The sequence below is a fragment of the Gasterosteus aculeatus genome, chromosome 6, assembly GCF_964276395.1.
Source record: "Gasterosteus aculeatus chromosome 6, fGasAcu3.hap1.1, whole genome shotgun sequence".
Taxonomy (NCBI): Eukaryota; Metazoa; Chordata; class Actinopteri; order Perciformes; family Gasterosteidae; genus Gasterosteus; species Gasterosteus aculeatus.
The window spans coordinates 14,186,143-14,255,985 of NC_135693.1; the positions used below are offsets into that span (position 1 = coordinate 14,186,143).

The 69,843-nt window shown below is 42.1% G+C and overlaps 2 protein-coding genes across 4 annotated transcripts; both read right to left on the reverse strand.

The window, feature by feature from the left end:
• Positions 1-14,417: 14,417 nt before the first annotated feature.
• gnrh3 (gonadotropin-releasing hormone 3) lies at positions 14,418-15,631 on the reverse strand. The gene is made up of 4 exons (XM_040178909.2): positions 15,569-15,631; positions 15,229-15,371; positions 14,958-15,038; positions 14,418-14,630 (listed from the first exon to the last, which is right to left on the reverse strand). The coding sequence occupies exons 2-4, from the start codon at positions 15,364-15,366 to the stop codon at positions 14,577-14,579; spliced, it is 273 nt and encodes a 90-aa protein (XP_040034843.1). The 5' UTR covers positions 15,367-15,371; positions 15,569-15,631; the 3' UTR covers positions 14,418-14,576.
• A 229-nt stretch (positions 15,632-15,860) lies between these two features.
• On the reverse strand, positions 15,861-36,924 carry LOC120820766 (receptor-type tyrosine-protein phosphatase epsilon). Of its 3 annotated transcripts, none has more exons than XM_078104667.1 (21): positions 36,788-36,924; positions 36,557-36,663; positions 25,490-25,561; positions 25,218-25,314; positions 24,718-24,791; positions 24,155-24,291; positions 23,901-23,991; positions 23,711-23,787; positions 23,582-23,618; positions 23,386-23,483; positions 22,654-22,773; positions 21,709-21,872; positions 21,018-21,153; positions 20,675-20,824; positions 20,199-20,292; positions 19,802-19,878; positions 19,527-19,661; positions 19,174-19,299; positions 18,851-19,002; positions 17,797-17,932; positions 15,861-17,666 (listed from the first exon to the last, which is right to left on the reverse strand). In XM_078104667.1, the coding sequence occupies exons 3-21, from the start codon at positions 25,554-25,556 to the stop codon at positions 17,592-17,594; spliced, it is 2,043 nt and encodes a 680-aa protein (XP_077960793.1). In that variant the 5' UTR covers positions 25,557-25,561; positions 36,557-36,663; positions 36,788-36,924; the 3' UTR covers positions 15,861-17,591. The 3 variants fall into 3 exon arrangements, with proteins under 3 accessions (XP_077960793.1, XP_040034841.1, XP_040034842.1); XM_040178907.2 differs by lacking the exon at positions 36,788-36,924 and adding an exon at positions 30,598-30,806 and having other exon boundaries at positions 36,557-36,766; XM_040178908.2 differs by lacking the exon at positions 36,788-36,924 and having other exon boundaries at positions 36,557-36,742.
• Positions 36,925-69,843: the final 32,919 nt, after the last annotated feature.

Consider the following 69,843-nt stretch of genomic DNA (forward strand, 5'->3'; position numbering starts at 1 on the left):
AGACCCAGAGTCAGCAGCATACTGCGGCACAGTACCCTGCCAAAACTCAGTACAGGGTGTCCTTGCCAAAGATCTAACATCAAGCCTACTCTGTTAGAATATGGATAACTAACTAGCTAACCACATTAATGAAACGGCGGAATACATTTGGCAGCATCACTCTTCACTTGAAGAATTTCTTTAGGACATATTGTCAGTTGGGTTGGATACTTTGATAATTCAACTGAATCATCAACATGAATATAAATCAAAAAATAAGCCCTTGTATCTCCGCCAATAGGAGCACACTCAAGAATACAGTATCCACTTAGTAATTAGAGAACATAAAGTTGCAGCTTGACACTGCTTGGTTTCCCATTGTTGTCCTGTCTTTGTTGTTGTACACACACACACACACACACACACACACACACACACACACACACACACACAAGCATTCACAGACATGCACGGACACACTCAGCGGAGACGCACACGCGCGCGCGCATGCAACCATGAACCCGCACGCACGCAACATGCATGCAAGCACACACACACACACACACACACACACACACACAAAGAGGGACACACACGCATTCGCACACACTAAAACGCACTTACACACATATAAAGATTTCCCAGTTTCCCAGTTATGTTTTCATCAAAGCTTTTCTTTGGCACTACAGAGCAGCGTCAGTATGGTAATGTGTTGTGCTGCCTGGAAAGCTGTCAAAAAGCTCCCACCTTGGATGAGAGACCACGGTAATTCAACTGGGCTCCTGTCTTCTGTGTGTTCAGGTCTCCTCATTATTCCGCTTTGCAGGGTAATGGCGTCTTGCGCTGTTTTATCTGTCAGCTCACAGCAAACTATAGTTTTTTAGCCCTGTATATTAGATGCTAACATCAAAGGCAGCTGTCTTGACACAGGAGAGAAAGCAAAAAAAAAAAAAATGTTGCGTAAAAAAACTGGAAACACTCCCGGTAGGCGAAAATTGAATCTCTTTACGTCTGGGGTGATGTGTGTATTGAGAATAGATTTGCTGGTTGGCGTCTATGTTTTTGTTCTCGAGTAAACAGCAAGGCTTGTTTGGGTGTAACTGTCAGGTATATGCGTGTGCCCCGTGTGAAAACGGGTTTGTTCGCAAAGTGGGAGTTAGAAAAAAAAAAAAAAAAAAAACGCAACACAAATTCACTCTAGCTGTCTGATCAATGGGGATTTAAGTTAGCAGTGACAACTGCATAGCAGATGTCAAGAGACATAGACCCCTCACATAACATAGCAATGCCAGTCGCGTATTCTAACGGCAGATTTTGTGACTTGTCTCTTTTTACCCAGTTGAAAACCTCTGAGAAGCAATTTGTTCATGCACCAGTTAGAATATCTGAGCACACATTGTTGTTTGGAGTTTTATTCAAGTTATAAAAACTAAAGTCTAGCACCCCCCCCCCCCCCCACCGCCCCCACCTGCACTCAAATCTATTTGGGCATTTGCTCCCATGGATATTGGCAGATTTGTATACAGCATGTGTGCGTGTTTACTGCAAGTGTGTATATGGAGAGGTAAGATCACTGTTTATACGAGTTGATGAATGTGTGTAGGGATGTGTGTGTGTGTGTGTGTGTTGGGGGGGGGGGTTCTTCAGAAGACGCGGGTAGAGCAAATTAAAACTCACCGCAGGAAATGAGCGCCCTTGGCACTCCTCTTCCCAAGCAGCTGCACACACCCCAACCATCATCTGCCATTTTGACACATCCACGGGGCGTAGCAGGCAGCGACAAGGGGGGAGCGAGGGGTGCCAACGCGACACCCACGGCTGCGAGCATCGCCGGGCCGCAGCCTCCAGCCAAACAGGTGTGTGACATCATGCCGCTGGTTCCTCTTCAGGGGCCCAGGGAGCAGGCTGGGGGACTAGAGCAGAGAGGGGGGTGGAGGAGGAAACAAAGGGAGGTAAGGTCTCTACCTGACAAGCTCATTGATAACGTTTGGGACACGAGCCCCGAAGTCGATGGCAAATTGCCTCTAATGTCTCCCGGAGATCACGGGCCAAAGTCAGGTGCTGGGCGCTAAATGGGCTCATTAGTTATGAATTTTTTTTGGGGGAGTTTTACTCACACACAAACACAGACACGCACGCGCACATCATGTCAGAGACGGTTTGAGCCAGAGGGCTTTTTGCAAACTTAGGACGTCATCATAACTTAAGACAGGGTTAAAGTTGAGCGTGAGTGTTTTCCTCTTCGCTTGTGCAGCACATACAAAACAGGGCATCTTTGCTTTTGATTTCAACTATTTCAACAACTGAGACGTGCTAAGTTATCCGGGGAATACACAAGTCAAATCTAAATGATCTGAAATCAGTCTCACGCAGACAACTCACCCGGTGCAGCTTTTTTGTTTCAACAACTCTGAAACCAGAACGCAACTTAACAGAGGGACAACAAATGAAACCAGCACGTTCATATTCTGAATTCTTGGCACGTCTCCCACATGCACCCCTCTTCACACTTCAGTCGAATCCCCCAGCGACAGATCCTGTAACAGAGGAGAGGGAGGCTGTGAGTAGCCTGGGGGGTTCCTAAAGGCACCCGTCTGGGACCTGCTTCATAATCAGCGGACAGAGAGGAGAGTGGTGGTACGGCTTCCCAGAGCCACTCTCTCCCCCCGGCTGCCCGAACTCTGGTTAGCACCCCAGGGCTACCTGTTAAGGTGTTCCCTCCGGTCCGGTCTCTCTTCCTGGGCAAGAAAAGCTCACATGCAGTCTCCCGTCTTCAGACATTGCAGTGATCGAGATCAGGGTCCTGATTGGCAGAACAGAACAAGCAGTGTGTTTGCAGATTTTTTTGTGTGCAGATTTGTACACAAATTGATGTTGATGTACACGTTCTTATGCATGTGGTGGCGCATTATGCATGTGTGAGCAGGAGCACATCTGTTTAAACATGCACATGTTGGTATGCACGTACAAATGCTGTGCATGATTTCTTGTGTTACCAAGAGGAGGTACTGTCGTTGTTAGTTGTCAAGGAGACATTGTTAGGGAGCTGGGATTATTCACCAACATGGACATAACTGGATGCCAAGTAACAGCGTGGACAATATGAATCTCTCTGCAGACCTCTTTGGCCCTTATCAACAATAACGCTTGTTAATAATGTGCAATGTCTCTAATTAGTCTGTGGTGAAATTAACGGCTGCACCCTAATCAGAAATTATCTTGATAATAAAACATTTCAAAAGACAGCAGTTCAAGGACACTTTGTTGAAATGTGGCTACTTGTGTGTGTTGTTGGATTTTCCAGCTTTTTTAGAAAAATACATGATGACATGTTGTCCAGGATCTGTTTCATCTGAGTTATTATTGTAGTTAGATATATCTAACACCGGCTCTGTTTCCTTTTCCATAGTCAGGAGCAATATTCCCTTGACTGCGCCTCGGGGTATATCTCCTCCTTGCCGCTGTTCTACAGCACACCTCGACATCGCCGCTGCTGTTGTAGATGCCGTAGCGGTAAGCAACCAAGGAGGCAGGTCTGGGGCTGCAGCCGTGGACCTTCTAATTCAGGCCTCGGCCAAGGGATCCGTGAGACATAGTCGATTTTAACAAACACCCATGGCCATTTCCAAATCTGCCGTGTGTGCTCAGCCGTCCATGGTTCTCCAAGATATCTGGAGGAGGGGGAGGGCGGGTGGGCTTCGGGGAGGTGGGGTGTACAAGGCGGAGAGAGCCAGGACTGTGCCGTCTCTCCAGTTTGGTTTGGTCCGAGCACAGAGCCAGCTGGCCTCATTAGGACTTGATGGGAGGCGGGCTGGCATGAGACGTGCACATGCATGCACACATCAACAAATGTAGTGTGAAGCGTGGCCTGATGCCCGTGAAAGACCCACACGGAAGTTTCTTTTTTTTCTTCCTTTTTCTTATTGAGTGCACTGTGGCTTATGGGCAGAGGGAGTGTATGATGGGGGAAAACATGATCATTAGTTTATGTCTCAGTTTAAGGTGCTGTCTTTACCTGGCTCACCTGAGCTACCTCAGTGCGCTTGAGTGCTTGTGTGAGGGAAGAGCGGACCATGAACAGGGGCAATGAGGGTTGGGGTCGGATGGAGTGGACCGGGTACAAAAGGGACGGGAGAATATGATTCATGGTAGGGCGGGTTCAACGCGAGAGACGGCCGCTGACCTACAGTCTGAGGGTCATTGGACCGGAACCAAGGCCTTGTTCCGACAGAGCGAGTGTAGCGTGAGCTGTGACGGATGGCGCCGGTCTGTTTGAGAGCCCCTGAGCAGGTGTGTGTCTCGCTCACATCTGCAGGCAAGCACAGTGAACCGAGACCAAATGGCAGACGCAAGGGGCCCATCGGGTACCTGTGCACTGAGACACACTAATGATTATGGATGCAGGCCTATTAACGGTCACATCTGTAAGGGAGAACAACAACCAGCGCACTGGGAGTGAGTCAGCAGTTTTAACTCCCCACTGGAACATAGACATGCTGGTGTCAACGTTGGGATAAAAACTCCAGTCAAAACGCTGCGTTTCCCTCAGTCCATGTCCAGCCGCGGCACTCCGCTCCGCTCAAGCTCCGTTGGACGTGATGCGGCGCTGCGTCCTCCTTCAGCGAAGACTTGAGGAAGTTTACTCGTTGAACTTGAAAAGTGACACACGCTGGCTGTGGATTTTAGCACAGAAACTGAAGGACGTTTTGAGGAGAATGAAAAAATAAATTAAAAAAAACTGCTGTTGCAGCTCAACGCTAAATCATCTAATGAATTCATCAACTTAAAAACAGCGTTAAATATTCATTCTAAGAGTATATGTAATAAATTAAATATTACTCATTGACTTATTATTTAAAAATGCATAATATGATTTGCATAGTTTTATCCTGATAGGAAATAATAATGGGTGGTTGTCTTGTAGCGTCTTTCATGACGGATGAAGCTTGCGTCTTTTTGTTCCCTCATCATCCCTCTCTCCTACTTGCTTCTCATTAAAGTTTTAACAGAGGCTGTTTTAATTGTCAATCCTTTGACAGGTTGATAAAAGCAACTTGACAATTAAGTTCATTGGCTCTGCTATGCATATTAATTAGGTCTTATTTGGGTTTCTATTGTTATTGGAAGGAGCACTCATGGTGTAGCAAAATGTCATCCATTAACTTCCCTCCTCTCAGAACTTAATGTAATTAAGCTTGCTATTGTATGACTACGAGAGGACACTCGAGATAGAGGAGAACTTTTAGCATTCATTGTATAAATGAGTAATGCCGTTCCTGTGACACTGCAACAACGCTATTTCTCCAAAATCAGCCTTTCACAACTGTATTATCTGTAACAAGTGCTGCCTTCTCTTGTTCGGTTAACAGACAAAAGAAGCTGGCTTTCATGTCATTTTGTGTATACACAAGCGCATGTACCTGTGTGTATCTGTTTATGTGCGTGTGTGTGGGTTTGTTTATGTATGTGAGAAGCAGGGATGAAGCAACAGAGAGAGAGAGGGCATGTCAGAGGGGAGAATGAAGCAGGACATAAAAGGTGCAGAGAGGTTCGGCGTTGGGAGGGAGGGGAAATGAAAACGAAAGGAGTGGTGAGGTTGGAGGTTGGGTGGGGGTGTTTCTAGCAGATTACCCAGTGCACCTTACTCAACTCTGCAGGCCCACACACTCACATCAAAGTGGTACCCCCTATCTGCCCGAGGCTCAGTCGGCCCCTGTCCACCCCCCATGTCACTCCATACATCCTCCCGTTCATGTTGAATAATTGACAGTTCTGTTTTACATGCTCAGCATTTGCCAGGACATGGAAGTGTGACTCCAAACAGGGCGAGACTCTGAGAGGTGCCGTGCTTTGGGTGGACTCCATTATACTGCATTATACTATCAAGCATAATCCGTGGAGGAATTGTGTGTTGAAACGGCGAGGTGGTTGCGGCAATAAAGATGCGTTTTTTTGCTGCGGTTTTATCGAAACGTAATCGTCCACATCGCTTAAAGAGTTTCCTTTCCCACGTGTGAGTTGACGGCAGGTTTCATTTCCTTTGCCGGGTTTACGAAGGGAGCAACAACTCCCTTCGTTACCATGAGTCTGTTTGGGTTGCTTCTTTGAAGATACTACGTGCTGTCTGGTGGGCACTTACATTCTGAATCTGCTGAACTCGTTGGATGTCACTCAAGACCAACAGAATGGTCGCGCATAGCAAAGGACAACGACAGCCTTGGGTACGCGAAGGGGCTAAAAGTGTTTGTGCCAGGGCGATCTCTGAAGTCAAATAAGCCATTATCAGTCTGTCAAGCCAGGTCTCATTTGAGGTCTCTTAATAACAGTTAGGCAGTTTGGTGAAGTCTCTATCAATGCCCCGCTAATAGCTTTTCACAACGACTGTCAAGAAATTAGAAAGAACTGAAGTGATAAAGTAAGGTTGCAACAGGGTACCGAGTTCCTCCCGTTATTATACCCTGTGGTACATGCGCCGCATAAAGCAAATATGTAAATACCCCCGGTGTTGTGTCTTGGCCTCACGTGGGTCTCCGTGGCGATTGAGTCTTTACCGTAGTCGTGCAGTAGCCTATTCAGCATAGTCCTTAAAGCAAGAGAATAAAAGGCCTTGCTGTTCATTTGATAGTTTACCTTGACCCCTGAAGTGTGTCGCACGCACCCCGAGGGCTTGGGCTGGCAAAACCTTTCTCAGCTCCCCCTGGGAATGATAATCTCAACGTGGGCGTTTACTATGGACACCAGACACAACACCATTAGCCACAGCTCCGCTGCTGCTCATTAGGACCCCGCGATCGATACAGGCGGCCACAGAAATCGCCAGAGCTGCGGAACCAGCTATCACTCTTCAGAGTTATTATCGTAAACAGTGCTGGCCAAGATTTAGGGCGGTACCCCACTTTCGTTGGTTGGGAGGGTAATAACTGGACGACTGACTTCTAAGGACATTGTATTGTGTCACTTGAAACTTTGTGCTGTGTGGAGGCAATGCCTTGCTATACAATTAGAAGGCGGTCAGGAAGCATTACTGTGCACGCCGCTCTGTTCTCCTGGGTTTGGTATTACGACACGGTCGCAGCGGAAAAACACTGACACAGAGAAAGTTCACTCGTTACTGCAGAGTTATTTGAGTGCCGGTGTCTCCCTTATTGAGTGTCAAAAACAAATGAGCGGGTTAAAGTTACAGCTACATCATTTGCTGAGTTCGCAAAGCAACCCCCGCACTCAACGAGAAATGTGTCATGAAAAAATAAATAAAAATAAAAATAGACCTCTGTGGTGTTAAAAAGGGAGCAAACTAAATGCCGAATGACCCCAGTGTTTTTTAAAAGGTTTCCGCACACGGCGGGGCGAGATCATTTCATTATGTTCCAATTCTTTCCCTCCAAATCATGAGGTGTGGAGACATAAGTCACAGGAAACAGTAGATGAAAAGACGAAAAAGGGATAGTCCATTGGTTTGTGGCAGAGGAGAGAATAATATTGAGGCAAAATTGTGAAAATAAGAAAAAGGGGAGATGTATTGATTTTTGGTGGACCCGGGAAAAGAAAAGAGAGGGAATAAAGAAGTGCTCTTTGGCCGATGTGTCCAAATGATGTCTCAGGGGAGGTTCTTAATGGTGGGGGGAGGGGTGGAGGGGGGTTAAGGGGGTGAGGTGGGGGTGACGGGGGCAGGTGCCTACCCTGACTAAGGCATGGAACTGCCCTTAGGCTAGGGCTAATGGTATTGGCTGAGCTTACTTTAAGCAGCTCTTTCCTAATGGCCAACTATGAGTGTGCCACAGGATAGACAGGTATTGATTGGTTCAAATGCTCTTGAGTTGACAAGAACTGAAAGTCCCTCAAGCATATACAATCTCGCAGCAAATTATGTCACACGGAAAGGTGATTAAAAACAGAAGCTTGGGGCTGGCGCACTCATTAAAAGTGTATATAATATTTCTCTTGTTGTCCTTGTATCGCACGCTCCTCTTTGTGTTTACTCCTTTTTCTGCCAAAGTCTTTGTCTCTCTGGTGTTTTTTTTTTGTTTTTTTTTCAGTTTCCCTGATTGAGAAACATCTGTTTATACATTGTGAAATTCTTCACTCTTCAAACCTCATTTTCCAGAATAAGGGAACCGGCGTATTGGACCTCTATTGCGTCAGTCACAGCAGTGCATATGCTGTGGTCATGCACTTCATAATTGGTGCAGAGTTGTCAATTGAAAAGTCAAATGGTCTGACATTTAAAAAAAATGAATTCAGATTTAATGGCTGTGTTCACCTTAAAAAGAAGGTGCAGCACACGGCTATAGCTCGGAGAACAATGCCATATATTTGCTTTGTTGTCATGCCCCCCTTTCTCATACACACATACAAAAAATGCTGTGTACAAGATTTTCTCTTATTCACATGGGGCGCTTTCTAGACTGCTTGAGGCATCTGCTTTGATTGCATAATTCCCAAGAGACGAACAATACAAAACAAAAATACTGACTGAATTCAGACTTATAATATACCGAACAAATAACACACCAGCTCCACTCTTCAAAACCATAGTTCTCTAAAGAAAAGGAATTGGAGAGTAAATTCAAAGTTGAAAGCTTAGCTCTTTTGCAGTGAAAGCAGGGATGAGGGTGAAAGATGAAACAAACTTTTCTCCTGGCTGAAAATGTGCAACATTACAAAAACAAATAGGCAACAGCGTACGTATTGACGTGCACTTTAACATAAGTGCGACATATAAGAGATGCTATAATTTTTAAGCCATTTTTAAGCCATAAATGGTGTAGATCTTTCAGGAACGACTGGTGAGGAAATGTTTTATTATGCAGGGGAAATACAACAGGTCCCCCACGTCATCTGCTGCTTTACCAAGTGTAGCATGACAGTTTCAAGCAAAGTTAACAGTGTTGAACAAATGAAAGTTAAATGAAATGACGGGTCCTTTTTCCCCAGGAAAAGAGCAACAAAAAAAAAAAAGGCAGAGAAAGATTTTCTGCATCCAAATGATACCGCTGCACTCAAAGCTCGCAGTTTTCTTCTCTTTCGATTAAATGCTCTTTCTCTGGCTGTTTGTGCTTTACGGCGGAGTGTGCTACATCGCTACTTTCTTCTCTACAGGGGCCCCTGGGCTCCCCAAGCAATAGGAGTAAATTAGAGTGCACCTGTTCCAGCTCCAAGATAAGCCATCTCCAGAGGATTTCCTCTGAGTAAAATGAAGTGAGTGAAGAATAAACAGAATATCACAGCATTACTCCGCCAAGGTGAAGTTGCTGCTGCTCTGGGGACACGGTTCGTTTTGCACAACACCCAGCAAAATATCCTCTATAAACCTCTGTGTGTGAGACTGTAGGAATGGTCTCTGCTCACAGCGGAGAGAATACAGGCTGCACTTTTGTGTTCCGGCCGAGGCGGTGAGGCTGCTTCCAGACTGTAGCTACTCACAACCTTGACTTGAAATGCTTTTGTTTGTGGTCTGGTTTTTTTTTTTTGTTTTTTTTTGTGGTTTTGTTTCCAGCATGTTTTGACTCTGTGTCAACACATCTGCGATAGTCAAACATCAAAACACATACTTCCCCTTTTTTCCATTCCTGTACCACTGCCAAATAATTCTGAAAGTATCTAATTAAATCAAGGAAAAAAAATTGCCGGTACATTTCTCCTTTCTTCCCATCAGCATAGCCACAGGAGTAACTCCTTGTATGTTTCTTAGCAAAATAAAAGATGTAACCCCAGTGTGATGCCCGTAGACCGCTGACCGTCTAGATGTCTAGAATGCAAAATTCACTCAGTTGGTTTACACATAAAAGGCAGAGATAATTAGAGGAAAAAATGTAATTCATCGTACGTTTGATAATCAGTCTGATTTGGTCTCCTATCTGCACCAGAGCATTCAACTAACCCCCCTACTATTAGCACCCCACTCTCCCTCACACCAGTAGTCTGTTTTGCCCTCCCTTTGTTCCCATACAAAACATTATCATTATTGTAGCTAATTGCATGGTTCGCCTTGAAGTTGGGCTGGAGACTCGTGATCTGAGGTTGAAACGTGGACAGCGATCCAGTCTTCTCCACAGCTTGCTTTACACTACTAATTGCCGTTACCACAGGATAAGGCATGCTCCTCGCTGTGGCCAGCCGGACGAGGCTGGAACAGGCACGGGGCGGGTTGGTTGGAGGGGGGGGGGGGTGGGGCGGGGGCACTATCACACAAGGGTGGTAAGACGTGGGAGGGAGAGCCAAAGGGTGGCATAACTGAAGTGCGATGGGTAGGCCAGATTGGGGAGGGAAAGGATGGCGGTCGGGGGTAAGCGGGGGGGATGGAACCAGTGTTAGATGTGGGTCGGCGGGAGTGGAGTACCCTAAAGATTACAGTTGGTTAGTGCGACCCCTCCCCGACAGGATCTGAGCCTTTGCTCCCAGCAGAGGTGGACCGTGGCATTCGGGAAACCCGGCTATTAGTGAGGCTAATAAAGTTTTGAACCTTCCGGTAGTCCAGAGATACCGTCCTGCCACACGTCCAAAAGCTGGATCTTACTTATTATTATCGTCCCACGTGGCAGCAGGGAGACATTACATTGTTGCTGGAAAGACTCGTGGTGCAAAGGCATCAATGGACGACCGTTTTAATTTCACAAACCGTAGGGTGATTGTGTTTTCATGAGCACATCTTTTCTATTATCTTTGTTTATTAAAGAAGTGTAATGTGAGCGATGAGTTCATCTAACTCTGAAAATCTGAGATTTGTGCGCGCTCTGATAGTTTCTTAATTCATATGGGAGCGTTAGTTTTACACCACAGTATCAACTTCCAACTTCAAAATGAGTCAGAGCTCCCCGATGGGGTTTGGGAAAAGGAAATGGAATCACAGACATAACTAGTGACAAAGCCTCCATCACCTCATAGAAGATCTCACTCCATCTGTGAGAACTTTGGGTCTACCCTAGAAAAATAATAAATATCCTTCTCTCACGGCTGACGCTCATTTTGTTCAAAAGGTGGTTTCAAGACCAAACAAAGGAAATGGTGTCATTAATGATATATATATATATATATATATATATATAACTAGGGCCTCTTAGAACCGTTTCCTACAAATGCACGGATAAGGGGTTGATCTCTTTCCTAACAAAGGATCTCTAAAATATGAAGTGAAAAGCTACCCAAGATGAAGCTGGTGGAGAAACAAGCGAGGAAGAGCCTATTTCCTCAACACAAACAGATTTCCTGGCCTTTAGCAGTCTCTTACTGGGATACTTTGAGACATATCCATCAAAACACAGCTGTATTCATTCATATTTCATACCTCCTCCTTCTCCCAGTGCTTTAACGCTGTTCTTTGATCAAAGGAGAGAAGTCGGATCACAACAGGAAGGTTCCCTGTCAGTCTAGAAGGAGAAGGAAGGCCAATCCACTACTGTACTGTGCGTTCTGCCGTATATATGTTTGCTGTACTTCAACTTCAGTCACAAAATGAAAAGAAGAAAAAAGAAAGAAGAAAACTCACAAACGCAAAACTAAAGAACACGAGAGAAATGTACGGCTCTCCACCGATGAAGTGCTTTTATGTGAATTTCCACGCGTTGTAATGAGCTCGGTTTCAGGCCACGTAGAGCTCGGCTGCAAAATTGTACAAAATACTTTTTTTTACTGCAAACACAAACTCCATCAGTCAGCGTGCAGGAAAATTAACAATTTACCTATAGAGCTACATGTGATTGATTGAAGTCTTTGTTCATTTTAGAGGAATAACAGTTTCTGCAAAGTTAAGTGATGGAATTGCTGAGGGGCCGACAGCCAGGAGCCGATGCAAAACACGCAGCTCAAGAGTGTCACCATGTGGAGACGCGTGGACACGACAAAGCAGCGGGACGGCAGACGCTCGGCTCGGTGAGAGCAGCCGTAGCTCCGTTTCTTCCCGTGACCAGTTCTTCCGATTTTATTTTATTTTTTTACATAATTCTATTAAATTATTTTTCATGTCGACTGCTTTAGATTAGGCCTTTTTGCGTCCCCTCTCCACCTCGACGCCACCTTGTCAATTCCAAGACGTAGCCCTTCCAAAGAGCTTTTTTTTTTTCCTAGTAAGGCTCCGGTAGAAAAAGTGTTTGAAGACCTCCCTGACATTTAGACTGTCTCTGAAGATGACTTTGCCTTCTACTGTAGCCTCCGGGAACATAGCAAGACCCGCACTAAACTTCAGTTGATATGCAGGGGCCAGATTCCTCCAGGGGAAATTATCATTCGGTTAATAATAAGAACCACAACAAGCACCTGGAAAAGGACTTTATTATACACTCGGCTTCAATAAAAGTTTCTCACGACCCGTCGGAAACACACACACACACACACATGGTGCAGGGAGCATAGTTGTGATGAAATAAAAACTGTATTATGCTTATGATAGAAAGCTTATCTGCACATCTGCTCGGGTGCGCTTGAATGGCAGGTGTGTTAATGGCGTGCTGTAGCCTTGGACGGAGGTGCTCTGAGACCTCCTTTTCCTGAAGCCATTATCCAAATATGTTGTGTTTTTCAAACAAAATGAATGGCACAAAAATCAAAGTATCAAAAAATGTATTGCCCTTCATAATGGAATTCCCTCTGAGCAAGGACATGTAACAATGGGCCATTCTCAGCTTCCTGTGCTTTCCCTCTCTATATGCCAATGGACGTGACCTCCGCGGCGTTAACAATGGGGCATCCAGCAGCATAAGCACTTGGCTTCACGCCACAGTCACTACGCGCAGTGCGGTTGCTTTCATCTTTGTTGTTATATTTAAGGATGACATCCTAGCCTGTCGGCCTCCGCTATTGTCTCCACCGTGATTATTTTCTACCGTTGTTTAGCCCCAGTTGTGGCTCTTTGATGAAAAGGTCGCCACTCAATTGGAAAACAGTCATTAAAATGCAGTGGGTACTATTCACCGGCGTTCATGGGGGAGCCAACTCAACTGAGCTGGTTAATCAAAAGTTAATTATATAATTTTCATGCAGATGAGGGAAACATTCAAATGAATCCCAACTCTACAATCATTACAGAAAATAAATAAATAAATAATTCTAAAATGCTATAAAATGTTCAGGGACCAGGAGGCTGTAAACAATATGAAGTTTAATTTGAGGTAAACAAAGTGAATATCCACCAGGGGGTCCGGGAAGGAGAAAGTGAGGTTAAATCAAATTTGGAAACATAGATACCAGCAGGTTTTGTTGTCCCGATGTACGTGCAATTAGGCAGAACCTTGATGAGGACACTGGGACGCAGAAAGTTGGCTTTCACAGCAAATGCTTGGGGATTCTTTGAAGTGAATTCATGGGATTTTAGGCTTTATGTGTCAACATGAATTATTCTCACACAGGTATACCAAATTGAATTAAAACCATATTTTAGGAAATATTGTAAAAGCATAATTAACCTTTATTGGTATGCTGCAAAGTGATTGAATACTCCATAACGATAAGGATAAATCAATTCAAGTAAGTCTCATAGTTTCTCTCAGGACAACATTTTATTCTGTAACTTCGTCAAAGAAGGCGAAGTAGAATGTAGCCCTTTAAAAAACGTATCTTAGTCTTTCCTCAACCAAGGAAATGATTGTATTATGCAAATTGCGGCCATGAATATTAAACCAACGATGTGAAGTATCACAATTGAACACAAAGTGCAACGGAATGTGGTTTAATTCCTTTTTAATTCTATGTGCTTTTATAGTGTTCACCTTTTCCCAGTTGTGCCGAAAGGGTTTGGGTTCATTGGCGTGCATTACGACCCCGATCGAACAATGCGGGGCCTCCACGGTGTCAGCACAGTTCATGAATCCTCGCCCCTCATGCACCAGGCGATTAGTATGGCGCTCTGTCTGTGGGGCTTTGCCAGAAAATGAGTTCTCTTTAAAACATATGCCCCCTGCTGATTCTTTTCCTTTCCTGATATGAAATTCCAATTTTTATAATGAACACCAATTTCCTGTTCGGATGAGAGGGGGTGGAAAAGTTTTACCCTCGCTCTCTTTTGGCAGGCGGCAGTTATCCTAAATTTGCGGAAAGCTGTTGAGGACATCACGAGCAGGAAATATTTTGTGTCTGTTAGTTTGGGGGGGGGGGGGGTAATCAACATTCTGGTACGAACACAAAAGTCAGCTGCTTTAATTTTCCACATCACATATGCACACGACCGGTGTGGCAGAAAATAGAATTAGCAAAACTGTAACAAATTCAATTAAGTCATTGATTTCTAATAAATTGGGCTAATCACCAGCTGTTGTCATGCTAAGATTGTTGTGTCACAAGTTTGTCATGCTTGTCGGTCGTGGCTCCTTTACAAAGGCAATTTTTTTTCAATTTAACGGCTTTAAGAATGCATTTTATATTCAATTAGTTTCCTAATGACCACATCTACGGAGGGAGATTACCAACTGATTATCCGACTGAAAAAAAACAACATTTGATAACCATCAGATTTCAAAAACTTTATTACAATTTCAAATGGGTTTAAATGTTACAGACGTCCATGTAATTGATCGCTCCCGTGAAGTCAGCGTCCTGCATTCTGGAGATCCATCGCAGGCGTTGATGTAGATGAAGATGAAGATGCTGTCCCTTCTTTTGTGGCATCTTCAATTATTTTGGAACTTTCTCTTTCGCTCAGAATGACTGTAATCATCATTCATCTGAAGACATAGAAATTAAATCTCAGTGAACAGTTTGATCTGCTGCTTGAGTATTTGGTACAACGAATGTATCCTTCTTCATTCACACATACGGCACCAAACCGAACCGTTTTGAGCCAATTAGCATTTTCACCCAACATTCAAAAAGATTCAATTGAGCATTCACACATCTTATCAGGCAAAGAGGGAAAAATAAAACCGTCATTGAGCGGTTTGTATATTGTCATTGCTGCTAGGGAACACAATGGTACACAGTGGTGTAGTGTTCATTAATATTGTACAATTGAAGTAGACATTGGTGATAAATTATGTATAATAAGCACTTACTGCATTGTATGGTTTAAGTCTCTCTTGGGTCTGGGCACTCGCCTCTTCTGGAAGAGACTCAACTCCTCCCGTGCCCATCATCTAAGTACAATAAAGTATAGTTTTTAGTCGATGAAAACCAACAGAATATTGTTGAAACACTGTGGGGAAAAAAGTCAGGCTTAAAGAATTTTATATAAGTATTTCCTTTTTAGATTAGATTATTTCCTCCAAAAGAACGCACATGCTGAAACTGTGGACTCCACATATGAATAAAAATAAAATCGCTCACCCTGATGGTAGCCTCCAGCTCTCCCACACTTCTCTTCCCACCTGGTAGCCACCCATAGGACCAGTGCTGGGACAGAGTGACCTGGACCACCAACGCCAACATCAACACCTGCACCATCGCTCTGCTGCTCGCTTCCATTAGAGCTGCAGAGGAAGCCAAAAAAGTGAAAAACAATAAAATAATGATTTCCCAGCTTATTTGCTGACAGCTCCATGCCTCGCAGACCGGGGGGGGGGGGGGGGGGGGTGTTATAAAGCATCGCAAATAGCATTTAAGACAGTAATACATGAGAAGCGGTTCTAATTGAATGAACATTGAGCAAACTTTGTTGAGGACTCACCTCAGTATTTTTCCTTGTTTGCATGTGGTGCATTCGCCAGAGGGGGATTTTTATAGGTGTTAGAAGACTGCTGTAAGGATTATAATCCCCTCTCTGCAGGTGTGACACATTTACTGACTAATGGAACACAAAATACTACTAATGGAGCCGGCTAAGTGCTCGGATACGCTGTCATCACCATGAGGGTTCAAGCAACATGAAATATACATCATCTTATATATCAACAATATTATGTTTGTATTGAAGACATCTGTTCAGGAGCAGACAAAAAGAAAACATTAAGGGGGAAAACTCTCATTTTTCTCCATCTATAATTTATTTGAATCAGCTCTTAGCAAAACAAATAGTCAAAATCCATCCATCCAGATTCAAAAAGGCAGAAACATCATTGAAACAAGATGTTTGTGCATTTACGTTACATCAGCTGGAAGGCCTCACTGTCATTGCCCTTAATTCTTCTTCTCTCAGCATGGCAATACATTAAACCGACACATTGGAGATGATACATGACCACAACAAGAATATATGTACAGTGTACAATGTGTCAAGTATGAACCCATTTTACTATTTAATGGAAGTACAAACGCAGTAGAAAGTTTTACCCCCAAATCAACACTTCCGAGTTCACTGATCAACAAAGAAGTGAGCAGAAGCCTGGCGAAAATAGAGGCATTTGATTTTGTGTTGGGGTTTCCGTGTTTAAATATCACTATCAAAACGCCAAAAGGCCTGTGCATGCATCTATCACATTTTGGCTGAGCACTGGTTCTTAATATCAGTGCGTTTTATACAACGTTCAACTCTCTAATCAAGTGTTTTATTCAAACTCAAATTTATGCAGGGTTTCTATTCTTAATTTATCACATTTATTTGTAAAAACTAATATTAATCTACATTTGTTATCGTTATACCTTATACTATTCTGAAAAGAGCAATTAATTGATGAGCCATTGAGGACACCACCATTCAAAAACAATGGACTTTTAAAAATGTCTCTATGATATTAAATTAAACACAAACATCTGGCTTGTCTGTATTGTGTCACTTGGTGACAAGTTCTTTTAATGATTAGAAGTGTCTTTCTAATCAATATGGCACTGCTTTATGCAAACATGCACATGTAAGTCTGTTTGCTAATGTGAATAAAAATGGATGGAGATGATGCATCGCTGTAAAACACCTAAAACAATGACACGTTCAGCTGTAGTAAGACAGACTTTTCTGCCTTTTCCAATGTGGGCTAATTGCATTTTGCAGCGTCAGTAGTCAAACCACTAAGTAATATTGCCACAGGCAACACAAGAAAGTTGATGAAGTTGAATAAAATTGCAACACGCAGCAGCTGTTCAGTTATTCACTGGCTGAAGTGAGATATTCTTCCAGCACATAACAGATTAAAATGTATCTTGAGTTTGGATTTTTCGTTTGAGTTGAAAGTAGATCACAAATACTATTCAGACGTCACATGTCAGACGGGACATGTCGTTTCAGCAAGAGCAGCACTTCTTCTAGCCACAATACGTTCTCCTCATATAGCTTTAAACATATTTAGAGTCCAACACAAAATACACAAGTAGTCATTGTGGTCAGTAAGAAAATAAAGCAGAAATAAAGAACGCATGAAGTCTACGACACGTTAGTGATGTATTTCAGGTAGTGAGCAATACATATTATATATTTCTAGACACGTTATTTATTACTTATATCTGAATAATTCCTTTATTCTACCTCATAATGTTGCAACATATGAAAGTTGTTGACCTATAAAGAACCCAACACACTCATTAATAAACCACTATAGTTTCTATATATGACATATGGGATACTTGAAGATTATGCGATCCTAAAAGAGAAATACTCTCCTGCAGCACACATGTTTTCAATTATATTACACAATGTTACAACAAGTTTGTTTTGATCTGTAATCAAGTGCAAAATGTAAAAAGAGCTTGCTTTAGAAAACGACATTCAGAAAAAAAGGAACACATTTGACGGAGGAATACAGAACAGCATCCGACGGGTGTTATTTAAAATTGGCATAGTCTGAGAAAATGTCAACAAAATCCTGAACCACTCTGTAGCAGAAGTCGTATTGCTCCTGGAGGGGAAAGCAGAAGGGAGAGTGTTATTGTGCAATAATGTAATGCAGAAGAAATTCCAAATAAAAAAAATGTGATTCAGCTGGCTTTAAGCTTTGGCTTCATCTCCTCTCTTTTTTTCCACCTTACCACAGTCTGAACCATGTGTGGCCTCTGCATGCGTAAACTCTTGACAGTCTGAAAAACGTCCAGGAGGCCTTCAGCTTTCACCCTCTCTAGAATGTTACTGAGGGCAACAAAGGTACCGGTCCGACCCGCGCCAGCGCTGAAACATGAAGGAAAACACCGTCAGTGACCACGTAACACTGGAAAGCCTCCGAAAAAAGGGAGTAGCTGAAGCACATTGAAACCACTTCTCCGTTTCTTCACACTGCAATGACTCTTTGCAGCACATGCCTTTTTGTTCCCCCAATTGGAATGAAAAAGTTTGCAGGAGCAAAAGGTGACCTTTGTGTAATAGTCCTAATAATTATCCTCACTTAAAGAGAGGCTAATCCAAGTGCTAACACTAATCAGTTTGGAAGCTCGGTGTTTGACTGAGTCAATGTTTACAATGGCGGTGGGATGGAGGAAGAGAGACGGGGAGCGACTGCGAGAGTGATGTGCAATTCGGCGGAGAGGAGCGGAGAGACGTTGGGGATTGCAGCGGGTTAGCCCCGTTTCCCAGGGGCACAGGAAAAGCTTTAAAAAGCCCTTCTTAGACAAGTGGTGATGAAGGAATAGGAGAGAGTGATGACACCATTTCCTGTCGTTAGCTCATCTTATCAGATTAATCATGGTGGGAGTCAGAGGAGATTTCACTTTGAGAGGTTTTAATTGACTGTGAATCAGTGGATTGGATCAATCCCAGAGGGCCGTGCTGCTTTAGAATCACTTCACCTGAAGCTAGGTTCTGATCAAAGCTTTCACAGCTAAGTCTTTATAAGGGATCACATAAGTGGTTTAGGCATAGAACACCAGGTCTACCGGGGTAGAAAGTAGAATTTACAGTAACAGCCATTTGCTAGAAAGAAAAATAAATGCATCGGTGAAAAGCTAATTTCCGTTCGATATCACCGTGAAATATTCAAATTAGCCGGTGAAAATGTTAAGGAGTGGAATTAACAGCATGAGTGGACAGAGACGTGATTTTCCTCTGAGGATGCACATCACACGGCAGTATTGTCAAGCTGAAGTTCCTTACCTGCAGTGCACAATTATGGGACGGTTTCCAGACTGCTGCTGCTGCCTCTGCACGGCGGCAATAATGTCAATCATCCCTCTTCCCTCGGCTGGTATTCCAATCTCAGGCCATCCGTGGAAGTGGAAGTGTCGGACATGTTGTGACTGCTTTTCCTGGTTGAGACGGAGAGCTCGCTGTGTTATTTTAATGCAGGTAAAAATGGCAGCAATGAGGACATTTTTGTGAACTTCAAACTGACAGGACAACGAAAACGGGGAGGCGAATGTGTCAATTCAAAATGTATATTTTGCTGCTCTTGAATGTTATAATGTGACTTTACGCACTGGTCCATAGGTGAGCACCATGTCTTTGAGAGTGAAGGTTTCACACTGAGTATCTCCAGTCAGCGCCACAGAATAATCTCCAAATGTTACACTGCCCTCTGATGGCCAATACTGGAAGCACTTTTCCTGTTTGGAAAGGTCACAAGGAAAATACAATTAAGCTTCATGTAAACCGATTGATGCCCTTTGTCTTGTTTTTATATTTTCACTTTTATTTTCAGAGTGCACCGCAGAAATAGATTAGAAAAGCGTACGCAGACTGTCAGGAATAAGAAATAAGTAAAACAGGATTACGAAATAACCTAATAAAAAGAAAGATGGCTTAGATGTGAAACTCAAGCACAATACTGTACCTGCTCCCTCTCTTTGAGTTCGGTGAGCATAACGATTGAATGACACCTCCACTCCCACACCATCCTCCAGAAGTCCTCCACTGTGTGAGACAGTGGGCCCTGGGTTGCGATAAAATAGTCCTTCTGCCTGTAGCCCTGCAGGGCAGATCATACCGGTAAACAAACACATGCAAGTGCAGCAAACATAATATTTTACATTGTTTGTGAAGGAAACAATGAGCTTTATATATATTTCTATGGAAAATCTATACAGGAGGTCGTGAGGTACCGCTCACATCAATAAAGGAGGCATTGACGTAGTCGGTGAACTCGTGTCCTCGTCTCACTGAGAGCATTACTCGGTTGAAATCATCTGCGAAAAAGAAGAAAAAAAAAGGAAAATGAAAACTTTCCACGAGTGATTCCTGGTAAAATAAAAGTTTTGAAGAGGCTGATGGAACTGAAAAAACGTGACGTAAAAAAAAACGTTGTAGCCAGCTTTCCGTCCCCTCTCTTCCCCCCCTTACTTTCAGGTCATGATACAAGCTTTATTTAAATGCCGTTGATCACACACACACGGGGTGGAGATATCTGTGTACGCCGTCAATAAAATCACCAGTGGTGGGATTCTTTGATGTTCCTCGGAAGTGATGTATTATGAATAGTGTTCGGAGTATCCGGAGCAGGACTTACACGGGATGATCTGAAGCACGCGGTTCTTCTTCATGTTGGCAGGGAGGTTCCCAGTTCTCATGTTCTCCTTCATTATGCGGACGTTGGTCAGCTTCTGACGGGAGAAAACGCCAGCGGATCGACGTTTGTTTTTTACCGGTACAATGCTGGTAAATATGCAGACAACATCTAACTAAGAATGATGCAACAAGGGAAAAACACAGAGGCTGTTAAAAAAGAAAGAAAAGAAGAAAAACGAGGAAGAAGATGCAAAAGGTAATAATCAAATTAAGTTGAGTAGCAAAAATGTGAATGCTGGCAGACGGCGGTGCCTTATGAAGCTTTGGTTGATTCACAGCTTTGTGTTTAATCTAACCACTGCCAAAAGTGGCACCCTGGGCATTCCTTTCACGAAAATACAACTATGTAGGGGACAGGGTGATGGAGACGATTAATTACTGACTGAAATATTCAAGAGCGAGCTTCCGTCTTCCTACCCTGAACTCCTCTTCCAGGCCCAGCCTGTCGTGGGGAGCTCTGGTGTTGTGAAGCCTCTGCAGATGTCCCTCCAGAGAGCACACATCCAGCTCCGTGTCTCCATACAGATAGTACTCCAACAGAGCCTGGTAGATGAAGGAGTACTGCATCTGAGGAGGAAGACGAGGAGGAAAAAGAAGTAGCTTTATTTTGATTTTTTTTATATATATATAGCTATTTTCCTTCTATTTTGTATCTCAGACGCGGCTGTTTTCCACGTCCTCGCTTGTCTCCGCCGCGACTGGAGCGGCGCGTCGAGCTGTCAGTCCAAGGTACAACAGGTCGGGGAGGGTCAACGCTTACATCTGTCTGGATGAGCTGACAGCGCTGCTCCCGCATTCTGCTCACAGAGCCAAAGACATCCACCCTCTGTTCCATGTGCATCATGTCGATCATGCTGTCTATGACAATAAACGTCCCCGTCCTCCCCACGCCGGCACTGCGGAGACGCAGAGAAGAAGAAGAAGAAGAAGAAGGGCTCCTCCGTCAGCACGTTGCGTGTATATTGTACAAATAGGAAAGAAGGAAACATAGTACAGAATAATGCACGCACAAAGAGAAAAGAAGCTTGTGCGTTCTAGTCTGTAATACGTAGATGTCAATTGCGGACGGCCTCGAGCACGCGTAAAAACGCTTCACCCCTGGAACCCAAACGTTCTGCTAATAGATTTACACGGGTCATTTCAGCAGACGGCACCACTGGGAGCGGAGCTGGGATTCCGCAGCGGGGAGCTGAGGCCTCATCAGAGGGACCCATTACAAGAACAACAGTCCCTGAGCACCTGTTGCAGCAGTCGCAGCGATCGGCTGCTCATTTCTTTGTGTGAGGCTTCAAACCAGAACACATGCTTTATAAAATAATGAAAATATATGAACTCTATTTAACTATTAAACATCAAGTGAGTTTTTCTTTTAGCTTTTATTCCTCCAAAAATTCTTAATGCAACTTGAATCGAACCGTCTTTGCGGGTTGATTCCAGTGTGCACATTTTACCTGCAGTGCACAACGATGGGTCCAGCGTAGGACGGATTGACAGTTTTGACCTTCTTGAGGAATTTCAGCATGCCGATGGGTGAGAACGGCACCCCGAAGTCCGGCCAGCTGGTGAAGTGGAGCTGGGTGACCAGCCGCGGAGCCCGGAGGCCATCGCTGCCCTGCTGTGGAGCGCAGACACACAAGGTCAAAACCTATTCACCGTGCAGACCTGGGGAGCCGACAAAACACTTTTACCCGCTTAGCGAAGAAACCTCAAATTAACTGAAACATAAAACAAATAGAAAAGTTTTGCTACTTGCGACAGAATACGATTATTAAACATGTGCACTGGTTTCCTCTCTCGTATTTCATGGATGCTCTCTCAAGAGAACATTATTCTCTTGAAAAGGCCGTTGTCCTGTTTTGAAAAAGCTGAATGTAGAAGCACTCAGTCTGTTCAGCTTGTGCTGCAACTTTCAGTCAGAGTCAGAGAGGATATCTGCACTTCTCCGGCTTCAAATGGAAAGGGAACAAAGTGAATTTTGCAATGTGAAGGCTTCTCAGTACACCGAGATGGAGCCGTGCTCAGTAGTCAAGAACACAGGATGAGAAGTGCAGTGTGTGAAGCTCTAAAGATGAGACTTTTGTAGTGTTTTACTTACGTTTAAATGCGTATTGCTCTCATGCAGTCTGTCTGCACATATCCTTTAACGATCCTTAATTTGTTATAATTTGCATTCTAATAAAGCCTTCTCCATGGCAAACATTACTTTATTACACCATCTAAAAGCCACTTTGTTGTTTCAATTTTAATAAAAACCTTGCTATTATCAATACAGATTTTTCATAGCAATTAAGTATATTATGGACAACATTTTGGTTATAATTACTCTTCGGCTGAAAAAAGCAACACTTATTAAAATCATTAACACTCTGATATACAGATCCATATATTTTACTTACATATTGAACACAAAATTTTCTGATGGTGTAGTCCACTAGTACGGTGAAGTCCTCCATCGCCACCCGCACGTTTCCGTACATCCAGCAGCCTTTTTCTGGCCAATACTGGTAACATTTGTCCTTGTAAGAGAATCAAAACAACAACGGAGGTTAATCTTCAAACTAGAAGACATTGATGTGTATGAAGAACACATGTTGGGATCATCGTCATCGCAACTCACAAATGGTTGTGAATCCCCACGTTTGCTGCACATTGTCCCTGCGCGTATATAGGAGCGCGTATTTGGTGCGCGTGAGTTCATCAATCCGATCCAAAGGCATTGACGGGGACTTTCTGAGAGTCTTGTCAGTCAACGAGATCGTTACGGAGACGTCTCAACTCGTTAACCACGTTCTCGGAATAATTATCATGAAGCCTCTTAGGATCTTATCAACAATTATTCCGTCATCGATCGCCGATGCCTCTCTATCAAACCCGCCGTTGACTTCTCAATTGATCGTCCCTTTGAGGGTGAACTTGATGCGAGGCTCAGTAATCTGCGGGGTGTCACTCTGTATAGATTATCAGTTGGAAAAGGGGTCAAACAAATCATGCCCATGACTTTGGATCATGAGAATACACCGGGCTTCCGCTAATGGTGCACTGCAGCCATATAGATCGTGTAGGTTCATTGTGTAACACGCAGCCCTGTTTTTTAACATTAGTGCAGAGGGACAACTCTTAAGACAAACCTCTTTCCTTTCCTTCAGATTTGTCAGCATCACTATAGTCGCTGTTTTCTGTTCCCAAATCATCCGCCAGTAGTCAGCCACTGTTTCAAGCTTTGGGCCTGAGGCAGAATAAAGAAAATAGTATGAAAAAATGTCATAAACTCAACTACTTAAAACATGCGTTGAAAAACTAAACTAGGCTAAAATGTACATTTACCTTGAGCTGCGATGAATTTATTCTTCTCCTTAAAACCCTTTGAGAAAAAAGCATAGTATTAATAATAATGTATTCATTTATGGTGAAATCAATCATCTGCAATAATAGCTTGATTGCACAAAGACTCACATCGATGTAAGATGCATTTATGTAGTCTGAACACGGATGTCCATCAAGGTGATTTAACAACACTCTTGAATGATCATCTGTAAAAGAGAGAGGTCATTTTCAATTTTTTTTTTTCATTAAGCCCACAAAAAATGTCAAGTCTAAAGGTTACATTAATATTGTCGGCAGCAGAATTTGGATCCTCACTCACATGGTAAAATGTTTGGGTATCTGTTCTTCTCTCGGTTGTGCTCTCTGCTGGCCTCCTCAAAGGACCCGTGGTGGTAGTAACACGGCAGCGACTACAAAGAAAGAACCCCCCCCCCAACCCCCACTAGATCATAAATAAAGCCAGGGGTACACAGCCTTCCAACATCACTTTTTATTACTATTTTCTGTACTTTTTCTGTGCTTGCAGGACAAAGATCTTAGTCAGACTGAAGCGCACAAACCCCCCGTGCTTACATTGAACTCCTCTCTGAAGAGCTTGCCGTCATCGGCGGAGCGTATCCGGTACTCCTCCTCCAGCGAGTCCAGAGGGATGGGGAAGTACCTCTTGGACGGCGAGGGAGATCGGGGAAGGAGGACCACTGTCTGCTCTCCTGTGTTAAAAAAAAGGAATATATGGCGGTCAAACAGCTAATGTTTCCCAATAGAGAACATTACAAGCTCTCATAGCACCTGCAAAAACAAGCCTCGTGGCCATTAAGATTTCCTACTTTTGTAGGTACATGACAGAAATGATTTCTTGAGTCATAAACATGCCGCTGCACATAACTCTCCACACTCAGAATGTGGCCTTTCCGTTAATTTATTTATTTCCTACTTGAAGGGGAAGAATATACGGCTCCCCGTGTGCTTGCAAAAACCAAGGGCCTTCAAAACCTTTCCAGCTACCTCTGACTTCAGATCGTGAAACTTTCCTAGTATATAAAGAATGTAAACCTGCACTTAAACTAAGAAGAAATTAAAGTAAAAGGCTGTATTATAGTTTCATGCACTGGTGGTAATATTGAGCACAACGTTACCTTGTTCCTCCAAGAAGCCATTGGGAATCTTTTTATCCACCGAGGTAACCAGAGCTTTCCTGTGGTTCTTGAACCTGCAGCGATGGACGTGGGAGGAGCAGAAAAAGCCCAAAACATCAGCAAGCCTAAAAAAGGGCGGATGTCTGTACCGAAGAGGTAAAACAAAAACAAAGGCCCACCCCAGTGTCTGGAACATAGCTTTTAAGCTGTTACGTTGAGCAAACAACAAACAGCAAAATCCATATCCACCAGCTGAGGGAGGCAAAGCTGTTGCTCCTCATGTGGCTGTCGGGAGGAAGGAGGTCTGAGCTGGCTGGTCAGGGAGTGAGTTTCGGTGACCCGAACTGACCAAGCTGTTGTTTTTTGACGTCTCAATTGAGGTGTTTGACCGTAAGCCACTGCTCACCGCCTGTTATCCAAATAATAACCCCCACCCGATGCCCGGACCCCCACCCGCTCACTCTGAAACAAATGAGGGAATGAGTCCCAAGTTGATTCACCTCAGACAGTAGATTGTCAGCAAGACGATGATGATAAGAAGCAGGGATATGACCAGTGTTGAGGGCAGCACATGAGCCCCCTGATGGGTGGGGTTCCCTGGATACAACACAGTTATCAAAATAGCATAAATCTAAGCATACGGTCAAACAACATCTATCAAAAAGTATCTATCAGAGGATGCAAGGTTGTGATTTAATGCTACCAAATTCAGCTTTTTCTGTTTTAATGACATTTATTATTATAAATATAATGAAGTCATTTCCACAATTACCTGAAGTTTGGTTCCCATGAGATGAATTAGTCACAGCAATAGAGATCCCAATCAGAAACAACACCATTGTCACTGTGGATTCAAAAGAAAAAACACAACAGTTAAAAAACATTTTAACATAAAAAAAAAAATCCCTGTATTTCTTCACACAGTCCACTAGAAGGCGCCTCGTCGACAGGAAACTCATCTGCAGCGTGCTGAAGCATGCAGAGGCCAGAAAAGGAGGGCCACGCTTTGATGAGACTTGAGAGCGATGTCTGTCTCTCTGCCGAGCGGTTAAAGTCCTCGTGGGAAATCTGCTCGCCGTCTCGTCCTGCCGGGCGGACTTGAAAGAGCCGCAGCGTATCAAATAACCTGATATTCAGACATCAAACCGGAGAGGAGGCGTTAACCCTCAGGTGACAGTAACGGTATCCCCCCGTGGACCCCGGCGGGTTTGACACTCGAGTTGAGCTCAACGTAGCGTTTGTTGGAATCCGTCTCATTTTGCTGCGTTGTCTTTGATGTACAACAGGGTGAAAACCGGCAAAAGCCTCCAGCTCGGTGACAATGAGACATGCACGCCGTTCCTCAATGTAGTAGCTGCTGTTAAATACAGTGGACACCCCCCCCCCCCCTCCCCCAGAGGAAGAGGATATTGATAAAGAGGGTCAAACCGAATGTAAAGATTAGCATACATGGTTATACAGAGTTCCTCTCTTACTGCAGCTTTTCTGCCTCCACCACACCGCCTCTCTTCCCCTCCCTCTTAAGCGAACTCTCAACCACATTCTCCCCTTTTCCTAGTTTTACTTCATTGCTGGAAGCTAATGGGGATTTATTTGGGCCAGAGCTCGATGACACCAAAAAGATGTGTCACGTTAAACACAACTACACCAAAATTAAAATAAATTTGACACTTTATGCTTGTGTCCTATTATCTCCAAAGGGGAGCTGCCAAAGTCTCCAAACTCACATCCATTTTGCCCAGTCTTCCATATAAAGAGGGTGATAAATCCCAGAATAAATTGGGCAAACAGGGCAGATCTGCCTAAATGGCTTTGATGGAATAAATGAGCGGCTCAAGAAGTGAGTGTCCTAATTTATCCTCTGTTCCGAGTGCCTCCCTCATTATAGAGGCCACAAGACTGGATGGAATAATTCATTGTGTCAATTTAGTTCATCCAGAAATGGGTCATCAAGGGGCCTAATTTGTGATGTTGGAGATATTTTCTTGCACATATGAGCATATAAGAAAATGGAGACACATGGTGCTCTAACAATGTCCTCTAAACTAAATTGATGTTGAAAATTATAAAGTATTATTGGCCAACAGATTAGGACCTCTGTTCTTTAACAGCCCTCCCCCCCGGAGTAATAGAGACACCGAGGATGCTGACCTGCGTGCACACGTACATTTGCACAACCTTTAATTAGAGTGTCACCAGCTGGACAAAACTCCTTTCATTTAGTGAGGTTAATGTGTCTATTTTTGCATTTATAATCTTTTGACGAACAAATCAAATTCCCTTTCTCAATTATGTAACATAACAAACAACAAACACACACAAGCACACTCTCTTTTTGTCACTTCCCTGCACACACGTCCCACAGCCAAAGGCTATGTGGTGCATATGTGCCGCATTCTGTCAGAGGAGCCGATTCCCTCCCCGGTGTTAACAAGCCGACACTGTGGGCACCTGTCCCCCCCCTCCCCTCTGGCCCCACTGGGTCAGTGACATTCTCTCTCACAATGACCCATCCTGCAGCTCGATGCTGCAAGGCATGCTGTGCGCATGGGTTACTGCTCGTGTCGCTGCGTGTTCGTCATCTCCTGGCAGCTAAGAGTATGGACGGCGTCCAGCCAGGGGATGAAGGAACAGAAGGGAAATAAGAAAAAACTAACAAATGCACTGTCATTTCAAATATATAAAAAAAGATAACTGTGATGAATACTGAATACAGTATGAAATAAAATATGATGGATACATTATGTTCTGCAGCGTGGCCCAGGGAGTGAGAATGAGCTGTTAACATTACCAGCGGAGCTAATTATTAATGTAATTATAAAACACTTATCGTCACTTAAAAAAAAGAATTGGCGTCCATCCATTCATCTCATTTTCAAAGCCAAACTCCTATATTATATTATAATAAATTCCTAACAAACCACATGTAGCTGTTCAAGTAAGCCTTGAATTTGAAATGTTAGATGCAAAACCAGCAGTTTACTTTGACAGGACATAACCTACACTGTGTACCTTATTAAAAGTTCAAATATCTGCATATATAGACTTGCTATGACTCATGACACATTTTTCATTATGGCTCATACCATTTAAAAACACTATTTATACATCTTAATTAGCGTATGACATCATCTGAACCTGAGAGGATTTGCTGTAGACCCAATTTCAACCAGAAGAAAATGTTTTGGTATAAATTTGCCTCATGAACCCCACCAGCTACTTCATTATTCCAGATCCTTGCTTTCCTGTCTGTTTAATGAAATACTAACTAAAAAGGTCATGACTTTAACCTCCTACACCTGCTTATAATCAAATTATACTGCATCAGTTCAGTTGGGAGGTGCAGAAGGAAACCATCCCATCCGTGCATGATGCAATGCTAACATTCAGAATGCCTCACCTGCAGGTTTAACCTTAGAGGCGATGTTGATAATTTGAGCACAAATATGCAATATTCAACATAAATTTGTTTGGCTTTTGTGAACAGAGACAAGATGAAGATCAGCACACTGTGCATTAAATATGTAACAGCTGTAGACAAACTTTACATGGGTCATATTCAAAGACTCACTGCTTCAATTCAACACCTCCCTCACATGAAAACGAGACTCACAGAAGATAGAGACGGAAACACAGACTCCACATATGTTTCTTTACTTTTTGCCCGTCACCTCGCCCGTTTATCATGAATTCAAGCCAAACTGTGCAGTGAAAAGCGATGATATAAAAATATAACAGACATTACGTGACACTTTTTCGCTTTGAAATGTCTGTACATACAGATTTCAACTCAAATATGTGACCAGAAAAGAGAAAAGCTTTTTCTGTGAACAGGTATTCAGAATTCTTAACGCTTAGTTAAAACATAATTATATGACTCATTGGGAACCTCCTGGCCTTAGTTAAACATGTAATAAAAATAAGGAAAATATCCTCACTTCACTAAGAACAGTACATTCTTGTTATGTGAAAGCTTCTCATTTGTCAAATCCAGAGCTACCATAAATATCTTCCTTAATGGTGCAAATTAATAACGGATGCTAATAGATCCACTGGTAGTTTCAAGGTGATTTATGTCATATTCAATCTCTGTTGATGTGCAAATAATATTTCTGAGAGCTCATACTAATTGCTGCAGCCATGTATTAGTGGGCGATGCATTTTAGCTTCCCAGCAGGGACGAGGAGCTGGCTCGGGAAACCTTTTTTACATTTTATTCTGAAAGAAATATATGGCTATAACATGGAGAATACCATGTTCCACATTTACTGAGGCACGGTAATGAGGTGCCGAATGGAACTGGCTGGAAATCATGATGGTGCTTGAATCTGCAAATTAGAGAACAAATTCATATTTCAGTAAAGGAGAATCACTGCCAATCATGCAGGTTTTTGCATTTGCACTTGGCGCCATTAAAAAAGGAAGAAGCATGAGTCTTTCGCTTGTGTAGTACATATATTCCAGTGCAAATGCTAAGCCTGTCCCTCCGTGCACATTTTTCCGCTTTCATGTTGTACGGTTCTGAGGTAATGCTGCATCTATCCAACTCCACATCTACCCATTAGCAAAGCACACCGATGATGTGTTTGTCATTTAACAACAGCCCCACCGAGGCTGCGATCAGATACGGAAATGATTTCAGCTAAAAGCTGAATCAACATGCTAACAAGATCATAATGACAATGTTAACACGGTGATGCCGAGCAGATAAGGTTGAAACGCGTGCTTCGTGGCCCATTCGTCTCGCATTGCAGCCTGCTGACATTTCCTGTTCAGTGCTGAGCACTAAAATACACATATGAGGTTGATTGGTCATCATTGGTTGATTGGCAGATTTTGAGACAATACATTTAATATTTGTTGCAATGTCAGTCTGTGGTCACCAGACAGCACAGCATTGCATGCTGGGAAATGGGTGTTTCGCAAGTACTGGGATATGTTGCATATTAAGTTAACAAACGCACTGACCTGACCTTCTTAAAAGCTTCCAGCTATTAAAATTCCCATCGATTTGAAAAATGCATGCTTTCTACATTATTCAACATGTTCCATCAGTGACACTGTGCGGAGGAGATTCGTGGATATTTGCCAGATGCAAAGCTCACCCAGTTGGGATTTCTGAATCGGACCATAGGACCAATAAAGAACACACAATATTAATATCGCTTTAACTTAGAATGAAGGTAAAAAACAAACCCAAACAAAATATATGAAATCAAATCACGTTTCAGATTCTTCACAAATCAATAGAGCATCAAGAGGAGAGATCCACATTTTGAGCTTGGCCCAAAATGGATGGCATGTCTTGTATACTCTTTTTTTTTTTTGTTTGTTTCCAGGGAGAGGAGCATCAAAGGCGGATGAAAAGAAGAAACAAAAGGATTCCAGACGCAGCCATTTTCCAGTGCCAAGGAAAAGGATGGGACGAGAGCACAGACACGTCAGTAAAGTGTTCCAGCAAAGAGGAGAAGAAGGATGAGAGAGGAGACGAGAGCTGGATGAGATGAATGTCTAGGTTCTGTGTTTACAGATATCAGCCATATGACAATAGACTTCCTTAGTACACAGAGGCAGTAAAAGGGATGAAGCTGTAAAAGCTCAAATGTTGCTGTATTTCACATGGAAGGGGAAGCTTTGCAATATGGCTGCCATTTAAAACAATCCCAAGGAAGAAGACGTAATGCCCAACACTGTACCTTTATCTAAATTTCTCAGCGCTGTTTACTGTCTCTAATCACTATCTGCTGCATATTAAAGGCCAAAGGAATCCATCTGGAAAGGAGACACTGTAATCATCGGCCTATTTCATAAGGATTTCTATTAATTTTGTGAAAGAGGATTGACCTGGTCTGTGGTCAGATGTATTAAGGAAAGACTTACACTTCCAAACAAAGCCAGTATGAGCAGGTATCAGTTGACCCGTCGGCCCATGGCACCCATGTGATCCCAGTTGCTTTCTTGGATGGACTCTTACAGGTGGTCTACCCTCAGTCTTTCCCCTGCTCACAACCTCAGAAAGCCATTAGTGCTGGATGAAGAGATGACTGACGTAGGTTGTTTTGAAAGCTTTCAATTGGGATCATGGGAACCTGGGAAATGAAGCAAAAGACAACAGTAAGTTATCTTTTACTTTATGTCAATCATTAAAAAGAAGACACATTTTCTTTTCACTTCTGACTCACTATTTGGCACTGACTCAAAAGAAAAGGAACTCGTATGAATGCATAAACAACATGCAAGAGATGGGATTAGTGGGCGTTAGCGTGTGTGCACTGTGTCCGAGGGAATGATTGCATTTAATCAACTCGGTGTGGACATCTGTGCTGTACAAGCTGTGTGTTTGGGTACTGCTCACATGTGACAGCCTCTGTTGCAGAACATGTCTTTTGCAAAGCGAATGCATTACCAAGCTGTATAACTATTGCATTAAATATGAAGTCTTCATTGTTTACACAAAGACTCGACTGTGGTGTTATTTTATTGCCTTTCTCGAGCCTGAGACAGAAAGCGTGCCTCTCCCAGAGTCCCGCTGCCCACAGGTGTGACACACAAAGCCATATTGTTAACACTTGGCCGCCGAGTAGAAAGCAGAGGAGAAGAGGTGAATTAGTCATTAGAACCAACTGGGCAAGCTTACTCAGTCTGAGGAAAAATGAATGAACAGAGTCTGGAAAACACCTCGTCTCCCTGTGCTGTGGGACCCGGGATCGACTTTTCCAAATGTTGCAAGGTCTTTGGCATGTGAACAAAAACATGTTTGCCATTAAAATAACCAGCTATAACATAAATATTACAAAGCTGCTCAAAGGATCCATAAATCAAGCTTTAAAAGTGTGCATTTGCACTTTCATAAAAACAGGATTTAGTTTTTCTTAATTGTTAGAAACAAAGTCGGGTTTCACTGTAATGAGCTCATTGATTTAACGCCCAACACAAGACATTTAGCTGGTGAACATACTAATTGCCTGGTTTATGAACCTTTAATATGAACGGTTTACTGTTGGTATAACTTCAGAGGGTAAATTCTTAGCTTTCATCAGTCTAGTCTGACACTTAAGGCACACTGGGCTTTCCCAAATGTGTTTCAGAACATTTGTTTGAATTCAACTATCTTCTTAAAATTAAAATTAAATTAAAACATCCCGGGCCCAAAATTGAAAAAAAAAAACAGAATAATCCCTCTGGAAAAGGTTTCAGTGCAAGCCAGGCAGAATAGTGGAGCTCATAAGAAAAAACTGGGACTAAGACACGCACTAATCTGCAGCAGAGTATGACGTGCCGATTAGGGGAGGGAGATGATGACGAGGCAGGAGAATGGAAATGGTGCTGAATGGCTCGTTTCTCAGCAGCCATGAGACGTGTCGCTGCAGCGTAAACACAGGTGTTATTGATAACATCAATTATGGCCATTTAGGCGCTAACGTTGTGACCGCTGGCTGTGACGGACCACAAACACCTGTGTTTACTTTGTCATGAAGGGCCTGTGGACAGGGGGGGGGGGGGAGACACATATGGAACAGGAAAGGAGCTGATTGGCTGGGGAGAAATAACGAGGCTGATTCAGAGCAGGTGTGCAGCTGGGCAAAAAAAAAGAAAACCCTGATCAGAAAATAAGTCAATCCAGTCGACAGGAAGTCTGAGGGCATCCGGAGACAATGCCGGACTGTGACAGCGGGGACGGTTTGGCTCCTTGAGCTTTGAATCCCTATGTTATTGTTGACTTCAGTTCAAACATGTGTCGTCATTCAGTGGTGATGAGAAAAACAACATTAATTTAATATTTTAGGTTGTTCTTTCACTTGCCTGTGATTTATGAGACATTTGAAGGCCACGCTGCGTTTTAGATAATGGAAAGTTCTTAATTGATGCAACTTTTTATTTTAATTAACCCCCATGTTCTTCCAACTCCAGTGATGTCAATAAATAGATTTTTGACAAACCTACCAAAGCTCCTCCTGACTCACTGCCATCCAGGTGTCATCTGAGGCAGCCTGACAGTTAATGTGTCCCAAATGCCTCATGGCATGGCTCTAATGTATCTCATTTAAATAGTAGTACAGTGGATTAATTCTGCGTGTCAAACTCGAAAATGCACAACAAAAAGAAGTTAAAGCGCAAAACTTCAGCATAGTGAGTCATGACTGAGCTCATATGACCTGACGTGGAAACATACATCTTGTTACAGAATTTGTCATTCAGAGAAGAATCACAGTATTGAGAGGCAGAGATGACGCTGGTCACTTTTCGGCCCTCAGGTTGTAAACACGGTGTTTAAGAAAAGTTTAGTCACCAAGCAACTGCACAACCATTTTAATGAAACAGATAATGTGCAGCACCGAAGTAATAATATCCTTGAAAGAATTTTTGTAATGGTAATAACATTCAGGTTATTCAAACTGTAAACTACCCTAAGAAGGAGACAAGCTTGCAGAATACAGTCACTGCATGCACAAGTGCTTCCTTCCTGTGCCGCTCTGCCCGTTGACGAAGAGAGGAAACATGCAGGCCCTTAAAGTTTTATGGGAGTGCAGTCATCACCCTGCACTCTGTGGCTCGATCATTAATTCATACCAAAACAGCCACGAAGACACTAAGTACCGTAGCTATGCATGGCTGTGAGGTAAAGTTGTGTTTTTTAAGTACATAATAAAAAATCAATGTTAACTTTTTTTTTTCTATTTTAACTGTAATCTCCATTTATATTTGAAATGTACACATCTGATGGCGCACTTCTCATCCCCCATTCTTTCAATGACCCCTAGCTATTCATGCTAATTGACATGCTGCATTCCTGACGAACACATCCAATATTGAAGACATCAACACCAGAGAAACGCATGGTTTCCTGAGATGATAAATCCCCCAGTGTAATGTGTAATGGGGTAAAGTTCTAGGCCTTCAGAGAGCATGGGTGGAATTTGAGGCTGTGTTTTGTCAGTCAAACTTCTGCAAGACTCCCAATTGAATATGGATATATTATGGAATCTGCAAGCTTACCTCATTTTTTAGAGGATAAGATAAAGACATACCATGCTTAAAAAAGTGCTTTGCTAAAAAAAAAAAATAATAACAGGACCCTTGTCAAGATTTGTCACTTAAAGACATAACTTCCTGCTTACAAGAGTCCTGAACGTCACATGACGAGTCTATGGAGCATGCCAAATACTGAGCCTTGGACACCCACGGTTAGGAAAAAGTTGTTAGAGCCAAGGGGAAATAGCTGAGGAATATTATCTGTGTGCCTTCATTACGGGGGATGAGCAGAGTAATCTCCAACCTCAAGTTTGAGGACTTTGAAAATGACACTTCTGAGCCACGATGTAGCCGACTCAGGGACAAGAGATGATAATCGTGATAATCATCGTAATTACAGCTTCACCCCTCGTTCTATTGCAGCTCAACCATGGGTAACAAGTTTGTAACTGTCACTAAAGTTCAATATAAGTGGAATGAAACTGAACTATGAAACAAGAAAACTTAACATATGCATGATTGGACTGCTTTAGCACATTGTTTAATGCTTTAAACTATTTTGGGTTTTCATTTCAGAATTGAAATCTGTGACCCGTAATACCTTATCCCTTATCCCTTATCCCTTTGGTTTTAATGCTGCAGCGCTTTCATTAAAACAAACATTCACTTTCTTTCCTCTTTATGAGACACAGTGGAAACACAAGCGCTTCTTCTCACAGCAAAAAAACGTGGCAGGAAAATCAGCTATAAGCTTAAATTGGATGCTGCGCATTAATGAAACATGATGAACAAAACTTGAGATGTGATAATTCAGAGGCTGTTTTTGTTTTATAAAATGTGTTAGGGTGTATAGTAGTGACTGAAGGTTGTTCCAGAACACAGTAATTACCTTAAAATTGACTGACAATACACAATCCTCCTTATCTTGTGCTTCGGTGACAGTGGTTCAGTTGAAATTGCGACAGACAAAGAAGGCAACAGCAACTGGTCAGGCAATTCAGATGAGGACACTGTGAAGGCCTAATGGAAAATGCATTAGCCCAAATGGACCTCTGATTAGGCCGCACTGACTGAATGTTCCAGACACAATAAAGAAGGGTATTCCAGATAATACAACGTTAGAATTTAAAAGCTTCCCCACACTGTACATATCCTCTCTGGCTGAAATGAAGCATAAACTCTATAAAAACATCTTCTTCTGCGTGGGTGCACTTAAACATGAAGACTTCACTTAGCAAGCTACATAAAAAAAAACCTCTATATGGCAAAGTTTTACCATTGTTGGAAATTAAAGATAAAGCGTTTAAAACAGTCACTCGCACACTGATATTAGGTGACAGGGATTTTCCACTTAAAATCTGTCATCCAGCCCCAACTGATATTTCTCTTTCTTTCTTCCTTGCAGCCCAGGTGTTCAACACCAATCTGTCGTTGAAGCTCTGAATTAGCTTTGGTGAGCGTCGTGTGATAAAGCATCAATGGTAACCTCTGAGTTATGGGCCCCCCCGAGCAGCTGATGGACGTCATCTTCTGAAAGACGTCCCCGTGGACACAACAATGACTCCTGTCTTTCTCCGTGGACTGTTGTCATAACAGTGTCCTGTATTGCGTCACACTCGCAGCTGCGCTAAACAGCCTCGGCCGAATTCTCAACTGTGTATTGAAAAGGCAGAATTGAGAAATATATATTATTAGCACGGGTTTATCTACAACTCATGCATTCCCCAGGTAAAGAAAGATGTGTGCGTTGTAGACCAGCATGGAGTCTGCGGATGAGCAATCTGAGGGTTATTGAAAGTAGCAAATATTTTCAATTCAACTGTGTGAAACCTTATTGTACCTGACGGTCACACTAGTGTAAAGTACACCTCCAGATTCACCGGTCATTGCCATTAGCACCATCGTATCAATTTGACTGGGAGGACTTGTGGAACAGCGATGTGTTTTTATTTTGAAGCCTAAACTTTGACCGTTAATGTGACCTTGCCTCAAAATACATTGGAACTGACAAATGTGGAAAGGCTTTCCCCTCTTAGTCATTAGCAAAGTAATCCGTCATTTTGCTCTTAGTCAACTAAGATCTCTTTGGCCTATGAGCTGTTCATGTTTTTTGTATGCTAACTTATAAGCAAACTCTGGTAAACACAATATTTAAAGTGCTTATTTTGTGTGTTAGAGATCTGATTAAATCAACAAATTCATCAATTGAATATGAACTGACTAACCATGCATTTGGTTGAAGACAGGTAGCAGTACGTGCTATCAGGGAACGAGCCGTAGACTATATAGCATGCAGGATGCTTGTTGAGTGTGCACTCTAAAGGCCTCTTCCAACAAGGCTACATACTTGCACCTTTGCTGTCTAGACCAGTGAGGATGCTGCAAGCCCAACGCAACACACATCGCATGACATTTTATCCAAATGTCTTCAATCAAATCAATTTCTCAATTGACTCCAGGGAAGATGGAAAGAAAGTAGAAGCGTAGAAGATAATCCCACCATGGGAGCATGCTGGTGGTAACGGGGAGGGTGTGGATTTGCTCCACTAACCCATATTTGATATTTACTACAGTCCATGTTTGTCTGCGTCCGGGAGCAGGCAGCCTGTAGACGGAACAGAAACCCTAAATTCCCCGCAGCCTGCGTGTTGTGTCCCGTCCCTGGAGACCCGGAGATAGCTGAGGCATTTTCCTGCTTTCAGCGAAATGCGGTGCGGTCTCAGCGGGAGAGCGATGCGTGGAGGCTAGTTGCGCCCCCGCGCACACCGAGTAGGCCTGCCGGCAGCGCCGTGGAGACAAAACACCAAGAAAAACAGCGAACCGGTGATGTTTACGCGCAGATGGTTTCCCGGTTTGTGTCTCTTACCGTGGGACTCTGCGATGACCTCGTCTCGGGCTTATGATGATGATGATGATGATGTCGGCTTGTGTCTCCTCCTGCGAGGACCCGACGCCGTCCCCCGGCGTTACGTCCTTTCGGGGAACAACACCAAAAAAAAACACCCCACGCCGTTTACGGATCATCTGACCGCAGACGAATATCGCGTGTTTCCAGCAGTTATCTCTGAGGATGCGCTTACACCCCCCCTACACCTACCCCTCCTCCTCCTCCTCGCCCGCCTCCTGCCCTAGCCGAGCCGAGCCGTGCCGTGTGATGGCAGCCGGAGTGGAGACTGGAGACCCTCCCCCGGGGCGCAGAGCGGCGGATCAGCTGGACGCTCAGCATCCCTCACATTCCTGCATCACTGGGCGATAAAAGGATCTGTGCAGAAATTGCTCGGTTTGTTTCTTTCTTTCCTCCCACACACATACACTCACACACACTCACACACGCGATAGCGTTAAGCTTGACGTTTAAGCACGTGACATTTGTTCAATACATTGCACATTCCCATTGATCTTTCCATATTTAATGACCAACAGAATTTAAAATGTGTTTATATAGACTGAGCTAAGAACTCCACGTGGATAATTTCATTTTAATTCCTAAAAAAAAATACACATTGGTCAGGGTGTGATAGTTCCGAACATCACACAATCACAGATACGGCCTTTAACGTTTTAGACCAGACATGTTAGTGGAGCCATCTGCTGGCAATGATGGACCCTGAACTCAAGTTACTATAAGATCTCATCAGCATTAAAAACAGTGGCATGTTTCATAAGTTATTCCCGGTCAGATTTCAATTCTGAATGAAACCTCAAAATAGTTTAAAATCAGGTTATCACCTTGTAAAAATATCATGTTATGGCATAAAACACAATTTTTGATATCAAGCCTTTATAGTGTGGCGTTGTTGTAGTGATTTTCTTATACATGCATTGCTGGGTATCGGTCACGTTTACTGGTACCGGTGCACAATGGAACACAAAAGCACGACTCAGACCAAGATGGGAGGGACTGGTAGATTTAATCAACAGGGCAGACAAGGTCAAATCCAAGAGGGGCAGGCAGGGAATCCGTAGTTGGGAACAGGCAGGGGTCACAACCAGGGGTCACAACCAGGGTGGCAATCAGGGAGGTGAACAAATCCAAAAAAGGAGCAGGCAGGAAATCTGGGGTCGAAAGGCAAGCAGGGTCAAAACAGATGTAAATCAGGGTAACTGGGGAAAAAGCTGGAAAACTCTGCAAAACAGAAGAAATCTGGCAGGGAACAACAGAATGTGACGGGCTTAAATACCGAGTGGCTGATGAGGGGAGGTGCTTCAGGTGAGGGCAAGGAGAACCAGGCGAGGGTAATGAGCTGATTATGTGGGAGGAGTTAGATAACATGCAGTGAAGATGAAATTAAAACTATGATGTGGTCAATTGTGTGACAATATAATATGGTTTTGACATGAATTACACAAAATTTGCATGTGTCCATATTCAGTTTCTCTATCATTCACAACTCATTTGTACAGTCACATGTTGTTACTCATAGCATGTGCTATTTGCACATGGAAGTCATGAGTCAGACATTTTTAGCTCTGAAACAACTTGAGGGCAGTTTATTCAAAGGGCAGCTGTGCAAAGGCTCCTCCCGTGATGTGCGCCCATACAAACAGGTTTTCTATCTGCAGCTCTGCTGATTTTCACAAATACATTTTCCTGCATTCCTAGAACATGTGATAAGCAAATTGAACTTATGAAATGTGTGGTGATTCTCTTGATGATTTTAGGATAACTAGGCTGCTTCTGCCGGCCTCTTGTGGAGGCTTTGTTGAGTTAATGGAGTGATCAATGGGGGATGTACCGCTGTCAAATAAATACCTTCAAGTGGAATGATCAAAATCATTTACAAATGTTTCATTCTTTATAAATGTGTGTCATGCACCGGGCCGCGTGGCCATGAGGGGAAACCACAAGCAAGTAGTCAGAATGGAGTTTTATTTGCATACAGTGGCATGTGGAGTCAATAGTTTCAGTGGTGGAGGTGTGTGCATGCGTTGACGGTGTGCGTCTGTGTAACGTTGCATAGCGTCAGCACAAACCGTACTCTTTACCTACAGCAACGAGGTGTCTCAAGACAGGGACACACAAGAGGGCCTTTTAACAGAGTGCACTGGCACACAAAGCCCATGTGTTGCCGGTGCTGCTGATTATCTCCGGTGTTCTCACTCCCACCTGCAGGGACACCAGCCGGCAGCAGAGAGGGTTTACTCGCAATGTGGTTCAGCAGTGTGTTTAAACAGCATTTGTAGTTGAGGGACAGCTAAAGAAAGTCATAGTCACAAGGAACTTTCATAGGATTTCTGTTTTAAGAACATTTTTGAGTTTTAGGCAAAAGATTTCCTCCAATTTTTTAGATGACATGTTACCCAAATAGACCTAATTTGAGTTAGTTATGCTGAGGTGTTCCAAAAAAAAAGCTATTAGTCAACGTTTCGTGATAGCTGAACAAATGAGTCTGCTGGACAAAACTTGTCCCAGTCAGCTGCTGTCTGTTTTCAGGCAATCAAACACTTTGTATCCCTTTTAATGTGAATCCATGACAGCAGCACTGGGAAAGGTTCTGCCTCTTTAAAATCTGAACTTTCGGTCCATGTATTGCACTGTAATTTAATATTTAAAGAATGAATGTGCATTTGAAGTAGTGTGTTTAGGTCTATCGTCTACACACAGTTTGCTTTTTTATTTATACTTTTCTTCAGCGTGTAGTCCGCCAGCAGCACATACCACATTTCATCAGGGGGCAGTGTTGCTCTATAAATACCCATAAACAGCCAACACTGCACAGCTCTTAGTTATTCACAAAGTTGTGTGTATTTGTGTGTGTAACAACTCAATCACCTAATTTACAATCATCACATAATTTTATTTGAAGTCAAAAAGAGATCCAACCGTGTTGCTGGGCTCTGATTAAACGAGCGGCGTTGTGAGTAAGCCATGTGGATTGCTCGGCCAGCTCAAGTTCATTGCCTTAAGAGAAACATCTACGCCTGCTGAAACGGATGAGGGGAAAGAAGTGTTCTCTTAAATGCAGCATATTTGTAGAGCACGTTTGTTCCCTTCAGTGGAGAAGCAATGACGGGTTTACGCTTTTAATCTTCAGCGATTTGTGTGTTTATAACAACTAAAATTTGTCAATTTACAATATTTGATGATATGCTTTGGTCCTCTGACGCCATTCGATTCCCCAGATATCGTATTTCACTGGTTTCTTAGAGAAACAGCCCTGGTGGTTTTAGAGAAGGTGAGTTCATGGATGGACAATGACGTACTATGTTATGGGTACATTCTCTTCCTCGAGCTCCTGGAGACCTTCAGTGAAGACAATGTTTCCTACCGACATGTCAAACAGACCTCTGTCCTGGAAAAAGGAACCCAGTCATCACTTCATTTTGTAAGCAGCAGTGATTGATTCATCCATATTTACCACAGAGCAGAAGCAAACAATGGAGACGCCTGCACTACCCGTCCTAAGCCGTGCCGTTGTACTCTGAGAAGCTCCCGCTCGGCACTAGCAGGTGTGTCGTGGTGAAATAGGCCGTGATGACGCGAGTGACCGCTGGCTGTGAGACGAATGTTTCTTTCCGTCCTGCCTGTTGGCTCTAAAGCCGGACGAGAAAAAAAAAGAAGATGCTGCTGTTCAGCCTCATGACAAAATGTTTTTATCCCCCATTAACCTTGACAGAGCGGGTATCAGCGGGGGATTTCAGGCGGAATTAAGCACCAGTGTCAATAGCAGGTGTGTCACTGAGCTCAAAAGGAGCTGACGGGCGAGCATGAAGCGGCCTTCGTCCTTCGTCTCTCCTCCTTTTCTTTTGGGGTCATTCCGTAGCCGTGCTCTGACAGGGACCACTGATAAGAACACGATTAAGCATCACAGACTCAACCGCAATCCAATTCATGTTCCCGGGTTTTCTCTGCACACTACAAAGAAAGCTGTGTCAGGAAGTTCTATTAGCTTTTTGATTACTCCTTTTTATATAAGCCATTCTGGTGCAAGGCCGCCTGACTTACAGCCTGAAATCCATTTACAGTACATTGTGTTTTCCGAATGTTCCCTAAAGGATCAAAGATCTCATTGAGACAAATCAGGCTGAGCTCACCGCCGTGTCTGAAACGGATCGGTGTGAGTTCGCGTAGGAGCAAGACACCGACTCTTTTTGGAAACACATGTGAAAAGGCAGATTTAGTCCACGGGGATTAGCAATCGGCCGTGAAATTCCACCCGAGATGCATCTGGGGCCCCTGTGAAAATGGAAAATGGCAGGTGCCGATCCGTCGACGGGGACCAATCTGCCTGCACGTCGGGGCTCTTCGTTAAAGTCGAGCGCTGTCCATTAGAGCCTGTAATCCTCCTCACCCAGTGCCTGCACACACGACCTTGAGGTGCAACAGTACACAACAACAGCCCCCTACGTTCTCACAGAGGCGCCGTTAATGTCAGAGGCATTTTTACTTTTTGTCATTTAGGGCTGAAAAACGGGGCTTTAAAGAGTTCTCTTAACCCTTCAAATCCATGTAGAGCTGTTACACTAAAGCTAAACACAACCAGTAATTTAACTCATCGACGTGACCCCCGACCACTGCAACGCGTTCATTTTCTTTTTTTTTCACTGCGTATTACAGGGGAGAGATCAATCCATGCTCACAATAGTAGCCGCTTAATTGAGCTGGATGCACGTCAATGATTTCACTTAGACGGAATCATCAAGATTCAGACAAGCACCTGTTCTTTTATGCGGCTGTAGAAGACTGGCAGGAAAAACGATTACGGGGCCCATTTGTTCTCCATAGACAGTTGTGACCTTTCCAATTGGCACATCGTTTTACGAATATGACGGCTTTTCTTTCCCAAAACCAGGAGTGATCTTGCAGTTAATATGCACATAAATTGCATATTGCATATATGAGTGAGAACATACTCTACTGTCAGCGAGTACATTTTTTGGACAATGGATGTGGCAGTTGCCTGTAAAAGTTTGTACCCATTAAACTCGTCTTTCAGCTCCACTCGCACAGTTAGTAGGGTCCGTTTGAGCAAATTATTTTTATTATTGAATGTACGTCTGCAGAAATATAGCTTATGTTTAATGTCTAGTGTGGTGAACAAAAAACAATTAGAGTTCATGTCACAATAATAATCAGTTTTCACACAGTCGCATGTGGCAGAATTAAACAAATATAGCGAAAAATAAAACATGAAACAGCAGTTATGGATGACCAACATATGAGCATTTATTTGGAAATATGCAGTGTCAACAATACGATGCAATGTTGCATGTTAGAGCTCTTGGAGCAATTTGAAACCTGATAATGACTAATGGCTTGTATGATTTGGTTGCTGTACTGTTAAATTCAACTTCAAGAAATACCAGACAAAATACTCACATGGGAAATAGATCAGAAAGCGAGCTTTTACAAATAAAATTCCCAGTCTACTTTTGAACAATGTGCTTATAGATTTTTTCATAAAACGTGGTAAAAATGGGGTTAGGAGCACAGGGAGTTATTGCCGAAATCATTGTTTTATTTGAACTTTGGTAGAACTACATGATGTACAATCACTGGGAAATATCAGAGCAGAATGAAGTTGGAGCAACATCAAAATAAAAAGCACAAAATGTTTGATTAGTAGAAGAGGTATCCTCAAAAGGAATCTCAGGACTTAGTTATTGATCTCCTTGTACTTAATAATAAACATGTCATAGATTACTTTACTCTTTACTTTGGAGACCATTGGTATAAAAAAAATCAATAAGTTTCATCCCTTTGGCCTTTTTAGTTTACCCAGTGGGAAACTACAACTAAATATGTAATAAGAAATATTTAATTGAATTTGATTGAAAGTGCTGAATTTGTAAACCTTTTGAGCCCAAAAGAAAATGTGGTGTGACGTTGACCCACGGAGCGCAGCAGACGGCTCGATTTACAATCATGATGCAAATGCCAAGACTTGTTTCTGCGAGACACAAACGGGAACGAATTTGAGCCGTTTATGGAGAGCGGAAAAGGAAGCGAGGAATACACCTCGGCCTCTCTCTCTCTCTCCCCCCGGGGGAGTGCTGAAAGCGTATTGTTGTTGCCTGTTTGTTGTTCAGCGCCCTGTTGATCAGTGTCTTCTGCCTCACTCTCTGTGCAGGCAATCTGATGGAATCGTACACCGAAGCTCAAATGTCCCCACAGCATCTCATACAGCGCAAACGTCCATGTGCTCTCTTTCTCTTATTGCTTCAGATTGTGATTATTCCAGCCAAAGTAATTTGATGTCATTTCTATCCAGGGGCTCTTCTTGTCCATCACTGCTTTCATATCTTCAACAGGCACACAGCGCTGTCCAAAGCTGGGCCTCGGCGATGTTGACCACAGGCAAAACAGCCATCTGTAATGTGTCCCTGCGTCCCTTTGGGGAGCAGGTGAAGGATCTGCTGTCACTCTAGCAGGGGAAACATCTGTCCCCATTAAATTACTACGGCCCTGCCATGCAAGTTATCGCTACTGCACTCCATTTTACCGCCTGAGTCCTGCGCCTGTGGACATGGGTATAAAACAAGATTAGTTAAATGACTGGGAACAGGGGAAGTAGGGAGGGACGGACGGAGGGGAGACAAGAGAAAGCGGCGGAGACTCCACTTCCGCTGTCGTCTGCCCTCGTGTCAATTAGGAACTGGGGACTCGAGTGAAGCAAAAGAAAGACGCAATCGCCTCATCCATCGGCTCAGACGTCACCGCGCGGCGTAAACATCATTACACGGGTAACACTACTAGAGGCCCCTGAAAAGAACTGCGCAGGACCGCTCAGATTTTCAGATTTCGTCTGCCTCTTATTCGTTTTCAAAATGTTGTTTTACTTTCAGACTTGAATCAGATCCGAGTAGCACCCCCAACGCAGCTGCTGCAGTGTCACGGAAGGATTGTAGCATGGATGCATTATGGATAAAGTAAAAACGGTAAGGCATTTGCAACCAGGCACAAGGTGCATAACTGAAGCCAACATCTGGCATTATCTCAATGGAGATGAAAGAGCTGCTGCTGAGTCGCATGCAGTTTTGTTATTTTTCTGTCAAAAGACATATAAATGTGCAGCATCACTTGGACTCTCTGTTCCGTCAGCATGACTTGAATAAAGCAGAGGAAGGTCTGTGAGTGTTCATGTGTGGATGAGTGCTTTCTGTGACTAACCTTTGTTGCACATTTCATTGTGGTTTTGACATTTCCCTTTGACAACCAGGAAAAAAAAAGGCAGAAAACATTCGTATTCCTGTATCTTTTTGAACTGAAATAGAGCATTTTCTTTTTTGCCTATTCTTGGCACAAAAAACATTCGCTGTTCAACAAATTCAGATGTAAGCTTAATAAAAAACTGGTGTCAGGCTCCGAAAGGCTGCTAAAACCAGACTAACATGTCTACTGACACCAGCGTCCTTTATGCTCTCCGCCTCAGGGAGAGTTCCACTGTGCTTCACATGCTTAAGCAGTGTAAAGGTTATGCATACGTGTAGGCATGTGGCGCTAAAATTTGAGGCAAGCCGCGAGTCACAGCACCAGTGAGATCTATTTATTTTTAAGAGACTCTTTATGCACACCGCATTTTACACAATATGCCTTGTGAGGTTTGTCTCCCCTCCTGCGACTGGGAAATAAAAAATGATATTCCGTTTTTATGTCGACATAATGATGCCAGCCAAATGCAGCACAGCACTACTGAAAAACAAAATGTTATTCAAAACAAACATTACGGTCAGTGACGGATGATTTGTTTTTTTTCTGCAGTTTGTGTTTCAGCTTCATATGATGTGCATGCATTTCGGAGGAGTGCACGTGGGAGACGGAATGGTGAGAGGACGGGGGGAGAAAACTAATGGCAGGCCAGGTAGGGAAGAAAAAGAGATGTCTGCAGGGTAAAAACAACAGCAGAAAAGAATAAATAATGAAGGATATTGGCGGAGAGAGATAACCCGGCTGGGAACAAACATGAAAATAGAGATACTCAAATGGAGAGACGTGGACACATCAAACGCAATCAGGTGACTTTTGTATTTCTCTGTCACACACATCAGACGACATATTTGAAAGAGGGAAAACGTAATGCAATAAAAGGTGGGAGTTCAAATGGGTTTAGTAAATTTTAATAAGGTGTGTGAATACAAGTCCAATAGTTTAATGCAACGGTGCAATATTTGGGAAAATGTATTTAACTGCTTTCTGGCGGAGAGTCGGATGAGAGATCAATACCAAAAAAGTCAATAGACCCGAGGCAGCGGCCTGGAACTGTCCAACAGTCAAATAAATTGACCTACACCTCCAAAGCTCACAAATTAAATGTGTGGAAGTGTAGCTTATAAATTTTACGTGCACTTATGTGTCTTAATATTTTTCTGGATATTCCTTTAATGCTCTTGTGAATCATTACTGCATACTGTAGCTTTCTCCATATCAGTTATGCTTTCTTTCTTTCTCTATTCCAGTCTCTGCCTCGCTGCCAAGTAGCATTTCTTAGTCGATAATCTGTTTATGATCTGCTCACTTGTGAGAAAAAAATATGAATTATTTTATGATCACCCTGCACAACAACGTGACCTCTGTCCCATAAAGCAGAGGGAATTAACTGTGGCATAGTATTTAGTAAAGCTTTTGATTATTCAATGGAGCACAGTGGGTGTCGTGAAGCTAATAGCAAAAAGCAGCGCCGGCTATCATCTTTCACCCGGACAGTTTAATTCTTAGCACCGCCTGAGTATGATGAGGCAATGCGGCTCATTGCTATGCTATTCAACACAATGACCGGGGGCTGTGATAAACAACTTTTTAATTGCAAATGCCTGAAGTGTGACCAGTGTCAGAGGTTTGCATTTTACATTATAATAGTGTTTCCATTGCAGCATGGTTCACCTCACATAACAGATGGTGAAATGCATACAAGGCTATTCAAAGATATGGTAAATGTTACTTTACTAATTTACGTAGAAGTTTCATATTGATTTATTTTTACATCTGGTTAACCAATTTTATTTGACAAGAGCTACGTGAGATGACCTGCCCATGTATGAATGTGAGCAAAATAATTAAGCAACTCTGAATATTAATTCTAAAAATCATTCTTACCATCTTCAACATGTAATAAATCACTGTCTGTCTTCTGATATGTACACAATTGTGTGTCGGGGTCTGCGGACACTAAAGGGCTTCTTCACTTACAAGGTAACGATTGGACCCAAGGCAATGGACATGTATAAATCAATCTGTAATTATTCTTTCAAGGTGACAAAAAACATGAATATGCAAAGAGTAGAACACCAGGCGTAAACCTTTCTCTTGAGTTTTAATTGTTCTGATGAAATACTGTTTCGTCCCTATTTCCATGTTTGAATAAATCAATGACACCAAAGAAGAGATAAGAGCTTCTCTTGTGTCTCTCTGCTCTTATAAATCTACCGGCCCACGGCACCCTCCATCATTGGTTTTACAGTAAACCATTACAAGCAAGATATCTTGACTTGTAATGAGACAAATATAGATTTTACAAGTCTTGGCAGCTTTTTAAAAATATGCACTTCACCCTGGAAAATATTTTTGCTGCACCATCGCTGTTCAAACAATCACTACACACTTTGAAGCATTCGATTCCGGAAAAAATAAATAAAGAGACAATAAAATATTGGACAAAGCATTCCGCTTTCATCAATATTATTCCAGCATCAAAACCCTGTGTGTAATAAAGGAACTGCCTTCACTACAAACGACAACAATGCCTCCGTGCCCTTGATGCCCCATGTTACATGATACAACATGTATCATGAATACATTCATACACACAGCATCACATGAGCACCTAAGCTCTGACCCTCTGCTTCCCCGTCTTTCTCCCTCTAACGGCAACGGGACGCCGCCGAGTAACACCGGGACGAAGCGTCGTAACCTCTGCTGAGTCTACTCTTTGAGTTTTAAAATATTGCAACAATCTCGCATCCAATGACCCCGGGCGCTTTAACTCCATGAAGTAACGATCAGGCAGCGCGTGACCTTGTATACAAGGGAGGTGTCGGCGAAGCTCTGACAGCAGACGAGAATCCCAGATGTCAGCATCCTTCCCAGTCTGTGTGAGTGAAATATGGTAAACAGTGTGAGAGCGTCTCATTGAACGTGCCGCCCACTCAGGTTCTCTCTGCTCGGCATTCTGACACCGTGGTGGTGGGAAACGAGGGGGGGGGGGCGAGGGTCACAGGCACGCTGCCCTGGTACTTAAGAGACCCCCGTAGTTCAGGACTAGCTCTAATTGTGATGCTGGAGTGTAGAAGTGTTTGACCTTTACTGATTTATTTACACACACACAACAGCTCTATCATCATAGGCACGGCACGTCATCGTCCCTGAGAGGAAACCTTACAAACAGAGGACTCTTTTTTTTACAAGCACAACACATATGCACACACACACACACACACACACCCAAGCCAAAACTCACCCACACACAGTCGCACTGGAGCAGAAAGTGAGCAGAGTCATATTTGTGCAGGGCAAATTTAAGATGAATTAATTAAGCTAAGCTTTAGTTTGGGGTTACATTTAAATTAAAATCTCCCTTCAAGGGACACCTTCCACAGTAATGTTTGCATTGTATTCAGGGCGGTAAAGATGACATTATTACATGTGTGAGCCCCTGTGAGTGTATATATTCACATTTGAGAGAGGTTGTTTGGTAAGGGTGTCTTGGTCTGGTTTAATCTCCCCAATTAAAGAGTATTTTAGTTTTTGTTATTTTTTGCTTGTTTTTCAGATTCCCTTTAAGTCTCATGCACTTTGAATTTCACCAAATATGAAGAATTGATTTGAATATTTTACCATGTTTCCTGATGTGACAACAGCTAATAAAAGCATTGCATATTTTCACCGCAGTGTTCCTCCACACTGATCACTTAAGGGCACTGAACCCAAAACAGAAGAGGATTAGCCACATCGCTAACATTACACATATTTGATGTCATTACTCTTCTATCGCAGTGCAACGCAGTGTATTTTTTGTTGTTGTTGATGTCCTCGTTTGCCGAGGTCACCATTAAGAAGCTGAAACACATCACCCCATGCATCAGTGGACGCCATTGACTGGAACACAACCATAATCAACTAGCTGCCAACAGCTCAGTGGAGCACCATGCAAAGCTTTGTCATTAAACAAATGAAAACAAGCTGGTAAATGCTGCAGATAAGCAAAACATACATTCGTAAGTATGAACTTACCAAATGTTTATTTAAATGTCCTGTATTGCAGATATCTAGGTGGTACATGAGAATCAAATATATAAAAGCAAAAACTCTAAATTCAGAAATTATCCTCCTCATACAGGAGCTGTGCCTTTTAAGCAAGCTGCAGTTTGGCTAGTATATAACATTTAGTGGGGACTTGTACTCTTGCATTGTATTTTGCATCTTCTCTTTATTGCCTTATTCATTTGACAGTCTAAAAAACAGTGTGTTAACAATATATCACATTTCTGCATGAAACAGTTTGCCGTGAAGTTGGACAGACCTGAATATTATGATTAATATTCTGAAACTATTGTGGTTTTCCTCTATTTAGTTGCTGTATTGCCATTAAAGATCATGCGGCAAATCCCCCCAAAAAAATAATCAAATGTGTTGCAAAAATTATTATTTTGTGAAATGAAAGCACATGAGACACAAAGAAACACAATCATGCTGATAAATGCCCTCAAAAGTCTAAATACACTAAAACAACATCAATCACACAACAATCAGGTGTCTGTCTTTACAATCTATTAGCCGTCAACAAAGTTAAAACCCTTATCTTTGGAGATTTGACTTGGAGGTATCTATTGAAGAACACAAATTGTTAAAGCTAAACAACAACAACAACAAGCAGCAGAAACGGAGACAATAATTCTACATCCAGCACCTACGCTCCTAGAGTTCTCCCGCCCTGTACTTTGCAGAATTAGTACTACATAGACATACAAATTATTTATTTTTACTAAATCGACTAGTCTTTCTCCTCGAAAGCAGGTGTCAGGATGGTGTTACGTTAAATTCAAATCCTGTTTTGTTCATTGAAGTCCTTAAATGAATGTCTACTGAACGCATACGCATTCTGCTTTTACCCATCATTGTAAGAACACAATTGATCTCTGACATTGCTTTGTTATTTTCCCAATGCATAGATAGTGGGGTTAATAATAGTGCGCTCTCCACATTGGCTCTGACAACTTGTCAAAATGAAAGCGGTGGGGGGGGGGCGGAGCTCGGCAAAGTGTCAATTATGTTATGTTTACCGTACAAACTTTGCACTCTCTTTCACTGCTGAATGCTCTGATTCCAGATGGCACTGTTTGTTTACCTTTTCCTCTGATGAATAGAACTACTTCATTGCCCGAGAGAATCTCTCTCTCTTTTGACACACAGTAATATCAACATTTTACACCCCCCCGTGTGTCAATCAAAAACGCCACGTGTCGGTTTATTGAATGAACTTGCTTCTAGCAATTTAGGAACATTGTATAACATGTCAAAGGTAATAGTTTAACCTTTTCATCAATGAATGTCCTTCACTTGTTAGAGAACATCTAAAAAAAGGAGACTTCTTGATTTGGGTGTATTATTTAAATTAACTCAAAATAGGCACTCAAAGGTGTTTTGGATAACTGGCTTTCTACCCCTGTGAGACGTAACCTGAGTAGATCAAATTAAAAGGCAGTACACTGAGGATTTCTCCAGCGTTGCTCACCCACCATGTGTGGCGCAGCCACAGGGGACAAAGGGAACAGCAATAAAGCAAGATGAGTGAGGGATTTGGATAAGTCACCCAGGATCACCCCATTATATGAGATATTCCTTTTTAAACCCTCATCAGCATTGCAGGGCTTTCCAGTGCAGCTTTTCAGCTCAGGCAAGACTACAGTCTCCCAAGAGAAAAAAAAAGAAAATCTTTTCATACCGCTGCATGATGTAGCTCTTACTTATCAGCTCATGAAAATAAAGGCCTCCTCATTTATGAGATTTTGAAAATTACTGATGCAACAACTAACATTTAGGTGACACCCACAAAAACTTCCTTTTCTGTTCATTTCCCATTTTTGCTATGAGTTCTTTTTTTCCCCACATCATTTCCAGGCACCATGCAAAGGAAATTCAATAGGTCATCCTAGAACATTGTCCAATAGCTTTCTGTGAACAAAACAAGGTGACACAAGCAAAAGGTCAGCTGCTTGTTTCAAATGTACATGTTTTGAAGTCAGAAGGTGACAAAGTTGCCGTTAAAATGATGTACATGAAAGGACAGAACAACATGCTGCTTGAGTGATCTGATGAGGGATAAAAAGGTCACGTATCGCTTCCTAGGTTGTCCGTATGAGCTAAATGTTTTTTTCAAAACGTGTGACCGTTAAAGCTTGACCCCTTTCAGATACAATATGTGCTATATTGATCACAAGCTGTCCTAGTTCACGGTCACTGCTGCAGCCTCCCAAACAACACCTCTTAAGCAGCTTTTGAGTTACGCATTGGCTGTACATGCACTTTCATTTTGAAGATTGTGAGCTTTAAGCTATATATATATATATATAGGTTTACTCCCTTTTGTAGTAGACAGTATGTTCCGTGTCCAATCAACAGAAGGTTGGTTTTGAGTGACTGTTAAATACTTTTAGGTCCTCACTTTGGAGAGAGGAGAGCTAATGTCCAGACAAAAAGTTCTCGCCATGTAGGTTGAAGTTCAGACATCTTCCACAAAAGACAGAAGGCAATTAAATATTGATTTATACTTCTTATACTACTTAAGAAATGTATGTGGTTGACTGTAGTCAGCAAAGCAAAACGGATACATGTTGCATGTGTCCTTTAATCGATTGCAAAATAATTAAATAGGTCCGTCCATCAGCGGCGGCATGTTTTTCAGATGTAATATCCCTTAAAAAAACATTAGCAAAGCTAAATGTGCCTCGCTGCTGTGTTGAATTACACTTAAATGTCCATCAAAAGTTTTAACATTATCGACCAAAGAATTTCTTGGCAGCCGACCAAAAAATTCATTGGTCAATAATATTGAAACTGGATTTGTGCTGACATGTTTTATTCTCTTAATGGCTACTGTCAGTATGCATTATGTTTGGAGGTTTGACAGTGACATTCAAGACTACGTTTTAGCTTTCACCACTCACTATCTGTTCACCACGGATCTCTCACAATTGCTGAATATGTTGAGCCTTCCATTATAGCGTTACACAAAATATACAATAATAACGGGTCGCAGCTTTACCAGTTAATATCAGGAATGATAGAAATGGCCTTTGGCTAGCAAATTAAGTAAATGTTTAACATATGTTTATATGACATTGTATAAAAAACCCTTTAAAAAAAACATTTTGGGGTACATTTTAGCGTCAGGTAACATGGGTTGAGTTTGCTTGTGTGGCAAAATCCCTAAACCAAATAAAGAGCAGGACAGCGCAGCTGTTGGCTTACACGATGAAATATTATGGGGAAATATTATACACTGGATGTGCTTTGGGGGAACAGGGCTTGATTATTACTCCGGGTAGTGATTAGCCGGCCATGCTAATGAGCAGGTAAGAACAATGTTAAACCCATGTATTGAACTATAGGTCTTATACTCTTTTATGTGTTTACAGGTTGTGATACTTTTCAGGCTTGTCGCTGTTTTGTATGGCCGCAACCAATAAATCAATTCATATGTTGAGGGAAGGTCTTTTGGAGTTCTCATTTAGCTGAGAATGCTTCAAGAGATGAATGAAAGGGATATTATACCGTACCAGAATTCCTTGCATCAGCAACATTTATAGAGATTGAGGTCAAGGAAAAGTCATTTCTTCGACTATTCGACTGCAGCTTTTGATCACTTGAGGGGAATGGACAGAGTTCATTGCTCTCTAAAACACAAGTATTTAATTTCGATTACCGCTCCAAAGCGTATTTGAGGACACTGATTTGCCCGAATTGTGAATGTACAAATTTAGGTCCAGATTAATTTCTCTGGAGGTTATTTAATCGCTCCATTGTAAATCTATTGGAAGGAAGATGGGACGCTGAGGGGTATTTTGAGCACATAGCAGGTGGGAAGAAACAGTAGAGGAGCTTCGTTAAGTCTGTGTCAGGTAAACAGACTGCTGTCGAGAGGACGGTGTCATTCTGACAGGCAGCGCACAAAGGAGCAGGAGCGCCGTCGGCGGGATCAGGAAGGACCTTCTGCTCCTTCAAAAGCTTCAGCAGCTTGGAGATGAGTGCGAAACAATAAACACTTCACAATGCAGGCCACAAGTGAGCTTAATGATGGCTTGAGATGTGTTTTCAATCGATTTTTCGATTTCTCTCGATTTTCTCCAGAACGATTCGGAATCGATTCAGAAAAGTCAATAATTGGAATTTTAAAAATGAAATTGGTTCGCCTGCTGCAACATCACTAAACGCACCGAAGGCACATGCGCGAATGTTTATAAACAAAGTTGAAGCGGCACCAAAATGGCTGCAACGGAGAGCCCTAGACGTATACGACCTGCACCGGCTGCTTTAAAAGCTGCCGTATGGCAGCATTTTGGATTTTATGAGATTGACGGCAAGATGGACAAGTCTTACACCATTTGTAAGGTCTGTAGAAGTAAAATAAAATACTTCGGAAAGTAGAGCCACATTTCCCGACACCACTCAGAGTTGGGAGGAAAAAAGGCACCCATTCCTGATGGCAGCCAGGTGACGATTGAACAGGCACTGGTACAACTGCCACACAACTCAGAGAGGGCAAAACGGATTACTAAATCCATTGCCAGATTTATTGCAGTGGATTTAAGGCCATATTCAGGTGTGGAGAACGTGGGTTTTCGGGGAATGGTGAATACACTGGAGCCGAAGTACAAAATACCTTCTCGGCGATACTTCCCCCGTTACAGCTGTACCAACGCTGTACAATGTGTTGAAATGCAAACGCCATAAAGTAGCGTATTATTGTGTAGCATAACTTATTTTCTGTCTCAGGGATATGCTGCTTATTACCCATAATAAAAGGGGCATTTTGTGTTTGAAGTCTTCTTATCATTGACTAAGACATACTACACAGACTACTTCCATATTGTGTTGAAATGCAAGCTGCATTGTTGATAGAAAATCATATTTGTGACAAAGATTTTGTTTTCTCGAGATGCATCGATAATCGTTTTATCAGTTTAGAATCGATAATCGATTTAGAATCGAATCGTTGACCTCTGAATCGGAATCGAATCGGATCGTGGACCTCTGAATCGGAATCGAATCGAATCGTTGACCTCTGAATCGGAATCGAATCGAATCGTGGACCTCTGAATCGGAATCGAATCGAATCGTGAGGTGCCAAGAGATTCCCAGCCCTAATAGATAATGACGCGACCAGTGACACAAGAGACACACGGCTTGAATACACTATGGAGGTGCAGGTGATTGGACACAGGTGGAAACTATCAGACGATCACAGGGGATGACGGGACAAGGCAGGAAGTGAAGTTACACGGGGACACGAGTGGCAGAACTGGATTTCTGAGCAAAATAATAATGTATTAATTCATTCATTGTATAATGCATAAACTTGCGCATGCCAATTTATAGCACCTTTTTACTAAAATACTAACAAGGACGCATTGGAAAACTTGGAATTTTTTTTGTTACTCTTCTGGGCGACATATTAAAGATAATAACACGAATGAGTCTGCAAATATATTGTGCACATTGATTTTTTCTAACAGGCAATTCAAATAAAAAAAATATTGGTGGGGACAATTGGGTCTTTCCCAAACTTTGGTGATGACTAGTCCCTAGGGACCCAATGCAAACCTAGCCCCTTGAATTAAACTATGTTTGCCATTTAAGAATCGGTGCAGCAGGGATACACCGTTACAAAGCGGCCTCTAACGTGAAGTGAGTGTGTGACTGTCCCACAGCACTTTCAGGGTTCACTTCGCATTCTGAGCACATCCCTTTAGTTCGCAAACTCCAAACAATTTCTCAGATGTACTATACCCGCAACACTTTCTTTTTAAAACCACCATTCCACATTCGTCACGGCTGCTTCACAATTCAAAAGGGAAATAGAGAGAGGATGTGGAGTCCCAAGTGTTAAAGCAATATCAACTCTGCAAGAGAAACCAGGTCCGTATCTGCAAAGTAGCAATTAAACTAAATTGGCCAGATTTCAGGGAAAATAGTTTCTTGTGGCTGTGTAAAATAATGTATGTATAGTGAACATTTTTTTTTGCAAAACTGTTTTTTAATTTGCAGGTTTCCGAAAATGCAAAATGTCTCCAGTCATCACGAAAGCCTGCGTGCACCCACATAGGTGTTTTCAGTGTGTCCGACTCATTGGGGCTCTGCTCAGGTTGCGCGTGGGCCGCAGCTATTCATTCATGCATTCATTCAATTCATTTCAATCATGAGAGACAATCAGAGACAAGTCGGGTGAAGAAGAAGATAATTGTTTATTATTGACAGATGATATGTGATGATGAAGTCTTGAGGGAGCAGCAGCAAGATAGATTCCCCTGAGGAGTCAATGCAGACACTGGTGGCGGTAGCTGATAAGGGCTGATTGAATCAGCATGAATGGAAAGCTGATGAATCTACTTATTAGGTGGAGAGAGGGCAGTGGTAGCGCTGTGTGACAGGAGCATGAACTTCAGGTAGAAAGCAAACTATATTTAAAATACACAGCAGCAACATGTAATTGTTTTTGTTCATTGGATAAAGAAAACCAGCTGATATCATGACTGACAGCAGCGAGGACATAACGAATGAGGAGTGAATCATGGACGTTTGAGAAATAAACTAATGCGCTTACGCATGCAAGAGTAAAGTCTTTCAGACTGAATCCCTGTTAGAGCTTTGTCAGGCCACAAACCCTCGTCCACCAGTAGCAAGGACCGTGGTTTCATTTGTCCCCCAGCAGGTGCCTCAGTTTGTCAATCAGTCCATTAACTCCCGAAAGGCTTTTCTTTAGTCATATATGGTGATAATGGACTTTCTATTTTGCATAATTTATCAACATATTAGTCAACTTTACTGGCGTTGCAATGATGGTGCCCACAAAAAGAACCCTTTCATCCAAGGTTGTCAGCTAGTTGTGCACGATCCTGTACTCACTTCTATAAGCCTCCTATAATAAGCCTCTTTAGCCCCCAAAAACTCATTCATTCAGTGAATAAAATGGTTTTCCGTCTATGAAAAGTGATTCCAAGTCAGGACTGCATGATACCTTCCACCATCCTTTGTTAATATAGATTCAGCCTCCCCCACTTTTTGCTTTGCTCGCCGAGGCAGGTTTCAGCGAAGCCCCCGTTTGCTCCGTTGAGACGCAGCTGTTCATCCATCTCGTTGGCCAAAGAGCAGACGTTCCCCAGGTGGATTGTCGGGAGAGCATTTCTGGATCCCTGCCGGCGCGATTTAATGGGCGCTCGCTTGCCCTGTCGGCCACTCCGGCGAATCCCGACGAGAGCCGACACTCCACCAACTAAAAAGCTGTGTGAAACTTTGCGGTTCGATGAAGTTCGCCGAAAAAAAGTTAGACCAGTTGATGGTCTGATGTTTAGAAGTTTATTCCTGCTGAATGCGATTACAGAGCTGGATACGAGACAAATAAACAGACACGGAAAAAAGTAGATGACAGGCTAGTACAGAGGCTGCCATTTTGATCCAACGGTGGAGGAAGAAGTATTCAGATGCTTTACTGATGCAAAAGTAGCAGAAACACAATAGAAACTTTATTTCAATAAAAAAAAGAACTTGAGTTATACACCATAGGGAAAGATATATTTGTTAACCATCAACTGTCTCTTTCTTTGCGTTGATACTTCCCTTTAAACTTGTGTCTCCCGTGTTCCTCTTCCTCTAAATGTTCAATTGTATGTTTGTGTTTTGTGAGAGACGGATGCGGCGCTTCTCTCCCCGCTCACTGATTGCTGTTGTTTAGCCTACACACCTGCTCCAAACTGCACACCTGCAATCCATCCCCTCATCTATTAGGCAATGAAGCAAGGCTTCCCCCCCCCGTTGCTTGGAGGCCCATCGCTCGGTCGTTGTGTCAGTCAAAGTGGTGGAGCTCGGCTCAGGCCACTTGAAGTGTCTTCGTTTTTCTCTTTAGCTCAGGTTCATCTAACCCTGTCACTTTACACCACAGGATCACTGGCTGCTACTCCGACACACTTCACCAGCCACCAGCTGCCCCCCCCCAACGACACCACCAGCTGGACTTTCCCACTGAGCCCTCTTCAACCCCGGAGGCTTTATTATCCCTTTTCTAAACCCGTCACTGGCTGTGTTTTAGTGTTATGTACAATGCGTTGGCATTATTATTGCTAATGCATAATGCATATATTTGTTTTTGTTGTTAGACCACCGTTGTCACCACTTTATACAACTTCATATTCTGCTTTGTAGTGTAATCTACAGCGATGCGTCATATTCCATAAGCGTGTCATAGGTTTGTATCATCACTGTCTTGGGTGAACCATGTATTTCGCTGTTCCAGGATGGTTTCTACTGGAGTGGAAAGGTATTGAAAATTGTTATCTAAAAAGTAATTGAAGCTGACAGAAGTTTCATCTCTTTTGCAAGAGATAATTACTTTACACTGATTGCATTGCCAATTGTTAGAAAGGTCATGTGTTATTCAAACAAAATATTATTAAATCATGATTATCTTAAAACAGAATACTCAATGTACTCTCAGTATGGCCTTGCATCATCAAAGAAGTTCAGTGCATCAAATAACACGCAGCTCCATTTCATGACAATCCACAGCTGAGAGATATGGTTTGCTTTTATGCTCATTCATTTTACATTTTAGGAGTTGATACGTTTCCAATAAACATCAGAAAAAAAACCGTTCTATCATGGAGTATCAAAGGACATTGTTGCACTCAGATCGATGGATGGGGCAACACATTCCACAATGAGAATACCTGATAAAAAACTGGCTCTTTTGAATGAATGAACGTTAGTGATGGTGGCCAACAGAAAGTGGAGACCGGGAGATGCTCAGGGAGATGGACGCCTCAAAGTCACGAGGAAGAGGATACATTGATTCTCGCTGAAATTTGTTTCATTGGCAAAAATCATTTAAAAAAACGAACACCATTATTACATTTTTTCCACAGGAAATACTCGATTCTACTGCATTTACTGTATGTCTTCTGATTTTTCCTTGGTGGTGGGTGCTATCTGGTTATTGTGTTGGAAGAGAGAAGTGATTTCAGGGAGAAACCTATCAATCTGCCCTTCTTCCAATATGTATTCAGACTCATTTGCCATTATCATGGGTTTTGAATCAATGGACAATAATGCAGGAAAAAGAACCCCGTTAATCACACCTCACTCTACAAAAGCCACTTAATGGCTTGGCTCAGCGCTGGAGTTGCCAGGTGTGAACCAGACGTGTAGCGAGGAGATGGATCCTTCCAGGGCTTCTCACCGGGATGCTGCATAACCGCTCTGCGGATTTAGGTTCTGCATGCTGAAGGCTTTAGTGACAAAATATACATTAAACCTGGAATGTAATATTGAAAACCGAGAAACATGCAGATAGAAACAGCACTTACAGAAACACGACTGAACCGATTATGACGTGGCTTGTCATTCTCCTCCCCCCCAATGTTTTATTCTAACGTGTGTCTACCTAGTTATTAATAGAAAGACTTCCACTGGATGATTGAACAAATTCACGTTGTTTCCAGAGAAATCGGGGAGGGTTATGTTCTATTAGCAAGTCCTGCCAGGTAATAAGTGATTTCAACCTCAAGACAAGTGGCAGGGCTTAGCAATGAAAGTGTCTGCATTACACTAGTCAAAGAAGTAAATACATTCCATTTTATGTAGTGCTTACACACACATTTAGTTCAGCCCACTAAAATTCTTTGATCCTCTCACAATAACAAACAATCCCAGTTCTGAGGCTTATTGCATGCTAGATATTTGTCACGGTGTGGTGTACTTCCTGTCTTATTTTGTAGTTTTCTGCCACTCGTGTCCCTGGGTATTCACTTCCTGCCTGGTCCTGTCATCCCCTGTGATTGTCGGATTGTTTCCACCTGTGTCCAATCACCAGCACCTCCCTTGTGTATTTGAGCAGTGTGTGTTGTTTGTCACTTGTGGCTTCATTGTCTCTTGTCACGGATGTCCCTGTCTATCGTCTGGATGTTCTGCTTTCCTGCCTGCCCTTTTCCCCCTGGTTCGTGTGTGTGTTTTTGCCCCTTGGCCTTTTATTTTGGGGGAGTTTTTGACTATTAAAGTCTTTTTCGTTAAAAGTCTGCGTTTGAGTCCTGCCTTTCCTACCCAACCCTGACAATATTGTCCTGATGCTGTGGAATATCAATTAGCTTAAAATAGGAAAAGTGGACATTACATACTACATATATGAAATTTCAAAACAACTGATGTCAGCATGATTCCAAAGTATAGAATCAACATTACAGTCACTCAAAAAGTATATTTACATACTACTAATTTGTTTTAGGCAATTTTGTGTTGAAATGTAAATTTGCTTTACCTGCAACAAGATGAAACGTGAGTGGGTAAATGTAAATAGGTGAATACCTCACCAAGTTATGCTTTTGTTGTCATTGTGCTGTATAACTTTACAAACACTTTTTTTTTATCAAGTTTGGGATTTTTATATTTCAACGCGCGATCCATATAATGAACGGCAGTTTGGGCTTTGAAGAAATTATAGGAAATTGTATAGACTAAAGCCGCTGACAGCATAGATTTCCTCACCAAGGAGCAGCCAGGACCATTTAAATTTACAGGTGTCATCTGAATATTGAAATACTGTCATATTGTCATACTCAATATAGTATAATCGCTAAATTCAGATAGCTAAAAAGTTAAGATTTCAGTATAACTATTTGCTGTCTTCAGTTCCCATAATGAAATTTATAGTTTATAATTCAGATTCAGCAGTCCTGTAATTCCCGAAGCAAAGGATAAATAAATGAAATGACTTGTTTAAATGACACAACAGATTTTGTCTGGAAGCTAAATGCATAATGCTCAGCCAGCACACTAAAGATAAAGGGTTGTGATCCTCAGCAGAGACTTTCTTCACCCTAGTTTTTAATAAGGACTTACTATGAGCTGTAGCTCTGTGCATTTCCACCGGGACTCTACTGCGTATCGACCCCGTCCACGGGCTCTGAACACGCCCACGAGGAGAGTCGTGCCTGCTCGTTTCCCTCACCCACTATTAAACACTCCATGCTTGGTTGCGTCCTAGTTTACTAGATGGACAAATTGTCTCCTGAAATTAGAAAGCAATCTATTCATCCGAAATCATTGAAAGATAGTTTAAGACAGCCCACGGATTGTTTTTTTCTTCTCCATTTTAACGCTCTTGTAGTCGTGCCAGTATCATTCTTGGCCTATTTTCAGGTGTATTGAGGAAATCCATCCTTTTCATTTATTATTCTTAAGCCGTAAGTGATTAAACTGATTATGCAGAGCAGCGGAAGTGTTCAATTTATGCACCACCGAGCCTGCTGTGAGTGAATCGTCAAGTGCCCCCTGAAGTCCCATTGTGTGCTTTTCTCGGCAGATTTGGACATTCTTGGGACTGCTTGATCACTTCAGAGATCGACTCCTCTGTGTTCGTGTGGAATACTGTGAAACCAATGCTGTCTTTCTGAATGACATAAAATACCTTTTATTGAGTTACCTCTCTGAACCCGGAGAAACTGATTCTAATTCACGTATCTGTGGACTGATATCGGAGTACATCTTGGATCCCTATAAGCTACGACTGAAGTGTATTAGAGCTCTTCTTCTGGCTTTTTTTACAAAAATCTTTAGTCTCCCGCCGCACCCGACATTTCCCTGAAAACCACAAATGTCACACTTCTGATGGTAGTGGAAGAAAAGTCAGGGCATCACCAACGTCTTTAGGATACATTATATGGGGACCTAAAAACTAAATAATGGACAAATTTCAATCATGAAATAGTGATCAGACATTGTCAGAATTAAATTTTTATGGCATTCAGTTCAATAGTTGATGAAACATTCGACTTAAAACCTGCAAATGTGTTCAGCATAATATCGCAGGGGGAAAAGTCAGGAATAACCTAAATTGTCAACAATCCTAGCTGTGCGAAGTGGTGTGCCTTGAGTTTAGCAAAGCCTCCATGTGTAATTTACCTCAATGGATCCAAGTATCTCCTCCTCCACTGCAACTATTTTTGTCGCATGACCTGGACAAAATGACGGTCAGTGTGTGGCTGAACGAAGTGGCTTTGACTGACTGAACAGTGCGTTTCTTTGCAGCCTAGAAAAGGAGCTGCAATGTTTCCTCGAGGTAAGCTCAGCTTTTGTTGGACTTGAGATAGAGTGTGCATAGCTTAGCAGGTGGATCTGCTGCGTTATAGATCTCTCTGACTGGAAAGCCAAAGCTGCAACATCCACAGTAAAAGGCAGTTGCAAAACAATGGCGCAGAAGACAAAAAAATGTATAAATGATTTAAGATGAATAGTTAGCCTGAAGGCAACGGAAAATCCATGTGATTTTTGCCACATGTAGTTGATTAAGGAAACAAAGCAAACACTAGTAAAACTGAGGGAATCAAGGCAGTTATTTTGCCTTTTTAAATTAATTTTCAATGATTTTCTTTTAACGAGCTCCTAGCGGGAACTCTGGTTTGGAAGCAAAGGCGGTATCGGGGCAGCAAAACTCGGTGGTACATTTCAAAACACAGGTTATCACAACCGCAGACTCGTGTAGTGTGAAATTACTGAGCGGTGTTGTGTGAACGATTCGCAACTGAAAAGACCCTCGCCATGAAATCACGGGACGCTCACCTTCTTCTCTTATCCGTCGCCAGGAAATAAAACTTCTGAAGTTGCTTAGACGATCGAAGCGCACAAGTTTTAAGCGATACCCGACAGCAGTGAAGCGCAACAGTAAACACACATTTTTAAAACTCAGACACGGTTTTGCGTGTCCACAGTTTGTCCAGGCAACATTTTAATGGTGTCAAATTCAAGTCAGTAAAATTAACACACATAGACAACTTTTAGCTTCTTTGTTCATTTATTCGTTTCTCTCTACATCTTTGACAATGGTATCATAATTTTCATTCTTCCTCATTCCAGTCTCTTCCCTCTGGTTTTCTTCCCTCTCTACAGCATTTTGGACGTTCCATTTACTGCCTGTCTTCATGGAACAGAAAAGCCATCTCTTTACTACAATGACGAAAGGGGTGAATCCGCTCTCATATCACCATGGTACATTGTTAAGTGAGACCCTCTTAGCTGTCACAATTTATAACTTGTTGTGAGTAAAGGGTCAGTCTTTAATGAGGCCGTACATGTACCGCTGTCACAGGAAATGTTGCAAACATTGAAAGGTTTGCGCTCTTTCTTTATGAGATGAAGAGATTGTCAGTGATCTAAAGATTTAGAGTGGTTTTGGTCCGCCACCTTCGGGAGCAAGGAGCCAGGAAACACAAGAGCAGCCTTCACAGAAGGCTTCAACCTGCCAACGCGCTGCATCCTTGGATATCCCTTACAGATTGGACACTGCAGCCAATTGGACATATCAGACACATCAGAACGTCGCTGGAGTTTTCATACCGGAGTGAAGACGGATAACCTGTCAAACTGTGAATCACAACGTCAATGTTTCCTGATATGAACTACTTTTTTGTTTGTAGGCCTGAGAAACTAAAAGATCAAATCAGGCCCTATTTTAACTTTTATTATTATTTTGAAGCCATAGAAAGTCAAAAAAACATTTTTTGTCATCGTGATTTAGATAATTACAGTTTTCCCCTGACACATTAATCAAATAAATAATTTCCAGCATTTAAAAAACATCATATATCATACACTAGGTTATTAAATATAAATACATACTCAGGGAAATAATGAATTATTAATTAAAGGCATTCTGCCAGTAGACAGTGCCTCTTAGCGAGACACATGGACACAGTATGAATACAGAATGCATGTTGGTATTTACACAGGCTACACAGGATAAAACATGATAACTGTGAGGTTTTATTAGCATTAGTACAGTTAACGTGTGTGCAGACACAAACTCCATCAAAAGCCTCCGCAGCTTTCAAAGCCGACTGACAGCTGATCCAGCTCTGAGGCTTCAGAGAAAGTTACGTCTCATTTCTCAAAGAACAAACGTCATTTATTTACTCTTTCCTTGCTGGCTTTCCTGCCTCTCTCTCTAGATCCCCGGTGGGAGGGACCCAAGCCAGAGTCATGCTTCCATCTTCTTGGATAGATTGGCTGTGTGAAACGGTACTACTACAGCAAACCATACTACTGACCGTATGAGCGCAAAAAGCCAGTTGTACTTTCAACAAACGCTTGAAATATACATTTTATTGAACTTTTAGTACGTTCTGTTATTGTCAGAAGGGATTTTAAACCACAAAACGTCTTCTCCTCCTTTTTTAAACCAGGTCTAGTCACAGCAGCTCTTACGTCACAATTAAAGCTGAGCCTCAAATTTAAGTTATGTTATGTTGTCTGCCCACTAATGTTTATTCCCAGCACCATCACAACAGGGATGTGCATCTAAGAAAGAAAGATACGAAAAATAGCCTATGCTTCTGCAGTCTTTATTCAGATCATGAACTGTAGATTCCTCAATGACATTCGGAAGAACACTGGGCTGTTGCAGTCAGCAAAACCTCAAAGACAAAGGTCAGAATGTATAAATTAAATCCAAAACCCCAGTACAGAAGCCCTCACTTCAATGAGATGACCTGCATCTATTGTTAGTGATTCAATGTCACACTAAAGTTTGCGTGTTTTTTCTTGTCTACTTGGTTTCAGGCCAATTCTGAAGATATAAACCATCGCCAGCGTGGCAGAAATGCTGCCAAATGGGTTGCCACGCTGACATTGAGGAAACTATCTATCTGTGGAAGATGTTTGGAACACATTTGCTTTTGCTGTTGGGAAAGTTCCGTCTAAAATCAAATGCAAAGGCTAAATAGATTTCTCAGAAAAGCTGTGACTGAAACTGATGTGACGGAGTGGATAACTGCCCCTGTTGGGTAAACATCAGGGTTGTGTGCATAGAGACAAACTCTCTGGGGCCATTAAATCACTGTATAAAAAGAGAGAATGGAATGAAAAGAGCACATTCTTTAAATGACGGAAACCTGGTGTTAGTGTTTGTTTTATTACGTTGAGGAGCGTTATTCTCCTTTTCGGCCACATGTCAGATGTTTTTGTCTGACGCCCAATTTGACTTTTTCGCTTGACTAAATCCTTGTTTTGCCAGAATTGAAACATTTTGTTTCCATTGCCCATTTTGAAAAAAAAGAAATACTCTTTTGTTTGTGTTTTGAATTGTTGACGTTGTCGCCGAGGGTCAACTTGTACTAACAATAATTTGGCAAGCAGGGAGTAAATGTGTTTTGGCATATGCTGCTTATGGAAGTCTTTGACAGCCCTAACATGAATTGATCGCTGGGCTCAAGACCGCATACACACACACACACTCCATGCACAAACTAAGCAATATGAAACATGAAGGCTCAACTTTTTTTTCTGTCCTTCTAACCAGTGGTGTGTTTTTCACGCGTGTGTCTGCACTAACTGCTCTTTATCAGACCGCTAATCAGTCTGATAACCTGCTGACTGACGGAGTCACCCTTCCATCTTCAGCTACCGTCTCGCTTTCTCCGATATCTTTGACTGACTGCAACTAGCAGCCGTTTCGGTGTCAATTCAGGTTTATTTCCGCTCGAAGCAAGAAAACTGCAAGTAACCGAAGTTACGTTAACTACGTTAAAATATTTTGTCGCATTAATCTCGGTCGCGTTATTCGCATAAATTAACGCCTTTATACCTTTAAGCCATAGTCCATAGTGAACCATCTTTTTTGTCTATCATTCTATAAAAAATTGTTACAAGGGAAAACATTGCAAAAAAATAATATAGTTCCTGCAAAAAATTTGCCATTGGTGAGCGTCTTAGCCTGCAATATAATGGCTGGCTGTGAAGTAATTAAATACTCTTCCATGCCATTGGGTGGCATTAGAAGTTACAAGACAAACGACGATAGAGAAATATTTGAAGAGGGAAAATGACGCCTCTGAACTGGGCTCTGGAAAAAATTAAAACTACTAAATGTGCAACTATTACCATTCTCGGCTGTCATGTGCTTCTGGGAGGGCCACTGATGTTACTCTTGAAAGCCTGTCTGGAGGCTTTGGGGAGACCAGTATAAAGCCTTTTATATCAAGTCTGCCTCAAGTGTTGCACTGTAGGACCGCTCATCATCTCTTGAGACCACATTAGCTGCCACTAGCATGCCACACACATACTGCGTGTATGAAATTGCAAAAAAAGAAAAGAGAATACAGCAAAGGATAATGGACTTGAATTTCATTAGCAGCTTCAACAATGCCTTGAACAATTTGATAGGCAGAAACACAATTAACCCCTTGCTATCCATACAATTCACTTCATTACAGAATGATTGAGAATCAGAGTTTTGTTTTTCAAGAAACTAATGAATCTCGGTAGTTGAGAGCTCCACGTCACGAGGGAGACACAAATTGAGTCGGACGAAAATCCTCATTGAGCAATTTATTAGTTTTATTGTTGTAGGCGTATAGCATGATGAGTCTAGTATTGCATGAATGCGCTTTCATTCAGTATTCATGAGCACTTTTGCATTGGCGAATTAATGACTTTTCAACCATTGTGTTGCATGTAGCAGGTTGCATGTAAAGCCTTGATATCGTGCTTCTACAGTGTAACCAAGAGGAGCTTTATTTCCATAGCTGGTTATGGATATTAACTTTCACATTGTTTGAATATCATAGGACGGAATAATGAACATAATTGCTTAATGCTACCACAATTTGACAAATAAATATTCTGTTCTATGCTGCTGCAGCACTGGTCATTTTTGGGAGTGGAGAAGAGAGGGAGACCCATTGTAAGGCTGCATTCACGTTCCCCTAAACCAGGCGGAACCCACGAATAAACACGTCCATCACTGTCCACGTGTGCAAATTCTGCTGAATTCCTTGTAGATTTGTCTTACTTGTAAGTACCCTTGGGTCCTGCTAGAAAAACAATAAGGCAATCATTCATTCTGATTTAGCATTTTAATGCTGAGAAACATTTACGTGATGCTCCATGTGGTTTCTAAAATAGAAGAAGCATCAAACCACAGACCATTGACTCTTAGGACTCAGTGGCCAGTATAATAGCATTACACACAACAAAGGGCTCATAAATCATTGGGAGTTGATGAAAGCAAAGTGGAAAGAGCTGCTTTTATTGAAGAGCGATCCTAATTTTGTCAGGCATCCAGGACTCCTAAAAAAACATTTTGCATGTCTCCAATATCTTAGCTGATTGCTCAGCTGAGGGAAACCTTGAGAGGTTATTACATGGTATTGTAGATTAATATAATCCACCGTACATACCAGATGAAATTACTCCAGTCTTAATGAATGTGATAATGGAATAACAAATGGGATGCAAAAAAGAACGCTTGTGCAATTTTGCAATATTTAAAGAACGAAATGCACGATTACTGTCTGTCAGAATAGAGAACTCACAAATATTTGTAAAGAACCGTTAACACTGTTAAATGGCAGTACAGTCCCTTTGTTTCATAACTGTTTTGCCATTAATTGGATTAAAAAAGTCACTTGAAACACTGATTTATGATTTCACGATTATGAAGTAATAAATTGGTATTAAGAAATATGAAATAAGTTTTGCTTTAAGAAAGGTTCCTAGTTCGAAAATGTACATTTGAAAAGAAATCTGAATATTTTGTAAAATGGAGTCATAAGAAATTCTAACCATAGCTGTATGAAGGAGCACAGTGGTGTAGGGCTTAGCACCGTTGCCTCCACCCAATAGCACCTGTGTGTTAGATGCGTGAGCCCAATGTTGAGTGGGTTTCACTCAAGTCAGTGTAAAAATATGTACATCCAGCAAGTCTGTATTGATCACATATATTCAAAATCCATCATAATCAGAGTGTTGTTGACCCTTAGTTGTGTTAGTTTTCCTGTAACATTCCAGTCAGTGAAGCATTTTAGCCCAGCAGCTAAAACATCAACCTGCAGCCACAACATCAGCACAGGCATCCAATAGCTTTCTCCCCAATTGGCTAAAATAGACTTGATATGGAGTCATTTGGCTCTCTTTGGCTGTCCAAGCACATGCCTGTCTGCAGGAGATGGCTCGAGGGGGATTTTCTATTGTCCGTCTCCCATTCGGCAAAATGGCATAATCCATCCTGGATCTCCAAACAAAAAAAGGTTAATAGCTTAAGTGTTTGGAGCTCTTAACAGGAGGAATAACTGACCTGCCACAAACTGTCTGGGCAGCCCACAGCTTAACTTAATTTCCTGGCCACTGTTCAAGATAGGATTGGATCAGTTTGAATTGATGTAGGTCAAGAGAATTGCAAACATATGGAGCCAGTGGTGCGTCATGGAATTATTAGAAACAGCCTGTATGGTTCAAATGTTTAGACCTTAGATATTTTCATTCCATCCAATTATCGTTTTGAGTTAGAAATCACTGATATACAATATACCTGATTTAAGTTGTGCATCAATGAGACTGCAGAAAGCCTTTCATGTTGAGTCTGGCTACCGTTGTCAGCATTAACCTATACAACCGATCAGAGGGAGTGGTGATTCAGGATACAATAAATGTTGTCCTGTCAAACCTCGGCCCTTCTTTAGACTTAACAGATGCAACATCACACGAAGGAGATGTTTATTCATGATTATCTAATCCAATCTAATCTAATCATCTCATCTAATTTGAAACATTTTAGAATATGTGGTGTCTGAATCATCCACATAACACCATGTTAGAGAAAACCTGTGCTCTTTTGACACGGGGATACAGCAGCAGACATCGTACTTGCAAAACATTTTTGTTCATTCACTTTCACTCAGTATCCCCGCTAACTGACCAGCTGCTGTTGTTTTGACGGCACATACTGAGATGACTCAGCGCTGGTTGGAAATGTTATAAGGGCAGAGATGTCTAAAGAAACGTCTCTGAAAATTGTTGGAAATGTTTTAGGTAGAAGTTCATCTTTTTAGACTGGTGAAAATGATTCCGCATACGCCGTACTGCCTATTTGAATGTGTTGTGAAGAATAGCAGTATGCATGTGATTGAAAGGAGGAGAGACTTCCATGAACAATTAGGAGGGGACACTCAGTGAGCTGTTACTAACCCCTACAACATGCAAAGCCTGCCTTTCATTTGCATCAATGTATTCATGAATGAAGCAAGTGGAAGTGGAAATAGAGAATCGTTGTGTCCAACTAGGGAGCCGATTAAAAGTCTCAAATAGCCCCTGCATTTATGTTTTTGCATAATATGGAATGGTTCATACAGACAAGCATTTTTTCGAGTATGCTATTGTGATGATGGGCACATACAAAATTCAACATGGTACAAAAACAAAAGGCTGCTTCATTATTTCCTGAATGTGTGTAATTGCCATACACTTCAGCCGTTGGGATGATATTTAACATTACAGTTTACAGTCTGTAATGAAAGGATTGGATGATCGTTTTCTTTGAATTTAAACAGGAGGAATATGCTGAACCTTTAAGTAAATTACTAAAACTGGAATGAGTCGATGAGTATTCATGTCACAGCTGTGTACAGCAAGGATTATTATTGGAGATGGTCGGTATTCATCATCATCTTTAGTATACAACATATTCTTGCAGTATGTACTTCTGTTTAAGTGAGTGCAGGTAAATGAAATTCTGCAAACAAGAACGCACAGCAGGAGCCAATTAAAGCAGCTGCAGTATTTCAAGGCTGGCCTAATGGGTCACATGTGAATGCAGCACCAAGGGACTTCCAGCAGCTCCCGTCCCAACAACTGCTGAATAAATAAATAAAACTCTCCAAAAAGGCACAATGTTCGTTGACAGCTGATCAGAGTTGCTGGAAAGGATGCATTTTTGTGTGTTTGCGTGTGTATGCATGATGGAGGGTTGGAAAGAGCTGACATGCATACCAATCACCGTGGCAACCTGTGTGAAAAGACACGGCCCTACTGATCGGGAGTCTGCGCACACATTCACAGTCGTCATAAAGTTAGTTGAGAAAATAGCGGCTTAAGTGGGATGGTTTCGCTTAATCACACACCCACCTTCTCCTGCAGAATTTAGGGATAATACCATCTGGTCCTGCAAAAACACAATCCCATTTACCCTTTTTTTAAGCCAGGATTTGGATCACTGCCCCCCTTGTTTGTTAAAAAGCTTTCTTCCTTCATCCCACGAGGAAGATGAGATACATGGTACGTGTCCTATTTGGAAACATTGCTCTAATATTTAACAAGTTCTCCTTGAAAGACAGCTTTAGCAGTGGTAAAAAAAAGAAAAAGAAAGACATGCATCATCGCTAAGTTACAAAATGAGTCACACGTGGTATCAAGTTGACGAGAATATACTCTTGGTATCAACTTTGGTCGACCAATAAATACTCCATCTGAAAACAACACAACAGTGTACTTGTACTATTTGTTTTATTCATTCCTTTTGTTAGTCATGTTTTCTTTTAGTTCTTCTGAAATCGTATCCTTTAATCAATACCATCTTTTAGTCATCATCCAAATAACTGAAAGCAATTCATTTGCATGCATGTTTAGGACCAAAATTGACAATCTCTCATACAAAATGGTACATATAAAGTATAAATTAGATATATGTTGCATTCATCCCATTAAGTCCCATTGTAGACCTCTTTGAACAAGCTGTGTCATTGATGAAAAATTAGAATTTCTTATCAATGGTCATCAATGAAATCTGTTTATACAAATATTTCTATCCATCCCTACGAAATCCCTACAGGACAATGCAACATGCATTTTTCCTCCTCCTCGCCATAGCGGTTTGAAAGGCCACCTGCGTCCTGGATGTAGGTTTTGGGTCGAGTAGGTGCATTCTATTAATAATTACTTTGTTGTGTTTTTTGTTTGCTTTGAATTTTATATACGATATCTGTGCCACCATTGTCATTGTTTCTAAGCAACCAGGGCTCCCTAATACCAAAGCAGTATTTTGCTAAAAGAGAACAAGGCCAATGGGATGGAAACTATCTGAATGTGCACGCACAATGATCGTCTTCACTGATTAAAAAGATATTTTTGACAGCGGCAGAGCTTTTGAAAAAAACGCCCTCGGCTGTGGTGTATGCAGTGTTTTAAACCAGCAGTTGATTTTAATGGGAAAACTGGAATGAATTAAATATGGATGGGTTACCTCTCTTTCATATCATTGAAAAATAAAGAAATATCAATTTTAACTCACAACATTTAATCTGGTAAATTACCATCATTTAACTTATTTGGTTGTTTTTCCCCAGAATGAACATAGCCATGGTATGTTTGGTAAAGTGCAACACACAATTAAACGCCTCCAAAAGTTCAGAAAGTTTTCCAATTAACTATGTTATTATTTCCTGTTACTCACCTCGTCCAGGCTATAGAGTGACACCTAAAATCAGTTTGACAGAGCTTCGCGCTCTTTAGACGTCAGCACAAACGCGATCTGATTGGCTGGTCCCTGTGCTGTCGTATTTGTCACGGTGTGGTTCACTTCCTGTTGTATTTTGTAGTTTTCTGCCACTCGTGTCCCCGGGTAACTTCACTTCCGGCCTTGTCCCGTCATCCCCTGTGATCGTCTTAATAGTTTCCACCTGTGTCCAATCACCTGCACCTCCCTTGTGTATTTAAGCCGTGTGTCTCCTGTGTCACTTGTCGCGTCATTGTCTTTCGTCACACATGTTGCCTGCTGTTTTTCCTCCCGGTTCCTGTGTTTTTGGATCTAGTAACTATTAAAGTCTTTTGTTTTCCTGCAAGTCTGCATTTGAGTCCTGCCTTCCACCCTCACCCCTGACAGTATTTGCATGAAAGGTGCTGTGAATGAACTGGTGGCCAGCTTGAGAGAGCTCCTGTGGGAAGCTGAGTGTGTGTATTACGGACTGAAGGATAATATGTTCTCCATCAATTTATCCGTTCGCTACAATATGTTGGATTCATGTTAATGTGTATTTAAAGACAATAAATACAATTTAGACTCTGAAGACATTTAAATTTGTGGAAAAAAAAATAGAAAATTGTCTTGTCTTGTCTTTGTGCTTTTCTGAATTGATTACTCACCAATTACCTTTGAAAAGTGTTAATTGTAAATTGTAAGGCGCAGAAGA

Excerpts from the sequence above, each read along its gene's own strand:
- gnrh3 (XM_040178909.2), bottom strand. The coding sequence starts at position 15,366 with ATGGAAGCGAGCAGCAGAGCGATGGTGCAGGTGTTGATGTTGGCGTTG. Across the intron at positions 15,039-15,228 it reads AGCTGGAGGCTACCATCAGG|ATGATGGGCACGGGAGGAGT; the intron begins GTGAGCGATTTT and ends TATTGTACTTAG. Across the intron at positions 14,631-14,957 it reads GACTTAAACCATACAATGCA|ATGAATGATGATTACAGTCA; the intron begins GTAAGTGCTTAT and ends CTATGTCTTCAG.
- LOC120820766 (XM_078104667.1), bottom strand. The coding sequence starts at position 25,556 with ATGGTGTTGTTTCTGATTGGGATCTCTATTGCTGTGACTAATTCATCT. Across the intron at positions 24,292-24,717 it reads TGGCTTCTTGGAGGAACAAG|GAGAGCAGACAGTGGTCCTC; the intron begins GTAACGTTGTGC and ends TTTTTAACACAG. Across the intron at positions 21,154-21,708 it reads CCCATCGTTGTGCACTGCAG|TGCCGGCGTGGGGAGGACGG; the intron begins GTAAAATGTGCA and ends GCGTCTCCGCAG.